General features: G+C 39.4%; 1 protein-coding gene and 1 long non-coding RNA gene across 5 annotated transcripts; both read left to right on the top strand.

The window, feature by feature from the left end:
• Positions 1-6,898: 6,898 nt before the first annotated feature.
• On the top strand, positions 6,899-50,262 carry LOC147999636 (uncharacterized). The gene is given in 5 exon segments (XM_087593645.1): positions 6,899-6,913; positions 7,691-7,817; positions 19,415-19,534; positions 19,619-20,871; positions 48,643-50,262. Coding segments are annotated over 5 exon segments (3,135 nt in total).
• Positions 50,263-62,000: 11,738 nt separating this feature from the next.
• Positions 62,001-67,693, top strand: LOC147999637 (uncharacterized). Of its 4 annotated transcripts, none has more exons than XR_015642739.1 (4): positions 62,001-64,364; positions 65,592-65,644; positions 65,737-65,892; positions 66,201-67,693. It is a non-coding gene; the product is annotated as an uncharacterized LOC147999637 (long non-coding RNA). The 4 variants fall into 4 exon arrangements; XR_015642740.1 differs by having other exon boundaries at positions 62,001-62,352; positions 64,243-64,364; positions 65,737-67,693; XR_015642741.1 differs by having other exon boundaries at positions 62,001-62,352; positions 64,255-64,364; positions 65,737-67,693.
• Positions 67,694-72,089: the final 4,396 nt, after the last annotated feature.

Genomic DNA, 72,089 nt, shown 5'->3' on the forward strand with positions numbered 1-72,089 from the left:
GATTCAATGCAATCCCCATCAAAATACCAATCCAATTCTTCAAAGAGTTAGACAGAACAATTTGCAAATTCATCTGGAATAACAAAAAACCCAGGATAGCTAAAGCTATCCTCAACAATAAAAGGACTTCAGGGGGAATCACTATCCCTGAACTCAAGCAGTATTACAGAGCAATAGTGATAAAAACTGCATGGTATTGGTACAGAGACAGACAGATAGACCAATGGAATAGAATTGAAGACCCAGAAATGAACCCACACACCTATAGTCACTTGATTTTTGACAAAGGAGCCAAAACCATCCAATGGAAAAAAGATAGTATTTTCAGCAAATGGTGCTGGTTCAACTGGAGGGCAACATGTAGAAGAATGCAGATCGATCCATCCTTATCACCCTGTACAAAGCTTAAGTCCAAGTGGATCAAGGACCTCCACATCAAACCAGACACACTCAAACTAATAGAAGAAAAACTAGGGAAGCATCTGGAACACATGGGCACTGGAAAAAATTTCCTGAACAAAACACCAATGGCTTATGCTCTAAGATCAAGAATCGACAAATGGGATCTCATAAAACTGCAAAGCTTCTGTAAGGCAAAGGACACTGTGGTTAGGACAAAACGGCAACCAACAGATTGGGAAAAGATCTTTACCAATCCTACAACAGATAGAGGCCTTATTTCCAAAATATACAAAGAACTCAAGAAGGCAGACCACAGGGAAACAAATAACCCTATTAAAAAATGGGGTTCAGAGCTAAACAAAGAATTCACAGCTGAGGAATGTCGAATGGCTGAGAAACACCTAAAGAAATGTTCAACATCTTTAGTCATAAGGGAAATGCAAATCAAAACAACCCTGAGATTTCACCTCACACCAGTGCGATTGGCTAAGATCAAAAACTCAGGTGACAGCAGATGCTGGCGAGGATGTGGAGAAAGAGGAACACTCCTCCATTGTTGGTGGGATTGCAGACTGGTAAAACCATTCTGGAAATCAGTCTGGAGGTTCCTCAGAAAATTGGACATTGAACTGCCTGATGATCCAGCTATACCTCTCTTGGGCATATACCCAAAAGATGCCTCAACATATAAAAGAGACACGTGCTCCACTATGTTCATCGCAGCCTTATTTATAATAGCCAGAAGCTGGAAAGAACCCAGATGCCCTTCAACAGAGGAATGGATACAGAAAATGTGGTACATCTACACAATGGAATATTACTCAGCTATCAAAAACAACTAGTTTATGAAATTCGTAGGCAAATGGTTGGAACTGGAAAATATCATCCTGAGTGAGCTAACCCAATCACAGAAAGACATACATGGTATGCACTCATTGATAAGTGGCTATTAGCCCAAATGCTTGAATTACCCTAGATCCCTAGAACAAACGAAACTCAAGACGGATGATCAAAATGTGAATGCTTCACTCCTTCTTTAAATGAGGAAAAAGAATACCCTTGGCAGGGAAGGGAGAGGCAAAGATTAAAACAGAGACTGAAGGAACACCCATTCAGAGCCTGCCCCACATGTGGCCCATACATATACAGCCACCCAATTAGACAAGATGGATGAAGCAAAGAAGTGCAGACCGACAGGAGCCGGATGTAGATCGCTCCTGAGAGACACAGCCAGAATACAGCAAATATAGAGGCGAATGCCAGCAGCAAACCACTGAACTGAGAATAGGTCCCCTATTGAAGGAATCAGAGAAAGAACTGGAAGAGCTTGAAGGGGCTCGAGACCCCAAAAGTACAACAATGCCAAGCAACCAGAGCTTCCAGGGACTAAGCCACTACCTAAAGACTATACATGGACTGACCCTGGACTCTGACCCCATAGGTAGCAATGAATATCCTAGTAAGAGCACCAGTGGAAGGGGAAGCCCTGGGTCCTGCTAAGACTGAACCCACAATGAACTAGTCTATGGGGGGAGGGCGGCAATGGGGGGAGGGTTGGGAGGGGAACACCCATAAGGAAGGGGAGGGGGGAGGGGGATGTTTGCCCGGAAACCGGGAAAGGGAATAACACTCGAAATGTATATAAGAAATACTCAAGTTAATAAAAAAAAAAAAGAAATATTAAAAAAAAAAAAGTATATCTACATTGCAGGCAGAATTGCAGAGTGTTCTAGAGAAAGAAGAGGATATATAAAGATTTCATTTACAGTGCCCTGTATTTGAGGGCAGTCTTGTTTGAATTAATCAAGCTATACCTTTTAAACAATTGAAGGAATTAAAAGCTGCATATTCCCAAAAAAAAAAAAAAAAAAAAAAAAAGATCCAGAGAAAGAAGATCCAAAAGACACAAATATCTGCAAATATCTGGTTTTTTGAAGACAATCCTTTCCAAAGCAAACAACCAACAACAACAACAACAGCAACAAAAAAAATGGTAAGCTGACCCCTGACACTATTAATGATTCTCTGTTATGCTTGCAGACAGAAGCCTAGCATAACTGTTCTCCAGAAGGCTTCACCCAGCAGCTGAGTCAGACAGATGCAGAGACTGATAGCCAAACATTAGATGGACCTCAGGGAGTCTTATGGAAGAGCTGGGGGAAGGACTGAGGAACTGGAAGGATTAGGAATTCCAGAAGAAGACCAACAGAGTCAACTAACCTAGACCTTGGAGGTTCCCAGAGTCTGAACCATCAACCAAAGAGCATACATGGGCTGGAACCTAGGCCCCAATATACATGCACATAGTAGATGTGCAGCTTGGTCTTCAAGCGGGTCCTCCAATGGAGTGGGAAAGGGGCTGTCCCTGGTTCTGTTATCTGCCTGTGTGTCCTGTTTCCCTAACTGGGCTACATTGTCTAGCATCAGTGGGAGAATTTGTGCCTTCTCCAACAGTGACTTGATGTACCAGGGAGAAGGGGGATGTAGGAGGGGTGAAATGGGGGCAGGGATGAGGGGGTGGGGCTGTGATCAGGATGTAAGTGAATAAATAAATTAATGGAAAAAATTAGAACAAAATAGACCACTCAAAAATCTTATTTTTCAAGATGGCCCTATTTAGAGGACTGTCAGGTCACACAGGCAGTCGAAGTATTCAGAAATGAGCTTAAACTGTACTATAGGAGTTCAGATAATTAGATAAATGCCAATATTCCTCAGGAACCTGTGAAACTGACTCCCACTTGCCAAAAGGAGTCATTTCCCTTTTCTCCCAGCAGAAGAGGCACAGGGCTACCTGTGGCGCTTCTCAGCATGACAAAGCCCATGCTGACATCCAGGCTGTTACACATTTCAAAGTCCAGGCTAGCATCCTGCCCTTCTCACCTCCTCCTCTACCCCAAACCCCATACAGCTCACAGGCTTACCCTCTCCCAGGTACTCACCTTCTAATAATAGTCATTATGCTCTCTGTGTTTAATAATAGTCATTATGCTCTCTGGCTACTTCTCTCACAGACAGCCCTGGAATGTCCAGTCTGCTGCTGCGTTAAGTCTAGTTCTTTCTCTGCTCCGGATTCTTCCAGGTCTCTCTCTCTCTCTCTCTCTCTCTCTCTCTCTCTCTCTCTCTCTCTCTCTCTCTCTCTCTCTCAGTAAAAATCTTAACCATATCATGGAGCAGTCATGTTGGCAGTTTCTTTACTGAAGCCCCTCACATCCAAAGGCTACAAGTCCACAGAATCAACCCAATTCAGCAACTGTGTTCTAAAAATATCAGTGCTGACTGAAGGCTTTCCCACACTTACCATATTTATAAAGCTCTCTTATGTGGCTGCTCTGGGGATTCATAAGGAATCTGGGGATTCATACTAAAGCTTGTATTGCACTGACTGCAATGGATTTCTCACCGGTGTGGATACGAAGACACTAAGAAAACCCTGCATTCTGAATAAAGGCTTTGACAAACTCAAAAAAAAAAAAAATAAAATAAAAGAGACACGTGCTCCACTATGTTCATCGCAGCCTTATTTATAATAGCCAGAAAATGGAAAGAACCCAGATGCCCTTCAACAGAGGAATGGATACAGAAAATGTGGTACATCTACACAATGGAATATTACTCAGCTATCAAAAACAAGGAGTTTATGAAACTCGTAGGCAAATGGTTGGAACTGGAAAATATCATCCTGAGTGAGCTAACCCAATCACAGAAAGACATACATGGTATGCACTCATTGATAAGTGGCTATTAGCCCAAATGCTTGAATTACCCTAGATCCCTAGAACAAACGAAACTCAAGACGGATGATCAAAATGTGAATGCTTCACTCCTTCTTTAAATGAGGAAAAAGAATACCCTTGGCAGGGAAGGGAGAGGCAAAGATTAAAACAGAGACTGAAGGAACACCCATTCAGAGCCTGCCCCACATGTGGCCCATACATATACAGCCACCCAATTAGACAAGATGGATGAAGCAAAGAAGTGCAGACCGACAGGAGCCGGATGTAGATCGCTCCTGAGAGACACAGCCAGAATACAGCAAATATAGAGGCGAATGCCAGCAGCAAACCACTGAACTGAGAATAGGTCCCCTATTGAAGGAATCAGAGAAAGAACTGGAAGAGCTGAAGGGGCTCGAGACCCCAAAAGTACAAAAATGCCATGCAACCAGAGCTTCCAGGGACTAAGCCACTACCTAAAGACTATACATGGACTGACCCTGGACTCTGACCCCATAGGTAGCAATGAATATCCTAGTAAGAGCACCAGTGGAAGGGGAAGCCCTGGGTCCTGCGAAGACTGAACCCCCAGTGAACTAGTCTATGGGGGGAGGGCGGCAATGGGGGGAGGGTTGGGAGGGGAACACCCATAAGGAAGGGGAGGGGGGAGGGGGATGTTTGCCCGGAAACCGGGAAAGGGAATAACACTCGAAATGTATATAAGAAATACTCAAGTTAATAAAAAAAAAAAGAAATACTCAAGTTAATAAAAAAAATTGATCAATGAAAAAAAAACATGCAGAATCAGAGCTGAGTATTTATTGGAGGCAAGAGCATACAAAGATAGTGTTCAATTATTAAACCAATGTGTTTCTATTTTAGAAAGTTTACAATACTATACAATACATTTTAAGAGATAGCAACTTCCATCTTCCTAGAACTGAAAGCTTCTTGGGCAGTGTATTTTCATCTGGCGATATTGTGCCATGCATCTAGATATTCTTAGGTACAGCATTTTTCTTTATATTTTTAAAATCAGATATTTTACGAATTTAGATTTCAAATATTATCCCCCTTCTCTCATCCCTCTTCCACCCTCTCCCTGCTTCTATGAAGAAGATCCCACTTCAACCCACCCATTACCAACTCAACTGGCATTCCCCTATACTGAGGAAGGGAGTCTTCTCAGGAAGATGTGCTTCTCCTCCTATTTATGCCAGACAATGATTTCATCTGCTACATATGTGTCTGGAGCCAGGGGTCTCTGCATGTGCACTCTTTGGTTGGTGGTTTAGTCCCCATGAGCTCTGGGGTGTCTGGTTAGTTGATCTTGTTTTTCTTCCTATGGTTTTAGAAACCCCTTCAGCTCCTTCAGTCCTTTCTCTATCTCCTCCAGTGGGGTCTGTGTGCTCAGTCTGATGTTTCGCTGCAAGCATCCTTATCTTGAGCTTCATTTAGCCTGTGAATTGTATTTTAGGCATTCTGAGATTTGGGGCTAATATCCAGTTATCAGTGATTCCATACCGTGTGTGTTGTATTGTGACTGGGGTACCTCACTCAGGATGATACTTTCTTGGTCCATCCATTTGCCTAAGAATTTCTAGTATAGTTCTAACTACTAGATTGTACTAATTTACAGGTACACAATAAAACTGGAAATCTCCTCTTGGACTAGTTCTACATCTTGCATTCCTGAAACATCTGAATCTTCAAATACATGGTATATAGGTGTAAAGTATTAAAATAATATGAGAATGATAGAGGAAAAAGAAATAAAGAAATATATAGAAAATTTCACAGAACCTTGAGGCACAATTTGTGTTTCTATTAGCATTTCCTCTAGTGTCTGTTGTTAATCCATTAGGGTGAGTTTTCCAGCAGAGAAAAACATGTCTCCTTGTGTTGTCTAGTATATTTTTTGTAGAAATAAAATGCCCTTGGTTGGTAAAGCCATCTTTAATATAACTGTATTTTCAGCTTCTTATCAGCCAAAAGTGCCACCAGGGAAGATATTGTAGGAGCATGAAGTTCAGCTGCCTTCTGTGACAGCTGAAGGTATTAAACAAGAGGTATTGAGGTATGAATATATGAGTACTTAATTATTAATCCAAAACAAGAGATGTCACTGCTAAAAGGAAATTGGTGCGAAAATACAAGCATGTGTCTTCCTTTAAAACAACAACATCTTGGCCTCTTAGAAGAGGACATAAACTCCAAAAGTACTATCTCTTTTCAGACTGGTGAGATAGGCACTGACTGACTTGCTTTTCTCAGCCTCAGGAAACTCTAATGCATACCCAGCATGAAAAATACCTTCAGCTGTGGACACCTCACAGATTCTGGCAATTATTGAAAAGAGATGCCTCCACTTGATTTTGAATAACCATCTGAGATAAATATGACGGAAAGAAAAGGTGACCATCTACTTCAGCTGACGGCTCTGCTCAGCCTGCATTTACAACTCTGATCTGGCCGAATTAGGTTTATAGCAGGTCACTGCAGCCGCATTTCCAAGTCAGTAGAGAATACACCATTTTCTAGAAAAACAGCACCTAAATTCAGATCAAGAAAATCTTTTGTTTTATTTCTGCCTATAGAAATCATTTTTCCCATCTCTTCTCTGAGACGAGTCACAGTGTGTGGTTAGTTTTGATTCCTGCTTTCTGCTCTTCAGTTTTACAAGGAACAGGAGGACCTGCTCTCTCTAAGTACAGAGTGACTTTGTGGAATGTGAAATGTGAACTTCTGTGAGATATTCCCTTCTGAAGGAGAAAGGAAAGATGGCTTCTTGTCAGGTAAATGTATGCATGATGATGGGAAAGGTTGAGTATTCTTACAGAATCTTCATTGCCAAAACTTCCAAACTTTCCTATGCTGACTCACATTTAGAGCACTATTTTTTCATATGACTCTCAGAATTAAGTTTTCAAAACTTATGTCAATGGTGTGCTAAAGACAGGTTTTTACTTATTGCAGACTACTTATTTTTCAATATATATATGGAAATGTATTCTGAAAATCTTGTGAAGCTTCTGCTAACAAAGCTGAATGTACATGATGGCAAAGGGGAATGTATAATTCTACAGAGTCGCTTGTGTCATTATTTACCTGAGATAAAGGCTCATGTTTCATGAATGTTGCATCTCAGTCCCAAGGCAGTAATTCTCTGCTTTCCTACTGCTGCAACCTTTTATTAGGGTTCCTCAAGTCATGGTGATCCCAACTATAATTTTATTTTTATTGCTACTTCATAATTGCAATTTTTCTAGTGTATGAGGCAGAACGTAAATACCTCTGTTTTCTGGTACCATAGGCAACTACCATTAGATATACTAGAGGGTCATGCAGTTTCATTTCCAAAGGGGTCACCACCCACAGGTTGAGAACTGATAGCATATTGAATCTTTGCAAAGATTCTTTGCACAGCATTCTTTCATTCAGAGCACAATTTATCAAAAATGTATACTAGTTATTTATACCAGACCAAGTTCCATAATTAATGAATCTTTCCTTGGGTAAAATATAGAACTTGGGTAATGGATACAATGGGATACTGTTAATTTTAATTTCAGTGTCTATTGACTTTTATGGATGTGGCTATAGAGTTCTCTAGGGAGGAGTGGGAATGTCTGGATTCTGCTCAGCGGACTTTGTACAGAGATGTCATGTTGGAGAATTATAACAACCTGGTTTCTGCAGGTGAGAAATATTTTTTTCGTAATTTCTACTTAAGGGATTTGTAAAACTCTACTTAGTGTTTTGGTCTGACTTACATTAATCATTAGGTGTCTTAAATTGTTACAGATTGATTAGTATCTTCTTTACAGTTAACATGTTAAGTACCTTTATCTTGGTTTTACATTTTATATAAGGATTCTTCATTCTTATATGTCCTTAGAATAAGCATTTAGTAACATTTATATTTGAATGCACTGTGACTCACACATTCACTTTTTTTTCTTTGATTGGATAGGTCTTTATTTACATTTCAAATGTTATACCATTCTTGGTATCCCCTATCCCAACTCCCGTCCTCCTGATTCTATGTGGGTGTACCTCTACCCAACCAAGCTATTCCTCCTCCCTGCCATGGCATTCCCCTACACTGGGTCATTGAGACTTCACAGGACCAAAGGCCTCTCTTCTCATTGATGCCTGACAAGTCCATCCTCTGTTACATATGTGCTGGAGACATAGATCTATCCCTTTATACTCTTGAGATGGTGGTCTAGTCCCTGGGAACTCTGGGGTATCTGGTTGTTTGATATTGTTGTTCTTCCTATGGGATTTTAAACTCCTTCAGCTCCTTCAGTCCTTTATCCACCTACACCATTGGGGACCCCATTCTTAGTGCAATGGTTAGATACGACTAATCATCTCCGTATTTGTAAGGCTTGGGTAGAGCCTCTCAGGTGACAGTTATATCAGGCTCCTGTCAGCATGTAGTTCTTGGCATCAGCAATAGTGTCTGGTTTTGGTGACTGTATATGGGATACATCCCCAGGTGGGGCAGTCTCTAGATGGCCTTTCCTTCAGTCTCTAATCCACATTTTGTTTCCATATTTCTTCCTATGGGTATTTTGTTCCCCATTCTTGACAGGCTTGAAGCATCCACAGTTAGGTCTTCCTTCATCTTGAGCTTCATGTGGTCTGTAATTTGTATTTTGGGTATTCCCAGCCTGTCGGCTAATATCCACGAATCAGTGAGTATATACCATGTGACTTTTTTTGTGATTGTGTTACTTCAATCATGATCATATTTTCTAGTTCCATTCATTGCTTATGAATTACACGAAGTCATTGTTTTTAATAGTTGAGTAGTACTCCATTGTGTAAATGTACCACATTTTATGTATCCAGTCGTCTGTCAAAGGACATCCGCATTGTTTCCAATTTCTGGGTATATTACATAAGGCCACTATGAACATAGTCGTGTATGTGTTCTTGTTATATGTTGGAGCATAGTTTGGGTATATGGCAAGGTGCCTCATAACTGGGTACTCATTAGTACTATGCATCTTAGTAAAGCTACAATCTGTTGGTTGCAGCTTTGTCCTATTGACAGTGTCCTTTGCCTTTCAGAAGCTATGCACTTTTATTTGGTCACATTTGTCAATTCTTGATCTTAGAGCATAGGCCATTGGTATTCTGTTCAGAAAACTTTCCCCTGTTCCCCTGTGATTAAGGCTTCTTACCACTTTGTTTTCTGTTAGTTGCAGTGTATCTGGTTTTATGAGAGGTCCTTAAGTCACTTGGATTTGAGCCTTGTACAAGGCAGTAAGAATGGAATGATTTGCATTCTGTTCCATGCTGACCTCCTGTTGAACCAGCACCATTTGTTGAGAACAGTGTATTTTTTCCATTTGCTGGTTTTTGCTCCTGTGATCAAGTGACAATAGGTATGTGGGTTCATTTCTGGGTCTACTGATCTATTCTGTTCCTCAACTAGTCTGTCTCTCTACCAATACCATGTTGGTTTGTTCATTGTTTGTTTGTTTGTTTGATCACAATTGCCCTGGAATATAGCTGGAGGTCAGGTATGGTGGTTTTTCTCAGAAGTTTGTTGTTGTTGTTGTTGTTGTTGTTGTTGTTAAAATATTTTTTGCTATCCTGGCTTTTTGTTTATTCCAAATGAATTTGCAAATTGCTCTTTATAAGTCTATGAAGAATTGAGTCGGGATTTTGATGCGATTGCATTTATTCTTTATATTGCTTTTGACAAAATGGCCATTTTAATATATCCATCTTGGCAATCCATGAGCAAAGGAGATCTTTCTATCTTCTGAGATCTTCTTCCATTTCTTTCCTCAGAGAAGTGAAGTTCTTGTCATACAGATCATTCACTTGCTTGGTTAAAGTCACACCAAGTTATTTCATATTATTTGTAACTATTGTAAAGGGTGTTGTTTCACTAATTTCGTTCTCAGCCTTTTTATCTTTTGAGTAGAGACAGCCTATTGTTTTCTTTCCATTATTTTGTTAATCCAACCCCTTTGATGTCTTTGTTCATCAGGTTTAACTGTTCTCTGGTGGAACCTTTGGGCCACTTAATTTTACTAAAATATCATCTGCAAATAGTGATATTTTGATTTCTTCCTTTCCAATTTGTATCCCTTTGACCTATTTTTGTTCTTTAGGGCTTCAAGTACTATCCTGAATAGATCGGGAGAGAGTGGGCAGTCTTGTCTATTCCCTGAATTTAGTGGGATTGCTTCAAATTTCTGTACTTTTATTTGATGGGCGCTAAGGGTTTGTTGTATATTGCTTTTACTATGTTTAGTTGTGGGCGTTGAATTCCTGATCTTCCAAGACTTTTATCATGAAGGGATGTTGAGACCTTTAAATGCTTTCTCAGCATCTATAGATGATTATATTTTTTCTTTGAGATTGTTTCTACAGTAGATTAGGTTCATGGATATTTGTGTATTGAACCATCCTTGTATCCCTGTGATGAGTCCTACTTGATATTTTTAATAAGGGTTATCTGCCTCTGTGGTCTACCTTCTTGATTTCTTTGTATATATTAGATATTAGCCCTCTCTCTTATGTGGGATCGGTAAAGAACTTTTTTCTTTTTTTTTTTTTTTGTTTTTCCATCTTTATTATATTGGATATTTCTTATTTACATTTTTTTTATTCACTTGAGTATTTCTTATTTACATTTGAGTGTTATTCCCTTTCCCGGTTTAAGGGCCAACATCCCCCAACCCCTCCCACTCCCCTTCTTTATGGGCGTTCCCCTCCCCATCCTCCCCCATTGCCGCCCTCCCCAAACCAATCACTTTCACTGCGGGTTCAGTCTTAGCAGGACCCAGGGCTTCCCCTTACACTGGTGATCTTACTAGCATATTCAATGCTACCTATGAGGTCAGAGTCCAGGGTCAGTCCATGAATAGTCTTTAGGTAGTGGCTTAGTCCCTGGGAGCTCTGGTTGCTTGGCATTGTTGTTCATATGGGGTCTCAAGCCCCTTAAAGCTCTTCCAGTTCTTTCTCTGATTCCTTCAATGGGGGTCCCGTTCTCAGTTCAGTTGTTTGCTGCTGGCATTTGCTCTCTCAGGAGAGATCTACATCCAGTTCCTGTAAGCCATCACTTCTTTGCTTCATCCATCTTATCTAGTTTGGTGGCTGTATATGTATTGGCCACATGTGGTGCACACTCTGAATGGGTGTTACTTCGGTCTCTGTTTTAATCTTTGCTCTCTATTCCCTTCCAAGGGTATTCTTGTTCCCCTTTTAAAGAAGGAGTGAAGCATTCACATTTTGATCATTTGTCTTGAGTTTCATGTGTTCTAGGCATATAGAGTAATTCAAGGATTTGGGCTAATAGCCACTTATCAATGAGTACATACCATTGTGTTTTTCTGTGATTGGGTTACCTCACTCAGGATGATATTTTCCAGTTCCAACCATTTGCCTACAAATTTCATAAAGTCATTGTTTTTGATAGCTGAGTAATATTCCATTGTGTAGATGTACCACATTTTCTGTATCCATTCCTCTGCTGAAGGGCATCTGGGTTCTTTCCAGCTTCTGGCTATTATAAATAAGGCTGCGATGAACATAGTGGAGCACATGTCTTTTTTATATGTTGGGGCATCTTTTGGGTATATGCCCAAGAGAGGTATAGCTGGATCCTCAGGCAGTTCAATGTACAATTTTCTGAGGAACCTCCAGACTGATTTCCAGAATGGTTGTACCAGTCTGCAATCCCACCAACAATGGAGGAGTGTTCCTCTTTCTCCACATCCTGGCCAGCATTTGCTGTCAACTGAGTTTTTGATCTTAGCCATTCTCACTGGTGTGAGGTGAAATCTCAGTGGTTTTTTTTTTTTGATTTGCATTTCCCTTATGACTAAAGATGTTGAACATTTCTTTAGGTGTTTCTCAGCCATTTGGCATTCCTCAGGTGTGAATTCTTTGTTTAGCTCTGAAACCCATTTTTTAATAGGGTTATTTGTCTCCCTGCATTCTAACTTCTTGAGTTCTTTGTATATTTTGGATATAAGGCCTCTATCTGTTGTAGGATTGGTAAAGATCTTTTCCCAATCTGTTGGTTGTCGTTTTGTCCTAACCACAGTGTCCTTTCCTTACAGAAGCTTTGCCGTTTTATGAGATCCCATTTGTCGATTCTTGATTTTAGAGCAGAAGCCATTGGTGTTTTGTGTAGGAAATTTTTTGCAGTGCCCATGTGTTTGAGGTGCTGCCCTAGTTTTTCTTCTATTAGTTTGAGTGTATCTGGTTTGATGTGGAGGTCCTTGATCCACTTGGACTTAAGCTTTGTACAGGGTGATAAGCATGGATCGATCTGCATTCTCCTACATGTCAACCTCCAGTTGAACCAGCACCATTTACTGAATATGCTATCTTTTTTCCATTGGATTGTTTAGGCTCCTTTGTCAAAAATCAAGTACCCATAGGTGTGTGGGTTCATTTCTGGGTTTTCAATTCTCTTCCATTTGTCTATGTGGGTAAAGACCTTTTTTCAATCTGTTGATTACTGATTTGTCCTAAAGGGAGTGTCCTTTGCCTTATACAAGCTTTGCAGTTTTATGAGGTCCCATTTGTTGATTTTTGATCTTAGAGCATAAGCCATTGGTGCTCTGTTCAGGAAATCTTCCCCAGTGCCCATGCAATCCAGGCTTTTCTTCATTTTTTTCTACGAGTTTTAGCATATCTGGTTTCAAGTTGAAGTCCTTGATTGACTTACACTTAAGTTTTATGCACGGCCATTAAGAATGCATCGATTTGTATTCCGCTGCATGCTGACCTCCATTTGAACTAGGACCATTTGTTGAAAATGCTATCCTTTTGCGCTGGATAATTTAGCTCCTTTGACGAAGATCAAGTGACCATAGGAGTGTGGGTTAAAATCTTGGTCTTCAATTCTGTCCCAGTGATCTATCTGCCTGTCTCTGTTTGAATACCATACAGTTTTTATCACCATTTCTCTGTAATATTGCTTGAGGTAAGGGATGGTGAGTCCCCCAGAAGTTCTTTTATTGTTGAGGATAGTTTTTGCTCTCCTGGGTTTTTTGTTATTTTAGATGAATTTACAAATTGCTCTTTCTAACTCTCTGAAGAATTGAATTGGGATTTTGATGGGGATTGCATTGAATCTGTAGGTTGCTTTTGGCAAAATGGCCATTTTTACTACATCTATCTGGCCAATCCACGAGTATGGGAGCTCTTTCCATCTGCTGGTATCTTCAATTTCTTTCTTCAGAGATTTCAAGTACTTGTCATACAGATCTTTAACTTGCTTGGTTAGAGTCACACTGAGGTATTTTATGTTATTTGTAACTTTTGTGAAGGGAATCATTCCCCAAATTTCTTTTTCAGGCTGTTTATCTTTTCAGGAAAGGAAGGCTACTGATTTGTTTTTAGGTAATTTTATACCCAGTCATTTTGCTGAAGTCATTTTATTAGGCTTAGTAGTTCTCTGGTGGATCTTTTGGGATCACTTAAGTGCACTATCATGTCATCTGCAAACCGTGACATTTTGATTTTTTTCCCTCCCAACTTGTATCCCGTTAACCTCATTTTGCTGTCTGATTGCTCTGTCTAGGATTCAAGTACTATATTCAACAGGTAGGGAGAGAGTGGGCAGCCCAGTCTAGTCCCTGATTTCAGTGTGATTGCTTCAAGTTTCTTGCCACTTAGTTTGATGTTAGCTACTTGTTTCCATATATTGCTTTTAATACGTTTAGATATGGACCTTGAATTCTTGATCTTTCCAGGGATTTTATCATGAAGGGGTGTTAAATTTTTGTCAAATGCATTCTCGGCATCTAATGAAATGATCATGTGATTCTTATCTTTGAGTTTGTTTATATAGAGGATTACACTGATGGATTTTTGTATATTAAACATTCCTGCATCCCTGGGATGAATCCTACTTGATCATGATGGATGATCATATTGATGTGTTCTTGGATTCGGTTTGCAAAAATTTTAATGAGTATTTTTGCATCAATATTAATAAATGAAATTGGTCTGAAGTTCTCTTTTTTGTTGGGGCTTTGGTTTTAGAGTAACAGTAATTCTAGCTTCATGGAAGGAATTTGGTAGTGTTCTGTCTGTTTTTATTTTGTGGAATAGTTTGGACAGTATTCATATGTGGTCTTCTATGAAGGTCTGATAGAATTCTGCACTGAACCCGTCTGGACCTGGGCTCTTTTTGGTTGAGAGTCCTTTAATGACTGCTTCTATTTCTGTAGGAGTTATGGGGTTGTTTAAATGGTTTATCTGTTCCTGATTTAACTTTGGTACCTGGTATCTGTCTAGGAAATTGTCCATTTCCTCCATATTTTCAAGTTTTATTGAATATAGGCTTTTGTAATAGGATCTGATGATTTTTTAAAAATTTCTTCAGATTCTGTTGTTATTTCTGATTTTGTTAATTTGGATACATTCTCTGTAACCTCTGGTTAATCTGGCTAAGGGTTTATCTATCTTGTTTATTTTCTCAAAGAACCAGCTCTTGCTTTTTTTGATTCTTTGTATAGTCCTTTTTGTTTCTACTTGGTTGATTTCATCCCTCAGTTTGATTTTTTTCCTGCCTTCTACTCCTCTTGGGTTTATTTATTTCTTTTTGTTCTAGATCTTGTAGGTGTGCTGCCAAGCTGCTGATATATATTTTCTCCTGTTTCTTTTTGTAGGCACTCAGAGCTATGAATTTTCCTCTTAGTACTGCTTTCATTGTGTCCTATAAGTTTGGGAATGTTGTATCTTCATTTTCATTAAGTTCTAAGAAGTTTTTAATTTCTTCATTTGTTTCTTCCTTGACCAAGTTGTCATTGAGTAGAGCATTGTTAAACTTCCATGTATATGTGGGCTTTCTGTCATTATTGTTGTTATTAAAGACCAGTCTTAGTTCGTGGTGATCTGATAGGATGCACAGGATTATTTCTATGTTCCTGTATCTGTTGAGGCCTGTTTTTTGACCAATTATATCGTCAATTTTGGAGAAGGTTCCATGAGGTACTGAGAAGAAGGTATATCCTTTTGATTTAGGATGGAATGTTCTATAAATATCTGTTAAAACCATTTGTTTCATAACTATTGTTAGTTTCTCTATGTCTCTGAATTTTTTTTCTGTTTTTATGATTTGTCCATTGATGAGAATGGGGTGTTGAAATCTCCTAATATTATCGTCTGAGAGGCAATGTGTTTTTTGAGCTTTACTAAGGTTTCTTTTATAAATGTAGGTACTCTTGCAATCAGAGCATAGATATTTAGGAATGAGAGTTCATCTTGGTGGATTTTTCCTTTAATGGATATGAAGTGTCCTTCCTTATCTTTTTTATGACTTTTGGTTGAACGTCAATTGTATTTGATATTAGAATGGCAACTACAGCTTGTTTCTCTGGGCCTTTTGCTTGGAAAATTATTTTCCAGCCATTTACTCTGAGAATAGTGTCTGTCTTTCTCTCTGAGGTGTATTTCTTGCATGCAGAAAAATGATGGGTCTCCATGTCCTCATCAGCATTTGTTTTCACTTGTGTTTTTGATCTTAGCCATTCTGACTGGTGTGAGGTGGAATCTCAGGGTTGTTTTGATTTGCATTTTCCTGATGAGTAAGTATGTTGACCATTTCTTTAGTTACTTCTCAGCCATTCTATATTCCTCAGGTAAGAATTCATTGTTTAGCTCTGTACTCCAGTTTTCTATAGAGTTATTTGTCTCTCTAGAGTCTAAGTTCTTGCATCTCTAACAGATGGAGGATTGGGAAAGATCTTTTCCCAATCTGTTCCTTGCCATTTTCATCTAATGATAGTGTTTGTTGCCTTATGAAAGCTTTGCAGTTTTCTTAGGTTCCATTTGTCAATTCTTTTTTTTTTCAGCTGTGTTTTTTCTTCATTTTTTCTTGGATATTTTTTTATTTACATTTCAAATGTCATTCCTTTTCCTGGTTTCCAGGACGTAAGCCCCCTACCCCATCCCTCTCCCCATCTTCTATAAGATTGTTCCCCTTCCAATCCACCACCTCTTATTGACCCGTTGACATTTCCATAAGTTGGGGATATAACCTTGATAAGACCAAGGGATTATTCTTCCATTGTTGCCCAACAAGGCCTTTCTCTGCTACATATTTAGTTGGAGCCATTGGTCATTCCATGTATATAGTCCTTAGGTAGTAATTTACTCCCTGGTTGGCATTCCTTTCTTGTGGTGTGGCAGTCCCCTTTAGCTCTTTCAATCCCTTCTCTAATTCCTCCTACATGTGTCCTGTTCACAGTTCAGTGGTTTGCTGCTACCTTTCATGTCTGTATTTGACATGATCTAGCTGTGTCTCTCAGGAGACATTCATATTTGGTTCCTGTCAGCATGCTTTTCTTAGCTTCATCAATTTTTCCTAGTCTTGGTGACTGTACATATATGGGGCATATGTGTGGCAGACTTTGAATGGCTATTCCTTCACTCGTTGTTCCAAACTTTGCCCCCACTTCCCCTTTATGAATATTTTTGTTCCCCCTTTTAAGAAGGAGTGAAGCATCTGCACTTTGGACATCCTTCTTCATGAGCTTAATGTGGTCTGGGTATTGTACCTTGGGTGATTAGAGCATTTGGGCTAATACCCACTTATAAGTGAGTGCATACCTTGTGTGTTTTTCTGGAATTTGGTTACTTCACTCAGGATGATATTTTCTAGTTCATTCCATTTGCCTATGAATTTCATGAAGTCATTGTTTTTGATAGGTGATTAGTACTCCAATGTGTAGATATATGACATTTTCTGTGTCCATTCCTCTGTTGAAGGGCATCTGTTTTATTTCCAGCTTCTGGCTCTTATAAATAAGGCTACTATAAACATAGTGGAGCATGTGTCTTTGTTATATGTTTGTGCATCTTATGGGTTTATGCCCACAGAGGTATAGCTGGGTCCTCAGGTATTGCAATATGAAATTTTCTGAGGAACCTCCAGACTGATTTCCAGAGTGGTTGTACCAGTTTGCAATCCCACCAACAATGGAGGAGTGTTCCTCTTTCTCCACATCCTCACCAACATCTGTTGTCATCTGAGTTTTTAATCTTAGCCATTTTCACTGGTGTGAGTTGGAATTTCACATTTTTGGTTTGTTTGTTTTTATTTGTTTGTTTGTTTGCATTTCTTTAGGTATTTCTCAGCCATTGGATATTCCTTAGCTGAGAATTCTTTTGTTAGATCCTTACCCCATTTCTTAATACTGTTATTTGCCTCTCTAGAGTCTATTTTTTGATATTAGCACTCCCTCTGATGTAGGTTTTCTTTTCCCAATTTGTTGGTTGCTCTTTTGTACTAATGACAATGTCCTTTGCCTTTCAGAAGCTTTGCAGTTTTATTAGGTCTCATTTGTCAATTATTGATCTTAGAGCATAAGTCATTTGTGTTTTTTTCATGAAATTTTCCAAAGTGTCCACGTGATCGTGAATCTTCCCTACTTTTTCTTCTATTAGTTTAAGTGTATCTGGTTTGATTTGGAGGTAATTGTCTACTTGGACATAAGTTCTGTACAGAGTGATAAGAATGGTCAAATTGTGTTTTTCTTCATGCTGACCTCCAGCTGAACCAGAACCATTTTTTGAAAATGCTATCTTTTTCCATTGGAGTGTTTTACCTCCTTTGTCCAAGATCAAATGACCATAGGTGTGTGGATTCATTTCTGGGTCTTAATTCTATTCCACTGATCTACTTGCCTGTCTTTGTACCAATACCATATAATTTTTTAATACTATTGCTCTATAATACTGCTTGAGGTCAGAGATGGTGATTCCCCAAGAAGTTCTTTTATTGTTGAGTATATTTTTCGCTACCCTGGGTTTTTGTTTTCCAAAGTAATTTGCAAATAGCTATTTCTAACTGTATGAGGAAATCACGTGGAATTTTGACAGGGATTGCATTGAATCTGTAGATTGCTTTTGTCAAATTGCCATTTTTATGGAATTTTTGTGTTTCCTCCTTAAGGGTTTCTATTTTTGTACTTCTGTTATATTTCTTTAAGGGAATTATTTATGTCCTTATTAAAGTCCTCCATCATCACCATAAATTTGGTTTTAAATCCAAATCTTGATTTACCAGCATATTTGTATATCCAGTATTTGCTTTTTTGGGAGAACTGGGCTCTGATGATGCCAAGTATTCTTGGTTTCTAATGCTTATGTTCCCGTGCTTGCCTCTCACCAACAGGTTGTCTTTGGGTTGGCTTGTCTTCCTGACTGTAAAAGTGGCTTGTCTTTCCAGTAGGCCTCTGTGACAGCACTCCTGTTGACCTGTTTTCTTTCAGCTGGATCTCATAGGGTCCTGCCCCTGACTCTTGCTATATCCCTGTGCCTAGGCGATGTCCCCTAGGGTCAGGAATGAGGGCAGAATGTTTTTGTCGACTATGGATTCTCAGGAGTGTCTGTACTTCTGAGGGTCAAGCTCTCTCCTCCACAGGATTTCTACCCCTGTTTTTGAATTAAGGAAATACTTAAAGAAAATGAGGAGCAGGACAACCCTATAGGAAGTGTGAAAGTGTCAACTAACCTGGACCCATGAGATCTGTCTGATACTGAGCCACCAACCGGCCAACATTCACCAGTGGATATGAGTCTCCCAACACTTTATAGTAGAGCACTGCAGGGCCTGACTTCAGCCATAGAAGATATATCTAATCCTCAAGAAACTTGAGGCCTCAAGGAATGGGGTGATCTGGTAGAGTGGTTGTTGTGTGGATTGGGATATCTTCTTGGTGTTGGGAGTGTCTCAACTGGTATTTGATGTGCAACAGTTATAGGGTGGAACTTGATGTGGTATATTTTGTTCTGTAGAAAAAATAAAGAATAAATAAAAAGTCATATAAAGAAAAATACCTTGTTGATGTATTTGCCATTGAGTTATTATTGATGAAGTTCACTTATATAAAATATATCATAGATTTCATGAAATATCTCCTAATGTACATTATATCTATGATATTTGTTTCTTTGGACAAAATTTGTGCAGTTTGGTGTTGCATGTTTCTGCCATGATGATATATATATATATATATATATATATATATATATATGATTTTCAACCATTTGCAAAGTGTCATATAATGACATATTCTCGTTAATTTCAGGTCTGTGTTGTGATTCTACAAAGAAGCTATTCTCAAAGGTATTTACACAGGATTATTTTCTCAAGAAAATAATACAAAGATTTGCATGTAATGACGTTTCAGATCTACATAGAGAGAAATTCTGGGAATGTAGATATGACAATGAAGAACATGAAATAGGTGATTATGGAAATGATTTCTTTGCAAAAGTCATCTGTTTCATTCCTCAAGCAGCTCAGGAATCTCCAGATTCTCTTCCTGAGAGAAGTCAGTCCTCAAATCTTAAGGGTCACTATAGAATTTCTACTCAAGAGACAACTTTCAAGTGTAATGAATGTGGAAAAATCTTTACACAATTCCTAAGACTTAAAGCTCATCACAGAATCCATACCAGAGACAAAACTTACAAATATAACGAATGGGAGGAATCCTTAACAGGTCTCTCAAATCTTCATATTCATCACAGATTTCATACTGGAGACAAACCTTACAAATGTAATAAGTGTGGGAAATCTTTTACATGCTCCTCAAGTCTTAAAATTCACCACAGAATCCATATAGGAGAAAAACCTTACAGATGTAATGAATGTGGGAAATCTTTTACACAGTCTTCAGGGCTTAAAATTCACCACAGAATACATACTGGAGACAAACCTTACAAATGTAATAAATGTGGGAAATCTTTTACAGAGTCTTCAAGTCTTAAAATTCACCACAGAATCCATACGGGAGAAAAACCTTACAAATGTAATGAATGTGGGAAATCTTTTACACAGTCTTCAGCTCTTAAAGTTCACCATAGAATCCATACTGGAAACAAACCTTACAAATGTAATGGATGTGGAAAATCTTTTACAAACTCCTTAAGTCTTCAAAATCACCACAGAATCCATACAGGAGAAAAACCTTACAAATGTAATGAATGTGGGAAATCTTTTACATGGTCTTCAGGTCTTAAAATTCACCACAGAATACATACTGGAGACAAACCTTACAAATGTAATGAATGTGGGAAATCTTTTACAGAGTCTTCAAGCCTTAAAATTCACCACAGAATCCATGCTGGAGAAAAACCTTACAAATGTAATGAATGTGGCAAATCTTTTATCAAATACTCAAAACTCAGATCTCACCACAGAACCCATACTGGAGACAAACCTTACAAATGTAATGAATGTGGGAAATCTTTTACACAGTCTTCAAGTCTTAAAATTCACCACAGAATCCATACAGGAGAAAAACCTTACAAATGTAATGAATGTGGCAAATCTTTTACACAGTCTTCAAATCTTAAAACTCACCACAGAATCCATGCTGGAGACAAACCATACAAATGTAATGAATGTGGCAAATCTTTTACAAACTCTTCAGGTCTTAAAGTTCACCACAGAATCCATACTGGAAACAAACCTTACAAATGAAATGGATGTGGGAAATCCTTTCCACATCCTTCAAATCTTAAAACTCACCACAAAATCCATGGGGGAGACAAACCTTATAAATGTAATGAATGTGGGAAATCTTTTACACGTTCTTCAGCTCTTAAAGTTCACCATATAATCCATACTCGAAACAAATCTTACAAATGTAATGGATGTGGAAAATCTTTTACAAACTCCTTAAGTCTTCAAATTCACTACTCAATCCATACAGGAGAAAAACCTTGCAAGTGTAATGAATGTGGGGAATATTTTACAGACAACTGAAGTCATAAAAGTCACAACAGGTTACATACTGGAGAAAAAACATTTAAATGAAATCACTGTAGAATATCATTTACCAAGTCCTCAAATCTTTTAAGTTCAGTATAGAATCTAGAGAAGAGATAATCTTCACTAATGAAAAAAGTTGGCCAGTCTTTTCCTGGTTCTCAACTCTTCAAATTCATCAAAGAATCCATCCTGGAAAGCAGCCTTATAAGTATAATGAATGTGAGAAATACTTTTCCTGTTCCTCACCTCTTCAAGGTTCCCACAGTATCCGTTAAGTAGAAAAACCATTACTAATGTAATGGATGTAAATATTTGTTCAAAGGAATCATATCTTCAAATACCATGCATACTGGTGAGAAACCTTACAAATGTAAACAGTATGGCTAATCATTTAGAACAAGTTCAAACCTTGAATCAACTTTCTCCATGCATAAGACTAACTTAATAGGTAATTACTTTATGCATATTTATATAGAAATATTTATTTAAAAATATTATTGAAACCTAAAGCATTATAAATAATTCCCATAGGGTAGGCATATACTTGATAGTAGTTGGAAATATTTTATTCAGAAATGACCCTTTCAACATTTTAAGTTGTTTTATTAGCTATAAACTATGAAAAACTTCACCCAGCATTAATCTGACACCATTGATTAGTGATAGTATAGATTTCATTTTCAAACTCATTAAATAACAGTATTTTAAAATTTAAGCATTTAAGCCAAAATAATATTAATAACTATTCTTATACAAACTTGTTGTTTAAAGTTCTATATAGTTTAGTTTGGTAGAATATTTGGATTTGTGATATATATTCTCTGTAGGTTTTATTGTGGTGTTTGTCTTTAAGCTTTTATAGAGTAATTTTTAATCTGAAACTAATCCCTTCTTTGTCACAATCATTAATAAATGTATTACAAGTTTTTCATTACTACTACCTTAGTGCGATTAGTATCTATTTTGTGCAAGGATGAAGTCATTCATATATTCCATTTCCTGATTGATGATGCCAAGAGAAACCTGTCCCAAAAGCATAAATTTGATTGCTTTAGACAAATTCCAGACAGTAATTATGAAGCATATATATGGTGATCCAAGGACACCATAAGGCTATCTGAGTTTGTTTGCCTGTGTGTGTATGTGTTTGTGTGTGTATGTGTGTGAGTATGCATGTATGTATAAGTTTTAGGCATAAATTCACTGACATTTCAAAGAACCTAGTCTCTGTTCTAGTGAAAAATCCTATGTGGACCCATTTGTGGAGGAGAGGGTTGAAGCTTTAACATAACAACTTCTCCATTGGCCAAAATATTCATATTCATGCAGTGTGCTTTATATTGTATATCATACAACTCTTGCTCATAGAAGTTTTGTCCTAAGAATTACTCCCATAAAGAAACTTTATCTACAAAGATGAAGAAAGTACTTAGTCACACACACACACACACACACACACACACACATACACACACACACACACACACACTCACTCACACTAACCTTGAGTCTCTTCTGGTTTGTTGGTATAAACTGGCTTCCTTGTTAATCTGCTAATCTGTGTGTAATGATCCTGCTGAGCTTCCTGGGTGCAGTGTGTCAACACTGCAGATCAATCACTAGAACACTAGTAGGTCCTATCTTTGAAACAGGTCCCTTTGTTTGTTTTTTTCTGTTTTAAATATTGCCTCGACACAGCATCAGTTCCATTGCTAGAGATATTCTGCCATTGACACGTTTAGGACAACAATTTTTTGTTTAAAGAAGTATTTTCAGTCTTTCAAATGAAATTCATTCATACTTTCTTATTAAGGTGGAAAATTATAGTTCATTAAACAAAAATTATTACATCAGCAAGTCTTTACAGATAACATCTTATGGACATAAATTCACAGAAAGAACCTTTTCTAAATAAACCCAATTCTTAGAATTGTTGTCTTTAATATATTCATAAACTAAGCTATGACATTGGTACAAGTCTTAAAATTCAGAAATGATTATTTTCCTGGAAGCCCAGAAAATATTGTTTCTTCAGTTCTTTTTTTTTCTCCGTCTTTATTAACTTGGGTATTTCTTATTTACATTTCGATTGTTATTCCCTTTCCCGGGTTTCCAGGCCAACATCCCCCTAACCCCTCCTCCTCCCCTTCTATATGGGTGTTCCCCTCCACATCCTTCCCACATTACCGCCATCTCCCCAACAATCAGGTTCACTGGGAGTTCAGTCTTGGCAGGACCAAGGGCTTCCCCTTCCACTGGTGCTCTTACTAGGCTATTCATTGCTACCTATGAGGTTGGAGCCCAGGGTCAGTCCATGTATAGTCTTTTGGTAGTGGCTTAGTCCCTGGAAGCTCTGGTTGGTTGGCATTGTTGTTCATATGAGTTCCCAAGTTCCTTCAAGCTCTTTCAGTCCTTTCTCTGATTCCTTCAACGGGGGTCCCATTCTCAGTTCAGTGGGTTACTGCTGGCATTCGCCTATGTATTTGCTGTATTCTGGCTGTGTCTCTCAGGAGAGATCTACATCCAGTTCCTGTCAGCCTGCACTTCTTTCCTTCATCCATCTTATCTCGTTTGGTGGCTGTATATGTATAGGCCACATGTGGGCAGGCTCTGAATGGGTGTTCCTTCTGCCTCTGTTCTGCACTTTGCCTCCCAAGGGTATTCTTGTTCCCCTTTTAAAGAAGGAGGGAAGCATTTGAATTTTGGTCATCCTTCTTGAGTTTCATGTGTTCTGTGCATCTAGGGTAATTCGAGCCTTTGGGCTAATATCCACTTATCAGTGCGTGCATACCATGTATGTTTTTCGGTGATTGAGTTACTTCACTCAGGATGATATTTTCCAGTTCCAACCATTTGCCTATGAACTTCATAAAGTCATTGTTTTTGAAACCTGAGTAGTACTCCATTGTGTAGATGTACCACAATTTCTGTATCCATTCCTCTGTTGAAGGGCATCTGGGTTCTTTCCATCTTCTGGCTATTATAAATAAGGCTGCTAAGAACATAGAGGAGCATGTGGGTTTGTTATATGTTGGGGCATCTTTTGGCTATATGTCCAAGGTGTAGCTGGGTCCTCAGTTAGTTCATGTCCAATTTCTGAGGAGCCTCCAGACTGATTTCCAGAATGGTTGTACCAGTCTGCAATCCCACCAACAATGGAAGAGTGTTCCTCTCTCTCCACATCCTCACCAGCATTTGCGGTCAACAGAGTTTTTGATCTTAGCCATTCTCCCTAGTGTGAGGTGAAATCTCAGGGTTTTTTTTTGATTTGCATTTCCCTTATGACTAAAGATATTGAACATTTCTTTAGGTGTTTCTCAGCCATTTGGCATTCCTCAGCTGTGAATTCTTTGTTTAGCTCCATACCCCATTTTTGATAGGGTTATTTGTCTCCCTGCAGTCTAACTTCTTGAGTTCTTTATATTTTGGATATAAGCCCCCTATCAGTTGGAGGATTGGTAAAGATCTTTTCCCAATCTGTTGGTTGCCGTTTTGTTCTAACAACGATGTCCTTTGCCTTACAGAAGCTTTGCAGTTTTTTGAGATCCCATTTGTCAATTCTTGATCTTAGAGCATAAGCCATTGGTGTTTTGTTCAGGAAATTATCTCCAGTGCCCATGTGTTTGAGATGCTGCCCTAGTTTTCCTTCTATTAATTTGAGTGTATCTGGTTTGATGTGGAGGTCCTTGATCCACTTGGACTTAACCTTTTACAGGGTGATAAGCATGGATCGATTTGCATTCTTCTACATGTTGACCTCCAGTTGAACCAGCACCATTTGCTGAAAATGCTATCTTTTTTCCATTGGATGGTTTTGACTCCTTTGTCAAAAATCAAGTGACCATAGGTGTGTTTATCAGTTGTTTAACATAAGTTGTTTATCAGCTTTAGTAGTTGTCTGGTGGAACTTTTGGGATCACTTAAATTTACTATCATATCATGAGCAAATACTGATATTTTGACTTCTTCTTTTCCAATCTGTATCCCCTTGATCTCCTTTTGTTGTCTGATTGCTCTGGGTAGAACTTCAAGAACTATATTGAATAAGTAGGGAGAGAGTGGGCAGCCTTGTTTAGTCAATGATTTTAGTGAGATAGCTTCAAGTTTCTCTCCATTTAGTTTAATGTTAGCAACTGGTTTCATGTATATGTCTTTTACCATGTTTAGGTATGGGCCTTGAATTCCTATTCTTTCCAGGACTTTTATCATGAAGGGATGTTGAATTTTGTCAAATGCTTTGTCATCATCTAATGAAATGATCATGTGGTTTTGTTCTTTCAGTTTGTTTATATAATGGATCACGTTGATGTTTTTCTGTATATTAAACCATCCCTGCATGCCTGGGATGAAGCCTACTTCATCATGGTGGATGATTGTTTTGATGTGCTCTTGGATTCGGTTTGCCAGAATTTTATTGAGTATTTTTCTGTCGATATTAAAGGGAAATTGGTCTGAAGTTCTCTTTCTTTGTTGGGTCTTTGTGTGGTTTAGGTATAAGAGTAATTGTGGCTTCATAGAAGGAATTCGGTAGTGTCCATCTGTTTGTGGAATAGTTTGGATAGTATTGATATGAGGTCTTCTATGAAGGTCTGATAGAATTCTGCATTAAACCGATCTGGACCTGGGCTCTTTTTGGTTGGGAGACCTTTAATGACTGCTTCTAGTTCCTTAGGAGTTATGGGGTTGTTTAACTGGTTTATCTGTTCCTGATTTAACTTCGCTACGTGGTATCTGTCTAGGAAATTGGCCATTCCCTGCAGATTTTCAAGTTTTGTTGAATATAGGCTTTTGTAGTAAGATCTGATTTTTTTTGAATTTCCTCTGATTCTGTAGTTATGTCTCACTTTTCATTTCTGATTTTGTTAATTTGGACGCACTCTCTGTGTCCTCTCGTTAGTCTGGCTAAGGGTTTATCTATCTTGTTGATTTTCTCAAAGAACCAACTTTTGGTTGTATTGATTCTTTCTATGGTCCTTTCTGTTTCTACTTGGCTGATTTCAGCTCTGAGTTTGATTATTTCCTGTCTTCTACTCCTCCTGGGTGTATTTGCTTCTTTTTGTTCTAGAGCTTTAGGTGTGCTGTCAAGCTGCTGACATATGCTTTCTCCTGTTTCTTTCTGCAGGCACTCAGAGCTATGAGTTTTCCTCTTAGCACAGCTTTCATTGTGTCCCATAAGTTTGGGTATGTTGTACCTTCATTTTCATTAAATTCTAAGTCTTTCATTTCTTTCTTTATTTCTTTCTTGACCAGGTTATCATTTAGTAGAGCATTGTTCAACTTCCACATATATGTGTGCGTTCTTCCCTTATTGTTATTGAAGACCAGCTTTAACCCGTGGTGGTCTGATTGGACATATGGGATTATTTCTATCTTTCTGTACCTGTTGTGGCCCATTTTTTAACCAATTATATGGTCAATTTTGGAGAAAGTACCATGAGGAGCTGAGAAGAATATATATCCTTTTGGTTTAGGATAGAATGTTCTATAAATATCTGTTAAGACCATTTGGTTCATGACTTCTCTTAGTCTGTCTACGTCTCTGTTTAATTTCTGTTTCCATGATCTGTCCATTGATGAGAGTGGGGTGTTGAAATCTACTATTATTGTGTGAGGTTCAATGTGTGTTTTGAGATTTAGCAAGGTTTCTTTTACGTATGTAGGTGCCTTTGTATTTGGGGCAAAGATATTTAGGATTGAGAGTTCATCTTGGTGGATTTTTCCTTTGATGAATATGAAGTGTCCTTCCTTATCTTTTTAAATGACTTTTAGTTGAAAATTGATTTTATTTGAGATTAGAATGGCTACTGCAGCTTGATTCTCCCGACAATTTGCTTGGAAAGTTATTTTCCAGCCTTTCACTCTGAGGTAGTGTCTGTCTTTGTCTCTGAGATGTGTTTCCTGTAGGGAGCAGAATGCAGGCTCCTCATTGCGTATCCAGTTTTTTAATCTATGTCCCTTTATTGGGAAGTTGAGACCATTGATGTTGAGAGATATTAAGGAATATTGATTGTTGCTTCCTGTTATACTCATATTTGGATGTAAGGTTATGTTTGTGTGCTTTTCTTCTCTTTGTTTTGTTGCCAAGATGATTAGTTTCTTCGTTTTCTAGGGTGTAGCTTGCCTCCTTATGTTGGGCTTTACCATTTATTATCCTTTGTATTGCTCGATTCGTAGAAAGATATTGTGTAAATTTGGTTTTGTCATGGAATATCTTGGTTTCTCCATGTATGTTAATTGAGAGGTTTGCTGGATTCAGTAACCTGGGCTGGCATTTGTGTTCTCTTAAGGTCTGTATGACATCTGTCCATGATCTTCTGGATTTCATAGTCTCTGGCGAAAAGTCTGGTGTGATTCTGTTAGGTCTGCCTTTATATGTTACTTGACCTTTTTCCCTTACTGCTTTTAATATTCTTTCTTTATTTTGTGCGTTTGGTGTTTTGACTATTATGTGACGGGAGGTGTTTCTTTTCTGGTCCAATCTGCTTGGAGTTCTGTAGGCTTCTTGTATGCCTATGGGTATCTCTTTCTTTAGGTTAGGGAAGTTTTCTTCTATGATTTTGTTGAAGATATTTACTGGTCCTTTGAGCTGGGAGTCTTCACTCTCTTCTATACCTATTATCCTTAGGTTTGATCTTCTCATTGAGTCCTGGATTTCCTGAATGTTTTGGACCAGTAGCTTTTTCTGCTTTACATTATCTTTGACAGTTGAGACGATGATTTCTATGGAATCTTCTGCTCCTCAGATTCTCTCTTCTATCTCTTGTATTCTGTTGGTCTCCTTGTCTCTTTTTTTGGTTTTCTATATCCAGGGTTGTTTCCATGTGTTCTTTCTTGATTGCTTCTATTTCCATTTTTAATTCCTTCAACTGTTTGATTGTGTTTTCCTGGAATTCTTTCAGGGATTTTTGTGATTCCTCTCTTTAGGCTTCTACTTGTTTATTTATGTTTTCCTGTGTTTCTCTAAGGGAGTTCTTCATGTCTTTCTTGAAGTCCTCCAGCATCATGATCAAATATGATTTTGAAACTAGATCTTTCTTTTTTGGTGTGTTTCGACATTCCATGTTTGCTTTAATGGGAGAATTGGGCTCCGATGATGCTATGTAGTCTTGGTTTCTGTTGCTTGGGTTCCTGAGCTTGCCTCTCACCATCAGGTTGTCTCTGATGTTACCTTGTTCTGCTATTTCTGACAGTGGCTAGACTGTCCTACAGACCCGTGTGTCAGGAGTGCTGTAGACCTGTTTTCCTGTTTTCTTTCAGCCAGTTATGGGAACAGAGTGTTCTGCTTTCATGCATGTAGTTTTTCCTATCTACAGGTCTTCAGCTGTTCCTGTGGTCCTGTGTCTTGAGTTCACCAGGCAGGTTACTTGGAGCAGGAAAGTTTCTCTTACCTGTGGTCCCGAGGCTCGAGTTTGCTTGTGGGGTATTGCTCATGAGCTCTCCCCTGGGGCAGCAACCAGTGGGAGGATTGGCGCCACCCTTTCCGGGAGCTTCGGTGCACCAGGGTTCCAGATGGCGTTTGGTGTTTTCCTCTAGAGTCAGAGATGTGGGCAGAGTGTAGTCTCTTCTGGTTTCCCAGGCGTGTCTGCCTCTCTGAAGGTTTAGCTCTCCCTCCCATGGGATTTGGGTGCAGAGAAATGTTTATCTGGTCAGTCCCTTCAGGTTCCGGTGGTATTTCAGACGCAGCAGACTTGCTGCTCCTGTGCCCTTATCCAAGCCAGAAGCAGACTCTTACACCCAATCCAAGGTCTTTGTCACATGTATAGCAGAGGTCTGCTTGTTTGGGCCTTAATGGGAGAAGATATTCTTAATCCTTGAGATCATTGAGGTCCCAGTGAAGGGGGAGGACTGCTGGGGGTATGTCCTCAGATATGGAAAGGGGATAAAGTATAGAGAAGTATGGGGGGCACCAAGTGCATGGGCAATGACTGGAATGTAAATAAATAAAATATAAATAAAATAATTAAAAAAAAGCACTAGCCAAAAACAAAATAGAAAAAAAACCATAAAAATTTTTCAAATCAGTTATACTAACTTGATTATATGGTGAAATAGAATCAGTCGGAATAATTATTACTGAATTGCTAAAATAACTTATATATCAATAATTATGGGAAATGTTTTATATTTAATGTTTTATATTTAATATAGGTAAATAAATTAATATGAATTTTGTGAACTAAAATAACTACTGAAAATTCATTTCCTTTGGGTATGTTTATGGAAGCATAGTTTATTATTCTTTATCAATTGAGTTAATAATTAACATTAATTCATAAAAGATTAATAAATTGTACTTAATCTTGAATGGTGTCATGACTCAGTGGGTAAAAGCACCAGGCAAAGCACGAGGACAAAAAGTTTTGAATCTCAAGTTCCTATATAAATACCAGCTACATACATATAACCCTTAAATTGTGCAGGCAAAAGACAAAATCATATGCCTTCTGGATACTAATATGCTCTAGTATTTCTAGTTTTTCTGGAACAAGGTCTCTCATAATACCTGGAGCTCACAATTTTGGTGACAGCAGCTGACCATGGAATTTTAGGAATTAGTCTCTATTCACTACTCCATGTTCCTAGTGCTGTGGTTACAGAAAAACACCTACCATTCCTGATTTTATGGGCTACTGAAAATCTGAATTCAGACCCTCTCTCAAAGATGAAGTGCTTTAAGCACTTCATCTACTGAGCCACCTCTTCAGCCAGTCTTTGAAATTGAATTTACCATTTTTCTAATTATTAAAGCTAAATATCTTTACTTTCTTTTAAATTCAAAACATCTATAATACCAGTTTTCCTGCGACAACCACAGAGGTCCCCTTTCTGATTCCTATCCATGCCTAAATTCCTCTACAAAATATTCTTTGTACTAGAAGCTCAACTTCCACCTATCACTAGGTCTAACCTCAACGTAAAGGCAATGAGGCATTAATTTTTAATGTTTTGTTAGCATATAGTAATTTTAATGAATAGGGGACTCAAATACTATGGACAGATTACAAGGGTTTTTTTTTTATTTTTTCTGTTGTGTTTATTTGTTTTTTATTTTCAAGAGAATGTTAATTTAAGTAATAAAAGAATGTTCTGTTATGTCATTCACTATGAATCAGTCAAGTAGTGAGAATTCTGATCTTTCAGATCAGAAGAGGAAATGTGGGCAGAGCAGAGAGTATGTTTCTGGTGCATTCCTGGGTTTACCCATGGGGTCTTCTGTTCTATGGACCCTTCCTTTATTACTGATGAACAGTAAGAGGTCATTGAAAGCGTTGTCATGTACTCTGGGAATAACAAAGTAATCTTCAGAGATAACATTCTAAACCTGAGGGGTCTTTGGTTTTACCACCATCATGGTGAGTACTTGTCATGTGTGATGTATAGTCACATGTCTGCACCTTCACATCTTGAAGCCTCTTTCCACACTGTAGTTCCCACTGCATGCATGCATAATTATTTGTGATATTTGACAGTTAAATATTTAAAAATTCTCACATCTCAAAGGCCTGATTGGCTTCAGAATGAATTAAAATCTTATGGCTTTTGAGTTGCAGAGACAGGGTTTCTCTGTGTAGCACTGGACGACCTGGACCTCACTCTGTAGACTAGACTGGCCTTGAAATCAGAGATTTATCTCATGCTACCTCCCAGTTTCTGTGACTAAAAATATGCACCACCACCGTTAGCTCTTCTCTCCTAAGTTTTTTAATTGAATATGTTATGTATGTATAATTCAAATGTTATCCCTTTTCCCAGTTCCCCCTCTCTAATACTCCCCCACCCCGTCTCTTTGAGAATACTCCCTCTCCTACCTCCCCACTCTTACCTCTAAACACTGGTTTTCCACTCACTCGGGAAACAAGTCTTGCCAGGACCAAGGGTTTGTCCTCCTATTGATGCCAGACAATGCTATCCTTTGCTATATATACGTCTGAAGCCATGAGCCCTCCCATGTGCAATCATCACAGTCAGTAGTGCAAAACAGCAATCAACAGATTGAGAAAAGATCTTTACCAATTCTACATCCAAGAGAAAGCCAATAACTAATATATAAAAAGAAGTCTGGGTGTTAGACCCCAGAGAAGCCAATAATCCTACTTTAAAAAAAGGGTACAGATCTATCAAAGAATTTTATACTAAGGAGTACTGAATGGCTGAGAAAAACCTAAAGAAAAGTTTAACATCTTTACTCTTCAGGGAAATGCAAAGCAAAACAAACCGGGAGTTTCCACCTCACACCAGTCAGAATGGCTAAGATAAAATCTCAGGTGACAGTAGATGAAGGCGAGGATGTGGAGAAAGAGGCACACTCCTCCATTGTTGGTGGGAATGCAAGTTGGAAAAACCACGGTGGGAATCTATCTGGTGGTTCCTCAGAAAATTGGCCAAAGTGTTTCCTGAGGACTCAGCTATACTACTCCTGGGCATACACCCATAATTAGCTCCAAAAACATAACAAGGACACATGCTCCACTATGTTCATAGCAGCCTTATTTCTAATAGCCAAAAGATGAAAAGACCCCAGATGCCTTCAACAGAGGAAAGGATATAGAAAATATGGTGCACTTATACAATGCAGTACTACTCAGCTACTAAAAACAAAGACTTCATAAAAATCTTAGGGTAATGGATGGAACTACAAAATATCATCCTGAGTGAGATAACCACATGGTATATACACTTACTGATACCATGAGTGGATCAACTGATACTGTTGATATTAGCCATAAAGCTCAATCAGGCTACAACTTTAGTGAGAGCCTCGGTAACACTTTTTTCTGGACTCGAAAGAAAATTAAGCTGCACACCCACAGCATATGTACCAGGGGACATGTTTCAGTCCTTGTATGTTTCTTGGTTGGTGGTTCAGTCTCTGATAGGTCCCTGGATTCCAGGTCAGTAGAATATCTTGGTCATGCCTCTGCGTTCCATTCCATTCATGATCTCCCATCCTTCCCTCACACTTCCATAAGGGTCACTACTCACCATCACAAGTTTGGCTGTGTGTATCTGTACCTATTTCAGTCAGAGCCTCTTAGAGGACAGTTATGCTAGGTTCCTGTCTGCAAGCATAACAGAGTATCACTACTAATGTCAGGGATTGGTTGCTTGCATATACGATGGCTTTCTAATTTAAGACAAGCAAGATAGTCAATAAAACACACTGTATAAATAATGATGTGATACGACTGCTGAAAATGGATGTGTGGTAGAACCATAAAAGTAAAAAAATGTAGAACAAAATATACTGAGAAAATTACTATGCCTCAAATAAAAAACACTCTTTTCATAACAGAAAAAGAAAGATGAACAGCAGTAGGAGGCTGAGTATATAAACAAGAAGAGCATGAACAAATAAAAATGCACGACAAGTTTTCAAGATCCTTTGTAGTTAGAGTAATAGAATATTCAGGGGTGCTTCTACATACATGTGTGAGACTTGTCCTATCAAATCACAGATATCCACTTGTCTCTGACTCCTAAGAGCCAGAGTTAAAAGAATGTGTTAAAACATGCAGAATCAGAGCTAAGTATTTATTGGAGGCAAGAGCATACAAAGATAGTGTTCAATTATTAAACCAATGTGTTTCTATTTTAGAATGTTTACAATACAATACAATACATTTTAAGAGATAGCAACTTCCATCTTCCTAGAACTGAAAGCTTCTTGGGCAGTGTATTTTCATCTGGCGATATTGTGCCATGCCTCTAGATATTCTTAGGTACAGCATTTTTCTTTATATTTTTAAAATCAGATATTTTACGAATTTAAATTTCAAATATTATCCCCCTTCTCTCATCCCTCCTCCACCCTCTCCCTGCTTCTATGAAGAAGATCCCACTTCAACCCACCCATTAACAACTCAACTGCCATTCCCCTATACTGAGGAAGGGAGTCTTCTCAGGAATATGTGCTTCTCCTCCTAATTATGCCAGACAATGATATCATCTGGTACATATGTGTCTGGATCTAGGGGTCTCTGCATGTGCACTCTTTGGTTGGTGGTTTAGTCCCCATGAGCTCTGGGGTGTCTGGTTAGTTGATCTTGTTTTTCTTCCTATGGTTTTAGAAACCCCTTCAGCTCCATCAGTCCTTTCTCTATCTCCTCCAGAGGGGTCTGTGTGCTCAGTCTGATGTTTCGCTGCAAGCATCCTTATCTTGAGCTTCATTTAGCCTGTGAATTGTATTTTAGGCATTCTGAGATTTGGGGCTAATATCAAGTTATCAGTGATTCCATACCGTGTGTGTTGTATTGTGACTGGGGTACCTCACTCAGGATGATACGTTCTTGGTCCATCCATTTGCCTAAGAATTTCTAGTATAGTTCTAACTACTAGATTGTACTAATTTAAAGGTACACAATAAAACTGGAAATCTTCTCTTAGACTAGTTCTACATCTTGCATTCCTGAAACATCTGAATCTTCAATTACATGGTATATAGGTGTAAAGTATTAAAAATAATATGAGAATAATAGAGGAAAAAGAAATAAAGAAATATATAGAAAATTTCACAGAACCTTGAGGCACAATTTGTGTTTCTATTAGCATTTCCTCTAGTGTCTGTTGTTAATCCATTAGGGTGAGTTTTCCAGCAGAGAAAAACATGTCTCCTTGTGTTGTCTAGTATATTTTTTTTGTAGAAATTAAATGCCCTTGGTTGGTAAAGCCATCTTTAATATAACTGTATTTTCAGCCACTTATCAGCCAAAAGTGCCACCAGGGAAGATATTGTAGGAGCATGAAGTTCAGCTGCCTTCTGTGACAGCTGAAGGTATTAAACAAGATGCAGATACTGAGGTATGAATATATGAGTATTTAATTATTAATCCAAAACAAGAGATGTCACTGCTAAAAGGAAATTGGTGCGAAAATACAAGCATGTGTCTACCTTTAAAACAACAACATCATGGCCTCTTAGAACAGGACATAAACTCCAAAACTACTATCTCTTTTTAGACTGGTGAGACAGGCACTGACTGACTTGCTTTTCTCAGCCTCAGGAAACTCTAATGCATACCCAGCATGAAAAATGCCTTCAGCTGTGAACACCTCACAGATTCTGGCAATTATTGAAAAGAGATGCCTCCACTTGATTTTGAATAACCATCTGAGATAAATATAAGGAAAGAAAAGGTGACCATCATCTTCAGCTGACGGCTCTGCTCAGCCTGCATTTACAACTCTGATCTGCCTGAATTAGGTTTATAGCAGGTCACTGTAGCCGCATTTCCAGGTCAGTAGAGAAGACTCCATTTTCTAGAAAAACAGCACCTAAGTTCAGAACAAGAAAATCTTTTGTTTTATTTCTGCCTATAGAAATCATTTTTCCCCATCTCTTCTCTGAGACGAGTCACAGTGAGTGGTTAGTTTTGATTCCTGCTTTCTGCTCTTCAGTTTTACAAGGAACAGGAGGACCTGCTCTAAGTACAGAGTGACTTTGTGGAATGTGAAATGTGAACTTCTGTGAGATATTCCCTTCTGAAGGAGAAAGGAAAGATGGTTTCTTGTCAGGTAAATGTATGCATGATGATGGGAAAGGTTGAGTATTCTTACAGAATCTTCATTGCCAAAACTTACAAACTTTCCTATGCTGACTCACATTTACAGCACTATTTTTTCATATGACTCTCAGAATTAAGTTTTCAAAACTTATGTCAATGGTGTGCTAAAGACAGGTTTTTACTTATTGCAGGCTACTTATTTTTCAATATATATATGGAAATGTATTCTGAAAATCTTGTAAAGCTTCTGCTAACAAAGCTGAATCTACATGATGGCAAAGGGGAATGTATAATTCTACAGAGTCGCTTGTGTCATTATTTACCTGAGATAAAGGCTCATGTTTCATGAATGTTGCATCTCAGTCCCAAGGCAGTAATTCTCTGCTTTCCTACTCCTGCAACCTTTTATTAGGGTTCCTCAAGTCATGGTGATCCCAACCATAATTTTATTTTTATTGCTACTTCATAATTGCAATTTTTCTATTGTATGGGGCAGAAAGTAAATACCTCTGTTTTCTGGTACCATAGGCAACTACCATTTTATATACTAGAGGGTCATGCAGTTTCATTTCCAAAGGGGTTACCACCCACAGGTTGAGAACTGATAGCATATTGAATCTTTGCAAAGATTCTTTGCACAGCATTCTTTCATTCAGAGCACAATTTATCAAAAATGTATACTAGTTATTTATACCAGACCAAGTTCTATAATTAATGAATCTTTCCTTGGGTGAAATATAGCACTTGGATAATGGATAAAAAGGGATACTGTTAATTTTAATTTCAGGGTCTATTGACTTTCATGGATGTGGCTATAGAGTTCTCTAGGGAGGAGTGGGAATGTCTGGATTCTGCTCAGCGGACTTTGTACAGAGATGTCATGTTAGAGAATTATAACAACCTGGTTTCTGCAGGTGAGAAATATTTTTTTCGTAATTTCTACTTAAGGGATTTGTAAAACTCTACTTAGTGTTTTGGTCTGACTTACATTAATCATTAGGTGTCTTAAATTGTTACAGATTGATTAGTATCTTCTTAATAGTTAACATGTTAAGTACCTTTATCTTGGTTTTACATTTTATATAAGGATTCTTCATTCTTATATGTCCTTAGAATAAGCATTTAGTAACATTTATATTTGAATGCACTGTGACTCACACATTCACTTTTTTTCTTTGATTGGATAGTTCTTTATTTACATTTCAAATGTTATACCGTTCTTGGTATCCCCTATCCCAACTCCCCTCCCCCTGATTCTATGTGGGTGTACCTCTACCCAACCAAGCTATTCCTCCTCCCTGCCATGGCATTCCCCTACACTGGGTCATTGAGACTTCACAGGACCAAAGGCCTCTCCTCTCATTGATGCCTGACAAGTCCATCCTCTTCTACATATGTGCTGGAGACATAGATCTATCCCTTTATACTCTTGAGATGGTGGTCTAGTCCCTGGGAACTCTGGGGTATCTGGCTGGTTGATATTGTTGTTCTTCCTATGGGATTGCAAACTCCTTCAGTTCCTTCAGTCCTTTATCCACCTTCACCATTGGGGACCCCATTCTTAGTGCAATGGTTAGATATGACTAATCATCTCTGTATTTGTAAGGCTTGGGCAAGCCTCTCAGGTGACAGTTATATCAGGCTCCTGTCAGCTTGTAGTTCTTGGCATCAGCAATAGTGTCTGGTTTTGGTGACTGTATATAGGATACATCCCCAGGTGGGGCAGTCTCTAGATGGCCTTTCCTTCAGTCTCTAATCCACAGTTTGTTTCCATATTTCTTCCTATGGGTATTTTGTTCCCCATTCTTGACAGGCTTGAAGCATCCACACTTAGGTCTTCCTTCATCTTGAGCTTCATGTGGTCTGTAATTTGTATTTTGGGTATTCCCAGCCTTTCGGCTAATATCCACGAATCAGTGAGTATATACCATGTGTCTTTTTTTGTGATTGGGTTACTTCAGTCATGATCATATTTTCTAGTTCCATTCATTGCTTATGAATTACACGAAGTCATTGTTTTTAATAGTTGAGTAGTACTCCATTGTGTAAATGTACCACATTTTATGTATCCAGTCCTCTGTCAAAGGACATCTGCATTGTTTCCAATTTCTGGGTATTATACACAAGGCCACTATGAACATAGTCGAGTATGTGTTCTTCTTATATGTTGGAGCATAGTTTGGGTATATTGCAAGGTGTCTTATAACTGGGTACTCATTAGTACTATGTATCTTAGTAAAGCTGCAATCTGTTGGTTGCAGCTTTGTCCTATTGACAGTGTCCATTGCTTTTTAGAAGCTATGCACTTTTATTTAGTCATATTTGTCAATTCTTGATCTTAGAGCATAGGCCATTGATATTCTGTTCAGAAAACTTTCCCCTGTTCCCCTGTGATTAAGGCTTCTTACCCCTTTTTTTCTGTTAGTTGCAGTGTATCTGGTTTTATGAGAGGTCCTTAAGTCACTTGGATTTGAGCCTTGTACAAGGCAGTAAGAATGGAATGATTTGCATTCTGTTCCATGCTGACCTCCTGTTGAACCAGCACCAATTGTTGAAAACAGTGTATTTTTTCCATTTGCTGGTTTTTGCTCCTGTGATCAAGTGACAATAGGTATGTGGGTTCATTTCTAGGTCTACTGATCTATTCTGTTCATCAACTTGCTTGTCTCTCTACCAATACCATGTTGGTTTGTTCATTGTTTGTTTGTTTGTTTGATCACAATTGCCCTGGAATATAGCTGGAGGTCAGGTATGGTGGTTTTTCTCAGAAGTTCGTTGTTGTTGTAAAAATATTTTTTGCTATCCTGGCTTTTTGTTTATTCCAAATGAGTTTGCAAATTGCTCTTTATAAGTTATGAAGAATTGAGTGGGGATTTTGATGCGATTGCATTTAATCTTTATATTGCTTTTGTCAAAATGGCCATTTTAATATATCCATCTTTCCAATCCATGAGCAAAGGAGAGCTTTTTATCTTCTGAGATCTTCTTCCATTTCTTTCCTCAGAGAAGTGAAGTTCTTGTCATACAAATCATTCACTTGCTTGGTTAAAGTCACACCAAGTTATTTCATATTATTTGTAACTATTGTAAAGGGTGTTGTTTCACTAATTTCGTTCTCAGCCTTTTTATCTTTTGAGTAAAGACAGCCTATTGTTTTCTTTCCATTATTTTGTTAATCCAACCCCTTTGACGTCTTTGTTCATCAGGTTTAAATGTTCTCTGGTGGAACTTTTGGGTCACTTAAGTTTACTATCATATCATCTGCAAATAGTGATGTTTTGATTTCTTCCTTTCCAATTTGTATCCCTTTGACCTATTTTTGTTCTTTAGGGCTTCAAGTACTATCCTGAATAGATCGGGAGAGAGTGGGCAGTCTTGTCTATTCCCTGAATTTAGTGGGATTGCTTCAAATTTCTGTACTTTTATATTGATGTTCGCTAAGGGTTTGTTGTATATTGCTTTTACTATGTTTAGTTGTGGGCATTGAATTCCTGATCTTCCAAGACTTTTATCATGAAGGGATGTTGAGATCTTTCAAATGCTTCCTCAGCATCTAATTAGATGATTATATATTTTCTTTGAGATTGTTTCTACAGTAGATTAGGTTCATGGATATTTGTGTATTGAACCATCCCTGTATCCCTGTGAGTCCTACTTGATATTTTTTTTTAATTTAGAGAATACTTTATTAGTTTTTGTAATCAAACCCACGTATATAAGACCTTACATATTTAATACAGTGTGTTACCCCTGTACAAATGGAAAAAACTTAAGTTCAACATTTCTAGACCAATATGGCTGTTAATTTCTGTACAGTGCCAACTCAACACAGTAAACGGGGATACTTTTTTCGAAAGTTGACAGCACAGGTAAAGTTTCAAAAAATTCAAATTATATATCTGTATATATATATATATATTTATATTTATATAAAAAGACCAATAATAGCAGTGTGTTATGCATCAACAGCAGCAACAGCTTTTCCACGTTCTGCAGTCATCTGAACAAAACTGTAGAGACATTCAGCACACTCCATTAAAAAAAAAAGTAAAAAAACAAAACCCGAGAAAACAGCACAGTTCTGTTACTCTTGTGGTACCTGGCACCATTTTTTTTAAATTAGCTTCTCAATCATCATCTGGAAAGAAAACATTCTGAGCAACATCATTAAAAACAGCTCTGATAAAGCACGGTCACTACTACGTATCATAAAGTAGGTACAAGCTATTTTACATCCACAGAGGTATGATACAGTACTGTCCTACATCTATAATACTAGAGGATACAATTTAAAAGGCATTATTTGAGACTTGATTCTACTTTTCCAGCAGAGGACCCAAAGGATGGTGTGACACAGCTTTGTAAAGAAACATACTCTAGACAGGATTTCCTTTCACTAGTGGCACAGTTCTAAGGATTCATTCTCTCCATGAATGTCAGCTAAAACCGTTATTAAAAAAATGAAATATCCCTAGAACAAAACCGTATAACCACCGGATTCACATGAAGATGACCTAGTGGAGACAAGCTGGACCTCACCTTACCAACAAGCTATCAAATCTGTTATGTTTAAACAGTGAGACCTCCAAGGAAGGAGATGCCAAGTAGTGCTTCAAAGCTTCGGACCACAATCAAACACAGCATCCTTTTCAACAGAAGCAGAAGCTCATCTGAATATGCTCATGGATGCTGACATCAACATTTAATCATCTCCTCACTCATCCAGGAAGAGGGGGAGATCAGTTACTACTGTACTTTATTGTGTTCAACCAAATCACCATGTTACAAAAATAGCAAGCTGCCATAATAAAAAATAAGGCTCCTCTATCCAGCACCAGATAGCATCATTTTACTTTCAAGCCTAGAAATTGCACACTTGTATATAAACCAATCAAAGAGGAGGATTGAGAGTTCATCTTGGTGGATTTTTCCTTTGATGAATATGAAGTGTCCTTCCTTATCTTTTTTGATGACTTTTAGTTGAAAATTGATTTTATTTGATATTAGAATGGCTACTCCAGCTTGCTTCTTCTGACCGTTTGCTTGGAAAGTTGTTTTCCAGCCTTTCACTCTGAGGTAGTGTCTGTCTTTGTCTCTGAGGTGTGTTTCCTGTAGGCAGCAGAATGCAGGGTCCTCATTGCGTATCCAGTTTGTTAATCTATGTCTTTTTATTGGGGAGTTGAGGCCATTGATGTTGAGAGATATTAAGGAATAGTGATTATTGCTTCCTGTTATATTCATATTTGGATGTGAGGTTATGTTTGTGTGCTTTCATTCTCTTTTGTTTTGTTGCCAAGACGATTAGTTTCTTCCTTCTTCTAGGGTATAGCTTGCCTCCTTATGTTGGGCTTTACCCTTTATTATCCTTTGTAGTGCTGGATTTGTAGAAAGATATTGTGTAAATTTGTTTTTGTCATGGAATATCTTGGTTTCTCCATCTATGTTAATTGAGAGTTTTGCAGGATACAGTAACCTGGGCTGGCATTTGTGTTCCCTTAGGGTCTGTATGACATCTGTCCAGGATCTTCTGGCCTTCATAGTTTCTGGCGAAAAGTCTGGTGTGATTCTGATAGGTCTGCCTTTATATGTTACTTGACCTTTTTCCCTTACTGCTTTTAATATTCTTTCTTTATTTTGTGCGTTTGGTGTTTTGACTATTATGTGACGGGAGGTGTTTCTTTTCTGGTCCAATCTATTTGGAGGTCTGTAGGCTTCTTGTATGCCTATGGGTATCTCTTTTTTTAGGTTAGGGAAGTTTTCTTCTATGATTTTGTTGAAGATATTTACTGGTCCTTTGAGCTGGGAGTCTTCACTCTCTTCTATACCTATTATCCTTAGTTTTGATCTTCTCATTGAGTCCTGGATTTCCTGTATGTTTTGGACCAGTAGCTTTTTCCACTTTACATTATCTTTGACAGTTGAGTCAATGATTTCTATGGAATCTTCTGCTCCCGAGATTCTCTTTTCCATCTCTTGTATTCTGTTGGTGAAGCTTGTATCCACAGCTCCTTGTCTTTTCTTTTGATTTTCTATATCCAGGGTTGTTTCCTTGTGTTCTTTCTTGATTGCTTCTATTTCCATTTTTAATTCCTTCAACTGTTTGATTGTGTTTTCCTGGAATTCTTTCAGGGATTTTTGCGATTCCTCTCTGTAGGCTTCTACTTGTTCTCTAAGGGAGTTCTTTATGTCTTTCTTGAAGTCCTCCAGCATCATGATCAAATATGATTTTGAAACTAGATCTTGGTTTTCTGGTGTGTTTGGATATTCTGTGTTTGCTTTGGTGGGAGAATTGGGCTCCGAAAATGCCATGTAGTCTTGGTTTCTGTTGCTTGGGTTCCTGCGATTGCCTCTCGCCATCAGATTATCTCTAGTGTTACTTTGTTCTGCTATTTCTGACAGTGGCTAGACTTTCCTATAAGCCTGTGTATCAGGAGTGCTGTAGACCTGTTTTCCTGTTTTCTTTCAGCCAGTTATGGGGACAGAGTGTTCTGCTTTCGGGCGTGTAGTTTTTCCTCTCTACAGGTCTTCAGCTGTTCCTGTGGGCCTGCGTCTTGAGTTCACCAGGCAGGTTTCTTGCAGGGGAAAAGTTGGTCCTACCTGTGGTTCCAAGGCTCAAGTTTGCTCGTGGGGTACTGCCTAAGTCCTCTCCGCAGCGGCAGCAACTGGAAAGATCTGCGCCGCTATTTCCGGGAGCCTCTGTGCACCAGGGTTCCAGATGACGTTTGGTGTTTTCCTCTGGCGTCTGGATGTGCACAGAGTGCAGTCTCTTTTGGCTTCCCAGGCGTGTCTGCCTCTCTGAAGGTTTAGCTCTCCCTCCCACGGGATTTGGGTGCAGAGAACTGTTTATCCGGTCTGTTTCCTTCAGGTTCCGGCAGTGTCTCAGGCGCAGGGATCCTGTCGCTCCTGGGCCCTCCCCTACGGGAACCCAGAGGCCCTATACAGTTGCCTCTTGGGCCAGGGATGTGGGCAGGGGTGGGCAGTGTTGGTGGTCACCTCCGCCCCGCAGCCTCAGGAGTGCCCACCCAATCAGGCAGTGAGGTCTCTCTCCCACGGGGTTTGGGAGCAGAGAGCTGCTGCGGGCCGGGATCCGCAGGTCCTGCTTGATATTTTTAATACGGGTTATTTGTCTCTCTGTGGTCTACCTTCTTGATTTCTTTGTATATATTTCTTTGTATATATTTCTATCTTATGTGGGATTGGTAAAGACCTTTTTTCAATCTGTTGGTTACTGATTTGTCCTAAAGGGAGTGTCCTTTGCCTTACAGAAGCTTTGCAGTTTTATGAGGTCCCATTTGTTGATTTTTGATCTTAGAGCATAAGCCTTTGGTGTTCTGTTCAGGAAATCTTCCTCAGTACCCATACAATCCAGGCTTTTCTCCATTTTTTTCTATTAGTTTTAGCGTGTCTGGTTTCAAGTTGAAGTCCTTGATTGACTTACACTTAAGTTTTATGCACGGCCATTAAGAATGCATCGATTTGTATTCCCCTGCATGCTGACCTCCATTTGAACTAGGACCATTTGTTGAAAATGCTATCCTTTTTCCACTGGATAATTTTAGCTCCTTTGACAAAGATCAAGTGACCATAGGAGTGTGGGTTAAAATCTTGGTCTTCAATTCTATTCCAATGATCTATCTGCCTGTCTCTGTATGAATACCATACAGTTTTTAATCACCATTTCTCTGTAATATTGCTTGAGGTAAGGGATGGTGATTGTCTCAGAAGTTCTTTTATTGTTGAGGATAGTTTTTGCTCTCCTGGGTTTTTTTGTTATTTTAGATGAATTTACAAATTGCTCTTTCTAACTGAAGAATTGAATTGGGATTTTGATGGGGATTGCATTGAATCTGTAGGTTGCTTTTGGCAAAATGGCCATTTTTACTACATCTATCTGGCCAATCCACGAGTATGGGAAGTCTTTCTATCTGTTGGTATCTTCAATTTCTTTCTTCAGAGATTTCAAGTACTTGTCATACAGATCTTTAACTTGCTTGGTTAGAGTCACACTGAGGTATTTTATGTTATTTGTAACTATTGTGAAGGGAGTCATTCCCCAAATTTCTTTTTCAGGCTGTTTATCTTTTCAGGAAAGGAAGGCTACTGATTTGTTTTTAGGTAATTTTATACCCAGTCATTTTGCTGGAGTTGTTTATTAGGCTTAGTAGTTCTCTGGTGGAACTTTTGGGGTCACTTAAGTGCACTATCATGTCATCTGCAAACAGTGACATTTTGATTTTTTTCCCTTCCAACTTGTATCCCTTTAACCTCATTTTGCTGTCTGATTGCTCTGTCTAGGACTTCAGGTACTATATTCAATAGGTAGGGAGAGAGTGGGCAGCCCTGTCTAGTCCCTGATTTCAGTGGGATTGCTTCAAGTTTCTAGCCACTTCGTTTGATGTTAGCTACTGGTTTTTCATATATTGCTTTTAATATGTTTAGATATGGACCTTGAATTCTTGATCTTTCCAGGGCTTTTATCATGAAGGGGTGTTAAATTTTGTCAAATTCATTCTCGGCATCTAATGAAATGATCATGTGGTTCTTATCTTTGAATTTGTTTATATAGTGGATTACACTGATGAATTTTTGTATATTAAACATTCCTGCATCCCTGGGATGAATCCTACTTGATCATGATGCATGATCATTTTGATATGTTCTTGGATTCGGTTTGCAACAATTTTAATGAGTATTTTTCATCAATATTAATAAATGGTCTGAAGTTCTCTTTCTTTGTTGGGTCTTTGGTTTTGGAATAACAGTAATTCTAGCTTCATGAAGAAATTTGGTAGTGTTCTGTCTGTTTTTATTTTGTGGAATAGTTTGGACAGTATTCATATGTGGTCTTCTATGAAGGTCTGATAGAATTCTGCACTGAACCCGTCTGGACCTGGGCTCTTTTTGGTTGAGAGACCTTTAATGACTGCTTCTATTTCTGTAGGAGTTATGGGGTTGTTTAAATGGTTTATCTCTTCCTGATTTAACTTTGGTACCTGGTATCTGTCTAGGACATTGTCCATTTCCTCCAGATTTTTAAGTTTTGTTGAATATAGGCTATTGTAATAGAATCTGATGATTTTTTAAAAATTTCTTCAGATTCTGTTGTTATTTCTGATTTTGTTAATTTGGATACATTCTCTGTAACCTCTGGATAATCTGGCTAAGGATTTATCTAATCTTGTTTATTTTCTCAAAGAACCAGCTCTTGCTTTTGTTGATTCTTTGTATAGTCCTTTTTGTTTCTACTTGGTTGATTTCATCCCTCAGTTTGATTTTTTTCCTGCCTTCTACTCCTCTTCGGTTTATTTATTTCTTTTTGTTCTAGATCTTGTAGGTGTGCTGCCAAGCTGCCGATATATATTCTCTCCTGTTTCTTTTTGTAGGCACTCAGAGCGATGAATTTTCCTCTTAGTACTGCTTTCATTGTGTCCTATAAGTTTGGGAATGTTGTATCTTCATTTTCATTAAGTTCTTAGAAGTTTTTAATGTATTCATTTATTTCTTCCTTGACCAAGTTGTCATTCAGTAGAGCATTGTTAAACTTCCATGTTATGTGGGCTTTCTGTCATTACTGTTGTTATTAAAGACCAGTCTTAGTTCGTGGTGATCTGATAGGATGCACAGGTTATTTCTATCTTCATGAATATGTTGAGGCCTCTTTTTTGACCAAATATATCATCAATTTTAAAGAAGGTTCCTTGAGGTACTGAGAATAAGGTATATCCTTGTGATTTAGGATGGAATGTTCTATAAATATCTCTTAAAACCATTTGTTTCATAACTTCTGTTAGTTTCTCTATGTCTCTGGTTTTTTTTCTGTTTTTATGATTTGTCCATTGATGAGAGTGGGGTGTTGAAATCTCCTAGTATTATCGTCTGAGGGGCAATGTGTTCTTTCAGCTTTAGTAAGGTTTCTTTTATAAATGTAGGTACTCTTGCAATCAGAGCATAGATATTTAGGAATGAGAGTTCATCTTGGTGGATTTTTCCTTTAATGGATATGAAGTGTCCTTCCTTATCTTTTTTAATGACTTTTGGTTAAACGTCAATTTTATTTGATATTAGAATGGCAACTCCAGCTTGTTTCTTCGGGCCTTTTGCATGGAAAATTGTTTTTCAGCCATTTATTCTGAGTAGAGTGTCTGTCTTTCTCTCTGAGGTGTATTTCTTCATGCAGCAAAATGCCGGGTGTCCATGTCCTCATCAGCATCTGTTTTCACTTGTATTTTTGATCTTAGCCATTCTGACTGGTGTGAGGTGGAATCTCACAGTTGTTTTGATTTGCATTAAACTGATGACTAAGGATGTTGACCATTTCTTTAGTTACTTCTCAGCCATTCTATATTCCACAGGTAAGAATTCATTGTTTAGCTCTGTACTCCAGTTTTCTTTCCTTCTTTTTTTTTTTTTTTTTTGTTCTTTTTTTCGGGCTGGGGACCTAACCCAGGGCCTTGCGCTTTCTGTACTCCAGTTTTCTATAGAGTTATTTGTCTCTCTAGAATCTAAGTTCTTGCATTCTTTGTATATATTGGATATAATCTCTCTAACAGATGGAGGATTGGGAAAGATCTTTTCCCAATCTGTTCCTTGCCATTTTCATCTAATGATAGTGCTTGTTGCCTTATGAAAGCTTTGCAGTTTTCTCAGGTTCCATTTGTCACTTCTTTTTTTTTTCAGCTGTGTTTTTTCTTCATTTTTTCTAGGATATATTTTATTTACATTTCAAATGTCGTTCCTTTCCTGGTTGCCAGGACATAATCCCCCTGCCTCATCCCTCTCCCCTTCTTCTATAAGAGTGTTCCCCTTCCCATCCACCTACTCTTACTGACTCCTTGTCATTTCCATAAATTGGGGATATAACCTTGCTAAGACCAAGGGATTATTCTTCCATTGTTGCCAAACAAGGCCTTTCTCTGCTCCATATTTAGTGGGAGCCATGTGTCATTCCATGTATATAGTCCTTAGGTAGTAATTTACTCCCTGGTTGGCATTCCTGTTCTTGTGGTGTGGCAGTCCCCTTCAGCTCTTTCAATCCCTTCTCTAATTCCTCCTACATGTGTCCTGTTCACAGTTCAGTGGTTTGCTGCTACCCTTCTTGTCTGTATTTGACATGATCTAGCTGTGTCTCTCAGGAGACATTCATATTTAGTTCCTGTCAGCATACCTTTCTTAGCTTCATCAATTTTGCCTAGTCTTAGTGACTGTACATATATGGGGCATATGTGGGGCACACTTTGAATGGCTATTCCTTCACTCGTTGTTCCAAACTTTGCCCCCACTTCCCCTTTACGAATATTTTTGTTCCCCCTTTTAAGAAGGAGTGAAGCATCTGCACTTTGGACATCCTTCTTGATGAGCTTAATGTGGTCTGGGTATTGTACCTTGGGTGATTAGAGCTTTTGGGCTAATACCCACTTATAAGTGAGAGCATACCTTGTGTGTTTTTCTGGAATTTGGTTACTTAACTGAGGATGATATTTTCTAGTTCATTCCATTTGCCTATGAATTTCATGAAGTCATTGTTTTTGATAGCTGATTAGTACTCCACTGTGTAGATATATGACATTTTCTGTGTCTATTCCTCTGTTGAAGGGCATCTGTTTTATTTCCAGCTTCTGGCTCTTATAAATAAGGCTACTATGAACATAGTGGAGCATGTGTCTTATTGTATGTTGGAGCATCTTATGGGTTTATGTCCAGCAGAGGTATAGCTGGGTCTTCAGGTATTGCAATATGAAATTTTCTGAGGAACCTCCAGACTGATTTCCAGAGTGGTTGTACCAGTTTGCAATCCCACCAACAATGGAGGAGTGTTCCTCTTTCTCCACATCCTCACCAACATCTGTTGTCATCTGAGTTTTTAATCTTAGCCATTTTCACTGGTGTGAGTTGGAATTTCACATTTTTGGTTTGTTTGTTTTTGTTTGTTTTTATTTGTTTGTTTGTTTGCATTTCTTTAGGTATTTCTCCGCCGTTGGATATTCCTTAGCTGAGAATTCTTTTGTTATATCTTTACCCATTTCTTAATACTGTTGTTTGCCTCTGTAGAGTCTATTTTTTGATATTAGCACTCCCTCTGATGTAGGTTTTCTTTTCCCAATTTGTTGGTTGTTCTTTTGTACTAATGACAATGTCATTTGCCTTTCAGAAGCTTTGCAGCTTTATGAGGTCTCATTTGTCAATTATTGATCTTAGAGCATAAGTCATTTGTGTTTCTTTCATGAAATTTTCCAAAGTGTCCACGTGATCGAGACTCTTCCCTACTTTTTCTTCAATTAGTTTGAGTGTATCTGGTTTGATTTGGAGGTACTTGTCTACTTGGACATAAGGTCTGTACAGGGTGATATGAGTGGGTCAAACTGTGTTTTTCTTCATGCTCACCTCCAGCTGAACCAGAACCATTTTTTGAAAATGCTATCCTTTTTCCATTGGATTGTTTTACCTCCTTTGTCCAAGATCAAATGACCACAGATGTATGGATTCATTTCTGGCTCTTAATTCTATTCCACTGATCTACTTGCCTGTCTTTGTACCAATACCATATAATTTTTTAACACTATTGCTCTATAATACTGCTTGAGGTCAGAGATGGTGATTCCCCCAGAAGTTCTTTTATTGTTGAGTATATTTTTCGCTATTCTGGGTTTTTGTTATTCCAACGTAATTTGCAAATAGCTCTTTCTAACTCTATGAGGAAATCAGGTGATATTTTGATAGGGATTGCATTGAATCTGTAGATTGCTTTTTGCAAAATTGCCATTTTTATGGAATTTTTGTGTTTCCTCCTTAAGGGCTTCTATTTTTGTACTTGTGTTGTATTTCTTTAAGGGAATTATTTATGTCCTTATTAAAGTCCTCCATCATCACCATAAATTTGGTTTTAAATCAAAATCTTGCTTTACCAGCATGTTTGTATATCCAGTATTTGCTTTTTTGGGAGAACTGGGCTCTGATGATGCCAAGTATTCTTGGTTTCTAATGCTTATGTTCCCATGCTTGCCTCTCACCAACAGGTTGTCTTTGGCGTTGGCTTGTCTTGCTGACTGTAAAAGTGGCTTGTCCTTCCATTAGGCCTCTGTGACAGAACTCCTGTTGACCTGTTTTCTTTCATCTGGATCTCATAGGGTCCTGCCCCTGACTCTTGTTATATCCCTGTGCCTAGGCGATGTCCCCTAGGGTCAGGAATGAGGGCAGAATGCTTTTGTCGACTATGGATTCTCAGGAGTGTCTGTACTTCTGAGGGTCCAGCTCTCTCCTCCACAGGATTTCTACCCCTGTTTTTGAATTAAGGAAATACTTAAAGAAAATGAGGAGCAGGACAACCCTATAGGAAGTGTGTAAGTCTCAACTAACCTAGACCCATGAGATCTGTCCGATACTGAGCCACCAACCGGCCAACATTCACCAGTGGATATGAGGCTCCCAACACTTTATAGTAGAGTACTGCAGGGTCTGACTTCAGCCATAGAAGATATATCTAATCCTCAAGAAACTTGAGGCCTCAAGGAATGGGGTGATCTGGTAGAGTGGTTTTTGTGTGGGTTGGGATATCTTCTTGGTGTTGGGAGTGTCTCAACTGGTATTTGATGTGCAACAGTTATAGGGTGAAACTTGATGTGGTACATTTTGTTCTGTAAAAAAATAAAGAATAAATAAAAAGACATATAAAGAAAAATACCTTGTTGATGTATTTGCCATTGAGTTATTATTGATGAAGTTCACTTATATAAAATATATCATAGATTTCATGAAATATCTCCTAATGTACATTATATCTATGATATTTGTTTCTTTGGACAAAATTTGTGCAGTTTGGTGTTGCATATTTCTGTCATGATTATATATATATATATATATATACATTTATATATATTTATGATTTTCAACCAATTGCAATGTGTCATATAATGACATATTCTCGTTAGTTTCAGGTCTGTGTTGTGATTCTACAAAGAAGCTATTCTCAAAGGCATTTACACAGGATTATTTTCTCAAGAAAATAATACAAAGATTTGCATGTAATGACGTTTCAGATCTACATAGAGAGAAATTCTGGGAATGTAGATATGACAATGAAGAACATGAAATAGATGAGTATGGAAATGATTTCTTTGCAAAAGTCATCTGTTTCATTCCTGAAGAAGCTCAGGAATCTCCAGATTCTCCTCCTGAGAGAATTCAGTCCTCAACTCTTAAGGGTCACTACAGAATTTCTACTCAAGAGACAACTTTCAAGTGTAATGAATGTGGAAAAATCTTTACACAGTTCCTAAGACTTAAAGCTCATCACAGAATCCATGCCAGAGACAAACCTTACAAATATAACGAATGGGAGGAATCCTTAACAGGTCTCTCAAATCTTCATATTCATCACAGATTTCATACTGGAGACAAACCTTACAAATGTAATAAGTTTGGGAAATCTTTTACATGGTCCTCGAGTCTTAAAATTCACCACAGAATCCATACAGGAGAAAAACCTTACAAATGTAATGAATGTGGGAAATCTTTTACACGGTCTTCAGGTCTTAAAATTCACCACAGAATACATACTGGAGACAAACCTTACAAATGTAATGAATGTGGGAAATCTTTTACAGAGTCTTCAAGTCTTAAAATTCACCACAGAATCCATACAGGAGAAAAACCTTACAAATGTAATGAATGTGGCCAATCTTTTATCAAATACTCAAAACTCAGATTTCACCACAGAACCCATACTGGATACAAACCTTACAAATGTAATGAATGTGGGAAATCTTTTACACAGTCTTCAAGTCTTAAAATTCACCACAGAATCCATACAGGAGAAAAACCTTACAAATGTAATGAATGTGGCAAATCTTTTACACAGACTTCAAATCTTAAAACTCACCACAGAATCCATACAGGAGAAAAACCTTACAAATGTAATGAATGTGGCAAACCTTTTATCAAATACTCAAAACTCAGATCTCACCACAGAACCCATACTGGAGACAAACCTTACAAATGTAATGAATGTGGGAAATCTTTTACACAGTCTTCAAGTCTTAAAACTCACCACAGAATCCATACAGGAGAAAAACCTTACAAATGTAATGAATGTGGCAAATCTTTTACACAGTCTTCAAATCTTAAAACTCACCACAGAATCCATGCTGGAGAAAAACCTTACAAATGTAATGAATGTGGCAAATCTTTTACAAAGTCTTCAGGTCTTAAAGTTCACCATAGAATCCATACTGGAAACAAATCTTACAAATGTAATGGATGTGGAAAATCTTTTACAAACTCCTTAAGTCTTCAAAATCACCACAGAATCCATACAGGAGAAAAACCTTACAAATGTAATGAATGTGGGAAATCTTTTACACGGTCTTCAGGTCTTAAAATTCACCACAGAATACATACTGGAGACAAACCTTACAAATGTAATGAATGTGGCAAATCTTTTACAGAGTCTTCAAGCCTTAAAATTCACCACAGAATCCATACAGGAGAAAAACCTTACAAATGTAATGAATGTGGCAAATCTTTTATCAAGTACTCAAAACTCAGAACTCACCACAGAACCCATACTGGAGACAAACCATACAAATGTAATGAATGTGGGAAATCCTTTACACAGTCTTCAAATCTTAAAACTCACCACAAAATCCATGGGGGAGACAAGCCTTATAAATGTAATGAATGTGGGAAATCTTTTACACAGTCTTCAGCTCTTAAAGTTCACCATATAATCCATACTGGAAACAAATCTTACAAATGTAATGGACGTGGAAAATCTTTTACAAACTCCTTAAGTCTTCAAATTCACCACAGAATCCATACAGGAGAAAAACCTTGCAAGTGTAATGAATGTGGGGAATCTTTTACAGACTACTGAAGTCATAAATGTCACAACAGGTTACATACTGGAGAAAAACCATTTAAATGAAATCACTGTAGAATATCATTTACCCAGTCCTCAAATCTTTAAGTTCAGTATAGAATCTAGAGAAGAGATAATCTTCACTAATGAAAAAATTTAGCAAGCCTTTTCCAGGTTCTCAATTCTTCAAATTCATCAAAGAATCCATCCTGGAAAGCAACCTTATAAGTATAATTAATGTGAGAAATACTTTTCCTGTTCCTCACCTCTTCAAGGTCCCCACAGAATCTGTTAAGTAGAAAAAACATTACTAATGTAATGGATGTAAATAATTGTTCAAAGGAATCATATCTTCAAATACAGCACACCATGCATACTGGTGAGAAACCTTACAAATGTAAACAGTATGGCTAATCATTTAGAACAAGTTCAAACCTTGAATCAACGTTCTCCATGCATAAGACTAACTTAATATGTAATTACTTTATGCATATTTATATAGAAATACTTATTTAAAAATATTGTTGAAACCTAAAGCATTATAAATAATCCCCATAGGGTAGGCATATACTTGATAGTAGTTGGAAATATTTTATTCAGAAATGACCCTTTCTACATTTTAAGTTGTTTTATTAGTTATAAACTATGAAAAAATTCACCTAGCATTAATCTGACATCATTGATTAGTGATAGTATAGATTTCAATTTCAAACTCATTAAATAACAGTATTTTAAAATTTAAGCATTTAAGCCAAAATAATATTAATAACTATTCTTATACAAACCTGATGTTTAAAGTTCTATATAGTTTAGTTTGGTAGAATATTTTTTTTGTGATATATATTTTCTGTAGATTTTATTGTGGTGTTTGTCTTTAAGCTTTTATAGAGTAATTTTTAATCTGAAACTAATCCCTTCTTTGTCACAGTTATTAATAAATATATTACAAATTTTTCATTACTACCACCTTAGTGTGATTAGTATCTATTTAGTGCAAGGATGAAGTCATTCATACATTCCATTTCCTGATTGATGATGCCAAGAGAAACCTGTCCCAAAAGCATAAATTTGATTGCTTTAGACAAATTCCAGACAGTAATTATGAAGCATATATATGGTGATCCAAGGACACCATAAGGCTATCTGAGTTTGTGTGCCTGTGTGTGTATGTGTTTGTGTGTGTATGTGTGTGAGTGTGCATGCATGTGTAAGTTTTAGGCATAAATTCACTGACATTTCAAAGAACCTAGTCTCTGTTCTAGTGAAAAATCCTATGTGGACCCATTTGTGGAGGAGAGGGTTGAAGCTTTAACATAACAACTTCTCCATTGGCCAAAATATTCATATTCATGCAGTGTGCTTTATATTGTATATCATACAACTGTTGCTCATAGAAGTTTTGTCCTTAGTATTGCTCCCATAAGGAAACCTTATCTACAAAGATGAAGAAAGTACTTAGTCACACACACACACACACACACACACACACACACACACACACACACACACACTATCCTTGAGTCTCTTCTGGTTTGTTGGTATAAACTGGCTTCCTTGTTAATCTGTTAATCTGTGTGTAATGATCCTGCTGAGCTTCCTGGGTGCAGTGTGTCAACACTGCAGATCAATCACTAGAACTCTAGTAGGTCCTATCTTTGAAACAGGTCCCTTTGTTTGTTTTTTTCTGTTTTAAATATTGCCTCGACACAGCATCAGTTCCATTGCTGGAGATATTCTGCCATTGACACGTTTAGGACAACAATTTTTTGTTTAAAGAAATATTTTCAGTCTTTCAAATGAAATTTATTCATACTTTCTTATTAAGGTGGAAAATTATAGTTCATTAAACAAAAATTATTACATCAGCAAGTCTTTACAGATAACATCTTATGGACATAAATTCACAGAAAGAACCTTTTCTAAATAAAACCACTTCTTAGAATTGTTTCCTTTAATATATTCATAAACTAAGCTATGACATTGGTACAAGTCTTAAAATTCAGAAATGATTACTTTCCTGGAAGCCCAGAAAAAATTGTTTCTTCAGTTCTTTTTTTTTTCTCCGTCTTTATTAACTTGTGTATTTCTTATTTACATTTCGATTGTTATTCCCTTTCTGGGTTTCCAGGCCAACATCCCCCTAACCCCTCCCCCTCCCCTTTTATATGTGTGTTCCCTTCCACATCCTTCCCACATTACCGCCATCCCCCCCAAAAATCACGTTTACTGGGGGTTCAGTCTTGGCAGGACCAAGGGTTTCCCCTTCCACTGGTGCTCTTACTAGGCTATTCATTGCTACCTATGAGGTTGGAGCCCAGGGTCAGTCCATGTAGTCTTTTGGTAGTGTCTTAGTCCCTGGAAGCTCTGGTTGCTTGGCATTGTTGTTCATATGAGGTCCCAAGTTCCTTCAAGCTCTTTCAGTCCTTTCTCTGATTCCTTCAACTGGGGTCCCATTCTCAGTGCAGTGGTTTACTGCTGGCATTCGCCTATGTATTTGCTGTATTCTGGCTGTGTCTCTCAGGACAGGTCTACATCCAGTTCCTGTCAGCCTGCACTGCTTTCTTCATCCATCTTATCTAGTTTGGTGGCTGTATATATATGGGCCACAAGGGGCAGACTCTGAATGGGTGTTCCTTCTGCCTCTGTTCTGCACTTTGCCTCCCAAGGGTATTCTTGTTCCCCTTTTAAAAAAGGAGTGAAGCATTTGAACTTTGGTCATCCTTCTTGAGTTTCATGTGTTCTGTGCATCTAGGGTAATTCGAGCCTTTGGGCTAATATCCACTTATCAATGAGTGCATACCATGTATGTTTTTCGGGTATTGAGTTACCTCATTCAGGATAATATTTTCCAGTTCCAACCATTTGCCTATGAATTTCATAAAGTCATTGTTTTTGAAAGCTGAGTAGTACTCCATTGTGTAGATGTACCACATTTTCTATAGCCATTCCTCTGTTGAAGGGCATCTGGGTTCTTTCCAGCTCTGGTTATTATAAATAAGGCTGCTATTGAAAGACCCCCAAACTTGGGGAGACTCTTGCTCCAGTCACAGGTTGAGTTGCCCCCAAGAAACGCGAATAGCTGGTCTTGATGTAACAGCAAGAGGTAGCGTTTATTAACGAGATCCCAGACCGACACGTATCTCACACAGGAGAGAGAGGAATCGGCCCCGAGCCTCTTCAGGTAGGGGTTTATATAGGAGAAGCCAGGGGGTTTTACGTGGTTATCACCAAGCGAAATGGGTACAAGGTCTCATCTTCAAGCAGTACGTGCGGGCTGGGGTGTTCTCAATATAGGAGAACGTCTTATCTTTATGTGTAGAGCAGGGAGTCATCCGTCCAGATGGCTCCCTTCCTGGAACAATTCCTTGACCTTGTTTTGAGGCTTGGCTGGGCACATCTCAGGCCAGCTCTGTCCTGCCCCCTTATCTGCTGTTCTTTTGCAGTTTTTATGAAGTTTTTATTTTAACTCTTCAGCTCCAAATGGTCCGGCAAGCCCTATAGTCTCCCTTAGGTAGACCGGACCTTGTTTATGACTAACTTTTTGAAATTTAACTCTTCATTCCTCTGTACTTGTTGTGAGTAGTTCTAATCTTAGAACTACATGATGAGTTCAGCATCTAGAGGCTCTTCACCCGTACAGCCTGATACTGTTGTCTTAACATGAAGACATGTATAGCACTAATCTGTTCCCTGACAAATGTTAAAAGGCGATTAATGATGTAGGGCCCAAAAGTGAGCAAAAGGAGGAGGATAATCAAGGGACCGGCTAAGGCTCACAACAGGGTGGTAAGCCATGGGGACCTATTGAACTAGCTTTGAAACCAGCTATCAGTGGCTTCTCGTTCTCGTCGTCTCTTGTCTAGCCTCTCTCTAAGTTTAGCCATAGAATCTTTAATGGTCCCTGAGTGATTGAGGTAAAAACATTTTTTTTCAAAGCAGCACATAGCCCTCCTTCTTTAAGGAATATCAGGTCTAATCTTCTCCTATTTTGAAGGACTACCTCTGAGAGGAAGGTTAGGTATTCTTCGAGGTCAGAGTCAATGACAGTTCTGAATTCTCTATAAGCCTTGTATTGTAGGGCTACAGCAGATGTCCTTGTGCTGTCCTTGTAGCACCTAGATAGCCTTAAATAATTTTTAACTCTCTTTTGTGTCTTATTAAGTTTTTAGCATCAGGATTCTAATCTGGACACTATCTAAACCTTTACACCAAGGTCATGACCAGCTTTCAGAACTTTTAAACTTATACAGATTGTGATTCCTGAGGCACAGTCTCAAGAAGTGTTAGGAGTACTAACATATGTAATGTTAAATCAAGCCTATCTCCTCACCTATCCTGATATAACCCAGGGCAAACATGAAATTCTTGTTGCATTTTAGCAACCTCCCAGTCACTTAAGCCTAGGGAGCTTTTTGAAGATCTGAGTGTCCCTCTAGGTCCCAGCTCTCAGCCCCAACAGCTAGTACGCTGTTGGTGAGGGCTGGGACTTGATGGCTGTCAGGGTGGTCAGTAGCACCAGGTACAGTCCTTTCTAGTGAGGCTCGAGTGTCTGGGCTCAGTGTAGCTGCAGTCTCTGACCTGGAACTGTTGAAATGTCTCAGGGGTCCCCGGGGCATAGGCTGCTGTCAGCTGTGAGCAGATTTCTTTCCGTATCACCTGTAGGTCTTTTAGCCTGGCATACAAATCATTATTACTATGACATGTTGGTTCAGTAACATCATCTGATACAGTCAGAGGAGCTGAGGCCCCATATAAGATCTCAAAGGGGGTAAAGCTGAGTCTGGAAGGGGTATTTCTTGCTCTGAAGAGAGCAAGAGGGAAGGAGTGTCACCCAGTCTGTGCCAGTCTCCATGGTCAATTTGAATAGGGTCTCTTTTAGAGTCTTATTTTTTTTATTCTACCTGTCCTGAACTTTGAGGTCTGTAAATATAATGTAATTTCTAATCGACCTCTAAATACTTGGCCACACCCTGCCTTACCTTGGCGACGAAAGTAGGGCCGTTGTCTGACCAGATTACCTTGGGCATTCCAGACCTGGGGAAGATTTCTTCCAGTATCTTCTTGATGATTGTAGAGGCCGTCTCTCGTTTGGTGAGGAAAGCTTCTATCTATTCCTGAAAAAGTGTCTACAAGCACTAGGAGATACTTGTGATCATATTTTCCGGTTTTTGTCTCAGTGAAGTTCACTTCAACTTTTCACTAAACTCTTTAGGTCTCTTTGCCCTGTTTGCTTGTTAAGTATTCACTTATTGACATACCTTATATTTTTTACTGTCTCTCTGGCTAAAATCTTAAAGTCTATTACATATACTTAACTACTTGGACAAACTTTTTATCTCTTAAATGAGTCCATTTCTGTATTTGGCAAAGTGAGTTTTTTTCTTTGTTCTCTGAGGAGTATAGCTTTCTCAAGTGTGCTATTGTCTTTTTTGTTTGTTTGTTTGTTTAAGCAATTTGGGCCTTTTCTTCTGTTGTACATTCTAAGTGAGGCCATCCCTTAGTCCAATCCCAGTTCCCAGTGGCTGTCTCTTGTAGTCCTGTAACCAGGATAGGCTCCTGTATAGCCATTTCCTGAGCCACTTTATCTGCTTTGTTACTGCCCCATGCCACTGAATCTCTTCCTTCTGATATCCTGAGCAATGAATAGTACTCACAGTTGTTGGCTTCACCAGGGCATCCAAGAGATGGCAAAGGCATCTGCGGCACTGATGTGCTGGGGGGTTGAGGTTCAGCCATCCCAGATGACATTGTGTTGTCCACCATGGCAGCACCCACTTATCTCTGACCTTCATAAAGAGAACTGTTCCCATCTGTAGACAAGGTAGCCTCGGCTTTCAGCAGGGGTCAATCAACCAGTCGCAGAGGTCTTTTCTCCACCCATGGGCTTCTGCCAGTGCTTGACACTCATGTTACAGTGGCTCCAGGTCAGGATTGGGCAGCAAGGTGACCAGATTGTCTCCATGGCAGCTGACCAGTGGTCCCATCTTCTGGGACATTTCATTTAAAGGCAAAACATCAGCCACTCTACCACAGTTTAAGTCCTGGATTGGGTGATAATTGTTAGTGCCCGGCTGGCAGGAGTGATGTGTTCCAGGCAGAACAGGACTAAGCCACACATCTCTCACCATCAGGTACTGGTGCACTGAGACAGGTCTTAAGCTCCACATACACAGTCTGTAGATATGCATATACATGGCCTCACCCAGCCATTTCAGTCCACGCAAGCCATTTTGGAGTGCGAATTTCTCAGGATAGGGGCAGTCAGGGATGACCATGAACAAGTGGGTTACCCAGCCCACGCCAAGGTCCACTGTTCTCGGGAAGTCCATAAGTATTGTTTGTTGTCAGTAGCCCCTTGTACTCAAGGTCTTTGGATATTGGCCCACTGGGGGGGGGGCATAGGAGCACAGAGCATTGGGTCCCTCTATTCACACTTCTCTTCTCTCTCTGTACATAGCCAGCACTCTAGGACCAAGAAGCTCTCCAGTGGCCCCTCTTGTTCTTTCTTGGGCAGTCCCTGACCCAGTGTCCTTTTTCTTTTTATTAGGCACATTGATCTTTAGTCAGGAATTCTCTTCAGTTGCCAGGTACTATCTTCCTAGGTTCCCTAACTACTGTGGCCAGTATACGTTTCTCTCTTGTCTCTTATCTCTCTTTAGCTCTTTAATCTCCTCTTTTTGTCTCTTTTCTTCCCTTGCTTCCTGTTCTTTTTACCTTTTTTTTCCTCTTTCTCTTCCATAGTCTCTCTCATATCTTCTGTATCTTCTTTTACAGCTATTAGATGCTGTCCACGTAACCACACTTTAACTTTACTTTTTCTGTAACTTACACTAACTCTCAGCAACTTAGCTTAACCCTTCAAGTTTCTGTAACTTTTTCTTCATATCTTTTCCTTATCTTAGCCAGATTGGTGGGGCATTTTCCAGCCCCTCAGAGACCCACCCTTGGAGCCTGGTGGCAGACCTGGCACTCCCTACCTTTAGGTGTATTGAAGTCAACAGGCAGAAGTGCGGGCCTTCCATCTATGTCTGGAACATTCTTTCTGGCCTCCAGTAGGATTCCGTCTTTCCTCAGTGGTAAAGAAGGCCTGTAATAGTTACTAACAAGCATCTCAAATGGGATGGTGAGAAAACAAGAGAATCTTGAGAATAGAGGTCTACTGAAGAGGGCAAACAGCATTTAGTCACACAGCTAAACCAGGAGGCCTTCTTGGACAAAAAGTCCATTGTACAAATAAGCACAAGCTTTGTCTATGAACCAGAAAGGCGAGCAGAGAGGCAGCCGATCTGTTATCGACTATCTCTCTAGACTTAGATTTTCTCTCAAGGAATGTCTCTCTTCAGTGTCCGCTTGGTGGCTTTGCCTCTCAAGAGAACCGGCCTCCAAAAGACACTAGGCTTCCAGTAAGAACTAATAACAAAAGGATGGAGGGACGTTAGAACCTGGGTGTTAGATGCCAGGTGGCTGACAAAAGAATTGTAACCAGTTTACCTGGGGCTATCAGGACCTCAGTAGTAGCCCTTTACCAAACTGTCTCACTGGGTTAAAGGCCCATGGAAAAGAAAACATTAATCCTGACCTTGGCCACCGCCAAAGCCTGAATTCTAAATCTTGACTGGCAAAACAAAGTTGTTTTTTTTTTCAGTTTGTTGTAGATTCTTTGAAACTATTTTAGGGGCTCTTTTTGTCCCCCAACCTGGGGCATTTTGACCACAGGGGCAGGAACTGGCTGCTGTGGGAATAGGATCAAAGACACTCTCCATGTTAATGATGACCAACGAAAACGTAATTCAATGCTGGAGACTGACTCCTCTCTTGGAATAGGGCCAGCAGATAAGGCAGGCTTCCTTAAAGAACTTCTCTTAATGAGCGCTCTCCTTCTGTGAGAAAATGTCAGAAATTCCTTTCTTGTTCTTGTTTTCCTTAGAGTCCTCTCCCACCTCGCTCTCAGTCTTTTCAGACAGTTCCTCCTGTAGCATTTCTAATGTAGCCTGTCCCTTTAAGGTTCTTTGCTCCCAAGCAAAATTTAAATATTTTCCGCTTATCACAGATGTCTACCGTGAGATTTCCAGAGATAGCGAACCAAGATGTAGCAATTCACTATAGTGTTTCTTTTTACCTTAAGCCTTTTTCTTTAAACAGCTCTTGAAGAGCCAGAAAAATTGGGTGAGACTTGAGAAGTCCCCATGCTCGCTGCAGCAGCTCCGCAGCTAGTTTCCCTTTCCCCTATTGTGTGGGCTGCGAGCACAAGCACAGATAAAACACTATGTTTTTTTTAAAAAATTAACGTTGGCTATCAACCAACACACTGCCACTAGAGCGGGATCCACAAACCTAAGTTTTTTTACTCACTATATTTGTTCCACGCTGGATTCTAGTACTGGCCACGGGGCCCTCAGATTTGTTATGTTGATAAGGGGGTGGGGGAGGACTGGGCACCCATGGTGTGGGTTCAGGTGTGGGTTCATCTTCATCTGGAAGACCTTCGATGTCAGGATAAATTCCAGGAGTCGTCTTCTTCTCTGTCTGCAGCTCCTGGGCTACCAATATGTGTGAGGACAGGGATGGGGATGCCCAAGACCAGGGCTTCAGCCATGGGGAGGGTCGGAGGCGAGGTTCTCCCATATCACGATGTAGGGGACCTGATCCGGGTGAGATCCAGGTACGGACTGAAAAACAATCTTTTTAATTGACAAAATAATAGCATTGTCTAGGGTGCCCTCTGTGGCCAGCCTGCTCCAAACCTTGGCCATTCAGATGTGCAGTAAGTCTGCCAGCATCCCTTTCTCACTTCCACAGATAAATTTTGAGCTCTACCTTTAACCTCTGACCAATGATTCAAAGTTTGACTCAATGGGGTGGACACAGACTGTCCCATGGTGAAGAAAAATAGGACCGCCTTGGTAGGAGGAGCTCTCCGTCCCCCTGGTTCCGGAAAGTCACAGTCAGATCTCCTTGGCTATCCTCCCGACTATGTTCGGCTCTTGGAACGTCTTCCAGAGCCTGTAGCACCGGGGCGTCCCCCTGTCCGCAGTCAAAAAAATTTAAGAAGGGTGGTTGTTTGGAGCAGGAATCCTGCATCTGCTCTCAGAGCAGGAATCCTGCATCTGCTCCCAGAGCAGGAATCCTGCATCTACTCCCAGAGTAGGAATCCTGCATCTACTCTCCGAGCAGGAATCCTGCATCTGCTCTCAGAATAGGAATCCTGCATCTACTCTCTCTCAGAGTAGGAATCCTGCATCTACTCTCAGGCGCCTATACGGGTGGGAATCCTTCATCCACCCGAGTGCACTCAAACTTAAAACCGGTACCGAAAAAGACACAATTTACGGCACAAAAACCATGTACACACACACACACACACACACACACACACACACACACACACACACACACAGAGGCCACTTCTCAACACACATACCAACGTACCTACAAGGGGCATTTGAGTCTCCGGGGGGGGGGGTCACGCTCCCATCCCGGACGAGCCCCCAAATGATAGACCACCAAACTTGGGGAGACTCTCGCTCCAGTCACAGGTTGAGGTGCCCCCAAGAAACGCGTGTAGCCGGTCTTGATGTAACAGCAAGAGGTAGCGTTTATTAACGAGATCCTGGACCGACACGTATCTCACACAGGAGACAGAGGAATCGGCCCCGAGCCTCTTCAGGCAGGGGTTTATATAGGAGAAGCCAGAGGGTTTCGCGTGGTTATCACCAAGGGAAATGGGTACAAGGTCTCATCTGCAAGCAGTACGTGCGGGCTGGGGTGTGCTCGATATAGGAGAATGTCTTATCTTTATCTGTAGAGCAGGGAGTCATCCGTCCAGATGTCCCCCTTCCTGGAACAATCCCCTGACCTTGTTTTTGGGCTTGGCCGGGCACATCTCAGGCCAGCTCTGTCCTGCCCCCTTATCTGCTGTTCTTTTGCAGTTTTTATGAAGTTTTTATTTTAACTCTTCAGCTCCAAATGGTCCGGCAAGCCCTATAGTCTCCCTCAGGTAGTTCGGACCTTGTTTATGACTAACTTTTTGAAATTGAACTCTTCACTATTAACATAGTGGAGCATGTGGCTTTGTTATATGTTGGGGCATCTTTTGGCTATATGTCCAAGAGAGGTATAGCTGGGTCCTCAATTAGTTCATGTGCAATTTGCTGAGGAACCTCCAGACTGATTTCCAGAATGGTTGTACCAGTCTGCAACCCCACCAACAATGGAGGAGTGTTTCTCTTTCTCCACATCCTCGCCAGCATTTGCTGTCACCTGAGTTTTTGATCTTAGCCATTCTCACTGGTGTGAGGTGAAATCTCAGGGTTGTTTTGATTTACATTTCCCTTATGACTAAAGATATTGAACATTTCTTTAGGTGTTTCTCAGCCATTCGGCATTCCTCAGCTGTGAATTCTTTGTTTACCTCCAAACCCCATTTTTTAATAGGGTTATTTGTCTCCCTGCAGTCTAGCTTCTTGAGTACTTTGTATATTTTGGATATAAGCCCCCTATTGTAGGATTGGTAAAGATCTTTTCCCAATCTGTTGGTTGCCGTTTTGTTCTAACAACGATGTCCTTTGCATTACAGAAGCTTTGCAGTTTTATGAGATCCCATTTGTCAATTCTTGATGTTAGAGCATAAGCCATTGGTGTTTTGTTCAGGAAATTATCTCCCGTAGCCATGTGTTTGAGATTCTTCCCCACTTTTTCTTCTATTAGTTTGAGTGTATCTGGTTTGATGTGGAGGTCCTTGATCCACTTGCACTTAAGCTTTGTACAGGGTGATAAGCATGGATTGATTTGCATTCTTCTACATGTTGACCTCCAGTTGAACCAGCACCATTTGCTGAAAATGCTATCTTTTTTCCATTGGATGGTTTTGGCTCCTTTGTCAAAAATCAAGTGACCATAGGTGTGTGGGTTCATTTCTAGTTCTTCAATTCTGTTCCATTGGTCTATCTGTCTGTCTCTGTACCAATACCATGCAGTTTTTATCACTATTGCTCTGTAATACTTCTTGAGTTCAGGGATAGTGATTCCCCCGGAAGTCCTTTTATTATTGTTTTAGCTATCCTGGGTTTTTTGTTATTCCAGATGAATTTGCAAATTGTTCTGTCTAACTCTTTGAAGAATTGGGTTGGTATTTTGATGGGGATTATTTTTTCAGTTCTTAAAATGTTCTTTGTCCATGTTAATGAAAATTTACCATCTCTTTAAGTTAATACATTTTTAACTGTACTGAAATTAAATTTGCTTTAAGAAATGGATGTATACTATATTTAATTATATAAAATCTTAGTCTGTGAACTAGAAAATATCTTCTTGAGTGAGGGAAACCAGACCACAAAAGACACATACAGTATATATTAACAGATAAGGGGATAGCCCTGGATTTGGGCATGAATGGTAGTTGAGTTGCTTTGCCCACCAGCTCTCCACAACCATTACTACTCGGGTTGAATGACCCCCTCCCAGAAAGGGAATTGTACAAGCCCAAGACCCTCAACTATAGAAGTAAAAAGTAAGTTTTTAGATACACAGACTCAGAACTAAAATAAGCCTGGGAAAGTTCAGATGTGTCCAAGCTTTGTGGGACAAGCTGACCCATCATTTAGATGAAACAGACCATAAAAGAAAACAAAATGCAGAAACCAGACTAAATTATGGGCATTGCTCCATGGGCCACCTGACAGGAAAAAGAAACAGTCCCTGAGCCCCCAGAAGCCCTGACCACCATGTACTTTTTGCCAACTCATTGTTATGGTTATAGCCAAAATAGGTAACATACACGTATGCCTCATTTACTCCACCAATCACATCCCTGTAACCATGCATCTGCTTCTGTAAGCCTGCTTCTGCTCCCTAATGCCCTATAAAAACCCGTCCCTGGTTCTGCTAGGCGCGCCAGTCTTCCGAATTGACTGGGACGCCCACAGATACCTGTGTATCCTGATCAATAAAAATCCTCTTGCAGATTGCAGCCTGTGGACTCGGACTGGTCATTGGGCTTGAGGATCTCCCTCCTGAGGGAAGATTCTCTCTGAGAGTCTTACATATGCGGGGCTCGTCCGGGATCGGAGATCCTCTGCCCAGAGACCGCCGACCACCCACCCGGAGGTAAGCTGGCCAGCATTTGTCTTGTCCTGTCTTGTCTTGCTTTGTGACTTGTTCTGTAAATGCTTAGTTACTTGGCTTGGGTCTAGACCGTTTGTATTTGGGCAGGCCAGAGAAGGAGCTGACGAGCTCGGACTTCTCCCCCACAGCCCTGGAAGACGTTCCAAGGGTGTTTGGAGCCCAGTTTTTTGGGGGCTCAGCCTGTATCGGAAGGATACGTGGTTTTGGGTTGGAGGAGAGAGGAGAGAGCCGGATCCACTGAAGGATCTGGACCCTCGTCGCCTCTGTCTGAATCTTTGGTTTCAGTTTGACACCGAAGCCGCGCGGTGTGTCTGTCTGTCTGACTGTTGTAATTGTTTGTCTTCTTTGTGTCCTAATTTTCTTTGAACATCTGTGGAAATTGGTTATAGGATGGTTTGTCTTGGTCTTGTTTGTCTGGTTTGTTTTCTGTGGTATTGTCAAGTGTCTTTTTGGCTTCTGTTTCATTTTTGGACTTTGGACAGATGACTGTGTTTAAAATCATGGAATGACGACTGTGTTTAAAATCATGAAACTGTTTGCTTTGTTTGTCAAGGAGTTTTACTTGGTCCTCTTGGTGCTTAACTTGGAAATAATTTGCTTGAGAAAAATTGTTTTCTGCCGGGGAGTTTTATCTTTCTCTCTTGAGCCTCCTCCCCAAGGAGAGATGCCCCTCCCTTTGCTCCCCTTGTCCAGCCCAGCTGCTGTTAACCATTGTCTATGAAGAACTCCAGGTTAGTGAGTGACCCTGTCTGAAGCAAGTATTAACAAGAGCCTGAAAGCTTTACCTTAGATCCTGAAGAAAAATTCTCCCTGTTGCTTAAACATTCACAGCTTCTAAGGAAGGGACAGTACAGAGTAAAAAAATATAGGGGCTGAGGGTGATGAGCATACAGGCCTGCTAGCAAGCTGCAGGCTGCTTGTGGGCAGCAGCGCAGCTCTGGTCAAGTCAGCGTAAGAGGAGTTTCAAGGTGATGAGGCTGGCCGGGGTTGACGCTTTGAGAACAAAACGATAATATAGAGTTAGTGGTTGTTTTTATGAGACTTTTGGCCCTGAAATAATATATAATTCCAGTTGCTGCCTTCAGTGGCCAGACCTTCAACACTTGCTCACAGAAGGAGAGCGTTCATTAAGAGAAGTTCTTTAAGGGAGCCTGCCTTATCTGCTGGCCCTATTCCAAGAGAGGAGTTGATCTCTAACATTAATTAACCTTCCCTGTTAGTCATCATTGACATGGAGAGTGCCTTTGATCCTATCCCTTCAGCAGCCAGTTCCTACCCCTGTGGTCAAAATGCCCCAGGTTGGGGGGCAGAGAAGCCCCTAAAATAGTTTAGAAAAGAATCTGCAACAAACTGTGAAGAACTTTGTTTTGCCAGTCAAAATTTAGAATTCAGGCTTTGGCTGTGGCCAAGGTCAGGATTAATGTTTTCTTTTCCATGGGCCTTTAGCCCACTGAGACAGTTTGGTAAAGGGCTGCTACTGAGGTCCTGAAAACCCCAGGTGAACTGGTTACAATTCTTTTTTCAGCTGCTTAGTATCTAACACCCAGGTTCTAACATCTCTCCATCCTTTTGTTATTAGTTCTTACTGGAAGCCTAGTGCCATTTAGAGGATGGGTCTCTTGAACAATAAAGCCACTGAGCTGGCACTAAAGAAAGGTACTCCTTAAGGGAAAATCTAAGTCCAGAGAGACAACCTGTAACAGATAGACTGCCCCTCTGCTCACTTTTCTGTTTCACAGACACAAGGTCTTTTTGTCCCAAGAAAGTCCTCCTGGCTTAGCTGTGTGACTAAATGCTATTTGTCCTCTTCAGTGGACCTCTATTCTCAAGATTCTCTTGTTTTCTCACCATCCCATTTGAGATGCTTGTTAGTAACTGTTACAGGTCTTCTTTACCACTGAGGAAAGATGGAATCCTACTGGAGGCCAGAAAAAAGTGTTCCAGAGATGGATGAAAGGCCCTCACTTCTGCCTGCTCTCTTCAGACGCCTGAAGGTAGGGAGTGCTCCAGGTCTGCCACCAGACTCCAAGGGCGGGTCTCCGAGGGGCTGGAAAATGCCCCACCAATCTGGCTAAGATAAGGAAAAGATATAAAGAGAGAAAGTTACAGAAATTTGAAGGGTTAAGCTAAGTTGCTGAGAGTTAGTGTAAGTTGCAGAGAAAGTAAGAGAAAGAGGAAAGAAGGTAAAAAGAGCAGGAAGCTAGGGAAGAAAAGAGACAAAAAGAAGAAGCTAGAGAGCTAAAGAGGGATAAAAGACAGGAGAGGAACATATACTGGCCACAGTAGTTGGGGAACCTAGGAAGACAGTACCTGGCAACAGAAGAGAATTCCTAGCTAAAGATCAGTGTGCCTATCGCAAGGAAAAAGGACACTGGGTCAGGGACTGCCCGAGGAAGAACAAGAGGGGCCTCTTCAGCAGCCCCGATGGCAAGCCTCTTGGTCCTAGAGTACTGGCTATGTGCAAAGATAGAAGGGAAGCCTGCCCAGTTGTTTTGTGAATACGGGGGCCCAACACTCTGTGCTCCTCCGCCCAAATGGGCTAGTGTCCAGCAAAAGACCTTGAGTACGGGGGCTACTGACAACAAACGATACTCATGGACTACCCGAAGAACGGTGGACCCTGGTGTGGGCTGGGTATCCCACTTGTTCCTTGTGATTCCAGACTGCCCCTACGAGTCTAAACCCTGCAGCCCTGCTCCCGGACCCCGACCTAGACACCCCCCTTCATGACTGTCAACAGGAGCTCACTAAAAGTGGCATAAAGATTGGACTGATCAGCCAGCAGAGGGGGTAGATGCCATCTGGTTCATAGATGGGAGCAGCTTCTTACAGAAGGAAAAAGATGGGCTGGGGCAACAGTGGTAGATGGAAACAGAGTCATATGGGCTCAGGCCCTACCAGAAGGCACTTCTACTCAGAGGGTAGAGCTCGCTCCCCTCACTAAAGCCCTTGAACTGAGAAAGAGACTTAACATCTCTGTGGACAGCAGCAGAGGGGCCTGCTGACATCTGAGGGCAAGAAAAAAGAGATTCTGGCTCTCTTAAGGGCCCTCCATGACCCAGCCAGGCCGAGGAAGAGACTCTGGTACACCTCAACAAGAAAGAAAATCCTGCTACAATTTTTACAGGCAGAGGCCATGGTAAAACAAATAGATCAATAGACTAACTTAGGGGTAAGCAAACTCATCCAGACGTTTTCAAAAACTAAATATTATGTCACAGGTCTCAAGTATCTCGTGGAACAGATAGTGCACTGATGTATACCATGCCAAAAGGTAACTGTTTTCCGGAAAGTTGACTGGATACTACTGAGAAGTGGACTTCACAGAGATAAAACCAGGAAAATATGATTTCAAATGTCTCCTAGTGTTTATAGATATCTCTTCGGGAATAGATAGAAGCTTTCCCCACCAAGCAAGAGATGGCCTCTACAATCATCAAGAAGATACTGGAAGAAATCTTCTCCCGATTTGAAATGCCCAAGGTAATCTGGTCAGACAACAGCACTACTTTCGTTGCCAAGGTAAGCCAGAGTGTGGCCAGGTATTTAGAGGTTGATTGAAAATTACGTTGTATTTACAGACCTCAAAGTTCAGGACAGATAGAGTAAATAAATAAAATTTTAAAAGAGAGACCCTAACCAAATTGACCATGGAGACTGGCACAGACTGGGTGACACTCCTTCCCTCTTGTTCTCTTTAGAGCAAGAAATACCCCTTCCAGATTCATCTTTACCCCCTTTGAGATCTTATATGGGGCCTCAGCTCCCCTGACTGTATTAGATGATGTTACTGAACCAACATGTCATAGTAATAATGATTTGTATGCCAGGCTAAAAGACCTACAGGTGATATAGAAAGAAATCTGCTCACAGCTGACAGCAGACTATGACCCAGAGACCCCTGAGACATGTCATCAGTTCCAGGTTGGAGACTGCAGCTACACTGAGCCCAGACACTCGAGCCTCGCTGGAAAGGACCGTACCTGGTGCTGCTGACCACCCTGTCAGCCGTCAATTCTCAGCCCTCACCAGCAGCGTACTAGCTGTTGGGGCTGAGAGCTGGGACCTAGAGGGACACTCAGAACTTCAAAAAGCTCCCTAGACTTAAGTGACTGGGAGGTTGCTATAATGCTCACTTGAGGAGTGTGTTTTAAAAATAAGAATTTCATGTTTGCCTGTTTGCCCTGGGTTCCCTCGGAATAGGTGTAAGGATAGGCTTGATTTTTATTGCAAATGATGTAACATTACATATGTTAGTACTCCTAACACTTCTTGGGACTGTGCCTCAGGGATCACAACCTATATAAGTTTAGAAGTTCTAAAAGACCTTGATTTATAGGTTCAGATAGTGTCCAGATTAGAATCCTGATGCTAAAGACTTAATAAGACACAAAAGAGAGTTGAAAATTATTTAAGGCTATCTAGGTGCTACAAGGACAGCACAAGGACATCTACAGTAGCCCTACAATGCAAGGCTTATAGAGAATTCAGAACTGCCATTGACTCAGATATAAAAAGAGTAAAAAAGACTTTTTAGCTGACCTCCAAGAATACCTAACCTCCCTCTCAGAGGTAGTCCTTCAAAATAGGAGAAGATTAGACCTGATATTCCTTAAAGAAGGAGTTTATGTGCTACACTAAAAGAAGAATGTTGTTACTATGCAGATCAGACAGGAATAGTAAGAGATACAGACTTTCAGTCATTCAAACTTTTGTGCTGAGACAACAGAACCAGATGGTGAAACAACAAGAAACAGAGGTACGTTAACCAAGTTGAGTGGAAGATTCCACTCAAGGACAAAAAGAAAATGGGGGAATGAAAGACCCCCTCCCAGAAAGGGAATTGTACAAGCCCAAGACCCTCAACTATAGAAGTAAAAAGTAAGTTTTTAGATACACAGACTCAGAACTAAAATAAGCCTGGGAAAGTTCAGATGTGTCCAAGCTTTGTGGGACAAGCTGAACCATCATTTAGACGAAACAGACCATAAAAGAAAACAAAATGCAGAAACCAGACTAAATTATGGGCATTGCTCCATGTGCCACCTGACAGGAAAAAGAAACAGTCCCTGAGCCCCCAGAAGCCCTGACCACCATGTACTTTTTGCCAACTCATTGTTATGGTTATAGCCAAAATAGGTAACATACACGTATGCCTCATTTACTCCACCAATCACATCCCTGTAACCATGCATCTGCTTCTGTAAGCCTGCTTCTGCTCCCTAATGCCCTATAAAAACCTGTCCCTGGTTCTTCCGAATAGACTGGGACGCCCACAGATACCTGTGTATCCTGATCAATAAAAATCCTCTTGCAGATTGCAGCCTGTGGACTCGGACTGGTCATTGGGCTTGAGGATCTCCCACCTGAGGGAAGATTCTCTCTGAGAGTCTTACAGGGTCAGCCCTTGGCACTGCCTAGAATTGCTCACCCAATGCCTCAGCTAGCAAGTTCTACCTCTCATGCTGTAAAGGCTCGATTATACGTGAGTTCACTATCAGGAACAGATATAATTTACAGATCAGTTGAGGTTTGGATACCTCTCTCCTGCATGTTGCATGTAGCATCAGAGAGGGGCCAGCACTCCTGTTCTCACACCCTCAGTCTGCTCCATGGTGCCATTACAATCAAGGCCAGATCCACTTTGGTATCCAGTTGAAGTACAGCATTGTGTTTCCCAAATGCTGCAACCAGCAAAGTATATGCTTAGCTCTCATCAATGTTACAGCCAGTGAGTGGTGGGGTCCACACAGCCATTGGGTATTGAAAGGAAAATTATACAGATTTAGGGTTTAAAAATATGAAGTTAAAAGAATAAGTTTCAAAATTCACAGACTCAGGGCTAAACACTGTGAAAAGCAAGTCCAGGCAGCCCTGCCCGGACTAACAGACCATAAAGATAAAGAAAAGGAATGCAAAAACCAGCCTGAGTTATCAGGTCTGACTCATAAACCATTTGGCAGGAGGGCACCTCCCCCAGCTTACTCAGAGTCACACTTTAACCAGATGTCCTTCAAACACAGATAAGCCCCTAGCTTCTAAAACCCTGAATGCCCCAGTCAGCATGTACTCTTCTGCTGTGCTGTAATCTCACTGCTATGTTTAAATGAGCCAATCACTTACAGCCGTGCCAAAAATTAGCCGCCACTGTTTGAAACAGCCAATTATGTGAAAATGCGCCAAAACCCCTAGCCTTCCCTATATAAATCCCTGATTTTTGAGTTTTGGGGTCTACACCTCTGTCTCCTGCACTGGATACGTGTCAGCCTGGAGATTTCCGTAATAGATCTCTGTAATAAACCTCGCCTTTGCTTATTACATGCAAAATGGTCTCTCTGTGTCTGGGGTCCGCAATTTCCCGAGACTTGAGTAAGGGTCTCTCTTCGGGGATCTTTCAATTTGGGGCTCATCCGAAATTGGTGTTTCCTGGGGTGCGCCATCCCGAGACTCGAGCTAGGTTCTTTCAGTATCACATATTATTCCAGATGGCAGTCCAGACCAAGGACAACCACATGGTCCTAAGTGGTAATATGAGCCATTGTCATTCACATAATCCCTTGCTGCTTCATGGGCATAGACACAGGCATGACCATCAGTTGTAGCATGGACTTGGAATTCACCATGGCCTGAGGGGTCAGGGCAGGCTATCCATACCAGTCTGTTCTTCTCGATCCTTGACTCTGTAGTTCTGTCTTTATTCACATTGCTGAAACTATTCCACTTTCATTTTTCTACCATCTGTCTATCACACACTTGCACATTCTAACAGTTCCCAATGTGAGGAGCAGTGGGCTGACCTCTGGCTATATTCCTCTTATCTGTGCCACATGGTGTGGCTGCAGACAGGACTCTGGTTGTCCCTACCTGTTCTGTGTGTTCTGGCTTTTCTTTTCTTTCTTTTTAAAGGAAAATATCTTTAATCGTTTTCTACATTCCAGTCATTATCTCCCTCTTGTTCTTCCCTCTAACAGTTTCTAACCCAATTACTGTTCCCAAACTCCAAAGGCATGTCTCACCCACCCCACCAGACCTCCCCACTCCCTGGTGCCTCAAGTCTATATAGCTATATAATAGATATATTTGTATATAGAGACCTTTTGTATAAAGGAATATATGAAAACGTATCTATTATATCTATTTAAATGCCAATTTACATATGTACATATGCAATATATACATATATTTTCTAAGTTGGACTCCATTTTCTCCAAGATTAAGATCAACAATTGACAATGGGAATTTATAGAGATGAATATACATACATATGTAATATATTTATCTCTATGTTTACCTATATTAACATGTATAATTGTCTATATGTGTATCTGAATCATATATACCTGTAACATCAATGTTAATTCATATAAACATGTATCTTTTATCTTTAGTTGTACTATAGTATAGGTATGCATAGATAAAAAGTTACAGATACACATATAAAGCATAATTTATGATTTATTCCTACTGTTTCTAGGTTTTTATTTCAGGTTTATGTGTTTAATCCATCTTTAGATAGTTTTGTTAAAAGGTGAAAATCAAAGTGATAAACCTGCCTGCCATTTGTAGAAGGTTTTTAGTTGATTTTTTTGATTTAGCTAATAAGATGTAATCTGCAGAGAAGGCTAGCTTTACTTGTTCTTTACTTATTTGCATCAGATTAATCTCCTTCTTTTGCCTTCTTGGTCCAGCTAGAGTATACAGTAAAATACTGAATTCTTTTATGTTGACGATAGTTTTCGCTATCCTGGGGTTTTTGTTATTCCAAATAAATTTATATATTACTCTTTTTGACTATGTGAAGAATTGACTTGAATCTATTTATTGCTTTCACCAAGAAGGTCATTTTTACTATCTTAACCCTGCCAATCTTCCTACCTTCTAGGATCTTCTTAAAGTTCTTTCTTCAGAGACTTAAAGTTCTTGTCATACAGATCTTTCACTTGCTTGGTTAGAGTCATACCGAAGTATTTTATTTGTGACAATTGTGAAGTATGTCATTTCCCTAATTTCTTCCTCAGCCTGTTTATCCTTTGAGTAGAGGAAGGCTACTGATTTACTTGAGTTAATTTTATATCCAATCAATTTGCTGAAGTTTTTTCAGGTTTAGGAGTTCCCTGGCAGAGTTTTTGTGGGTCACATACATATACTACCATATCATCTGCAAATAGTGATATTTTGACTTCTTTTCCTATTTGTATCCCTTTGACACTTTTTGTTGTCTAATTCCAGTGTCTAGTATTTGAATAGGAAGGGAGATAGTGCATTGTTTAGTAGGATTGTTTCAAATTTCTCTCCATTTAGTTTGATATTGGCTACTGGGTTGCTGTATATTGCTGTTATTATGTTTAGATATGGGCCTTGAATTCCGGAACTTTCCCAAGTGTTGTTTTTTTCATGATGTATTCTTGAATTTTGTCAAATGGTTTCTCAGCATTAAATGAAATGATGATCTGTTTTTTTTTTCCTTTGAATTTGTTTATATAGTGGAGTACATTGATGGATTTTTTATATATTGTATCATCCCTGCATCGCTGGGATAAAGTCAACTTGATCAGGATAGATAATCATTTTGGTGTGTTCTTGCCTTTAGTTTGAGATAATTTTATTGACTATTTTTGTGCCGAGGTTAACCACGGAAATTGTTGGGCCTTTGGTTTAGGTATAAGCACAATTGTGGCCTTAAAGAAAGAACATGGTAGTGTTCCTTCTGTTTCTATTTTGTGGAATAGTTTGGACAGTATTAGTATGAGGTCTTCTATGAAGGTCTGTTAGAATTCTGCACTAAACACATCTGTTCCGGGACTTTTTTTGGTTGCCAGACTTTTAATAACTGCTTTTATTTCTTTGGGGGTTTGGGATTATTTTGATGGTTTACCTGATCCTGATTTAACTTTGGCACCTGGTAGTTGTCCAGAAAATTGTTCATTTTATCCAGATTTCCTAGTGTTGCTGAGTACAAGTTTTTGTACTAATATGTGATAATTTTTAAAATTTCCTCCATTTCTGTTGCCATGTCTCTCTTTTTCATTTCTGATTTTGTTAATTTGGAATCTGTCTTTGTGCTTTCTGGTTAGTCTGGGTAAGGGTTTTTCTATCATTTTGATTTTCTCAAATAACCAGCACATGGTTTTGTTGATTTTTTTTTGTATAATTGTTTTTCTTTCTACTTAGTTCAATTCAGCCCGAGTTTGATTGTTTCCTGCTATCTACTCTTGGGTGTATTTGCTTCTTTTTTTGTTCTAGTGCTTTCAGGTGTGTTGTCAAGCTGTTAGTGTATGCTCTCTTCAACTGCATTTGGAGGCACTCAGAACTTTGACTTTTTCTCTTAGCACTCCATCTATGTCAATTGAGAGTTTGCTGGATATAGTAGCCTGGGCTGGCATTTGAGTTCTCTTAGGGTGTATATGGCATCTGCCCAGGATCTTCTGGTTAAATAGTCTCTGGTGAGAAGTCTGGTGTAATTCTAATAGGTATGCCTTGACCTTTTTTCCATACTGCTTTCAAAATTCTTTCTTTGTTTTGTGAATTTGGTGTTTTGACTATTATGGGATAGGAGGATTTCTTTTCTGGTGCTATCTATTTGGAGTTCTGTAGGCTTCTTGCATGATTAAGAACATATGTTCTTTCGGTTAGGGAAGCTTTCTTCAAAATTTTATTGAAGATATTTTTTATTGGACTTTTTAATTTACATTTCAAATATTTTGCCCTTTCCTTATTGC

Source organism: Rattus norvegicus, chromosome 18 (assembly GCF_021556685.1).
Source record: "Rattus norvegicus strain SHRSP/BbbUtx chromosome 18, alternate assembly SHRSP_T2T, whole genome shotgun sequence".
Taxonomy (NCBI): Eukaryota; Metazoa; Chordata; class Mammalia; order Rodentia; family Muridae; genus Rattus; species Rattus norvegicus.